Below are 72089 nucleotides of genomic sequence, written 5' to 3'. Positions count from 1 at the left end.
TTGGATTGTTCTAAAGAGCACAAAAGAAGCATTCACGGGGCAAATTATATTCCTGGCCAATAAAATTTACAAATGTAAATGTGCAAATGCGTGCTTATTTGGAAACCAAAGCCAATGATTTTGGTGGGTCTTAAAGGTAAAGGTTTCCCTTTGACATTAAATCTAGTTGTGTCAGACTCGGGGGGGGGGGGGTGCTCATCTCCATTTCTAAGCCAAAGAGCCGGCGTTGTCCGTAGACACCTCCAAGGTCATGTGGCCAGCACGACTGCATGGAGTTTTGGACTTCACTTAAGTGTCTGAGGGGGGAAAGGAAGGGGCCTGAGGCTGTTAGGAATTGTGGGAGTTGAAGTCCAAAACACCTGGAGGGTCCAAGTTGGCCTATGCCTCTAATAGCCCAAAGGCAGTTTTACTGTTGGATCGTTTTGTGCATGAAACAAAGTTTGTGTACTGCGAACTATCAGAAAGCAAGGGTATTGCTCACTTGGTCACCAGTAGTTTTGGTCACCAGTAGTTTTGGTCACTTGGTCACCAGTAGTTTTGGATTTTGCAGTATTTTGGATGTCTAGGGATGCTCAAGTGCCTGAATATTGGCTACCAACAAGCCCCTGTTGATGGTTATCATCATTTCCATTGCAAGATAAGGAAGGGACAATAATCTGATCTGACTCATACTTTTCATGTACATTTCATCTCTGTAGTTTTCTTTCTCTCTTTTGCAATGTGCGGCACCATGATATGCCAAACGTGACACAACATACAGATGCATGTTTGGATTTTCTAATCTCTTTTCTGATTGTTTCTGCCAGCACGTGTGTCTTCATGACAACACATAATGCATGGATGGCATGAATATTCATAATCCAACATATGCACATATTGGGGCGGGGTGGGGGGGATGTGGATGCTGGCATGTACAGTCCATGTTGTAGCCTGGTCAGATTGTGAGTGCTCAGAAGATAAGGAAGGGGATGCTGGGATCGATTCAGACGGCCCAGAGGAGGATAGAAGTGGCCTGGAGAGAGTTGTTTTGGAATCTCCTGGCAGTTCCCAAGAATCTGCCAGAAGTTCAGGTTGAGAGAAATGTGGGAGATGAGTGTTTGTCTAAGTCAGCATTTCTCAACCTGGAGGTCAGGACCCCTGGGGGGGGGGGTGTCGTGAGGGGGTGTCAGAGGGGTCACCAAAGACCATCAGAGAACATAGTATTTTCTGTTGGTCATGGGGGTTCTGTGTGGGAAGTTTAGCCCAATTCTATCATTGGTGGAGCTCAGAATGCTTTTTGGTTGCAGGTGAACTATAAATCCCAGCAGGTACAACTTCCAAATGTCATGGTCTATTTTCCCCAAACTCCATCAGTGTTCATGTTTGGCTGGATTGTGTATTGGTGCCAATTTGGGTCCAGGGCCATCATTGTTTGAGTCCAGAGTGCTCTCTGGATGTAGCTGAACTACGACTCCAAAACCCAAAGTCAATGCACACCAAACCCTTCCAGTATTTTCTGTTCATCATGGGAGGTCTGTGTGCCAAGTTTGGTTCAATTCCATTGTTGATGGAGTTCAAAATGCACTTTGATTGTAGATTAACTATAAATCCCTGCAACTACAACTCCCAAATGACAAAATCAATCCCCCCCAACCCCACCAGTTTTCAAACTTGGGTGTACCTGGTATTTGTGCCCAATTTGTTCCAGTGAATGAAGATACATCCTGCATATCTGATATTTATATTAAGATTCATTAACAGCAGCAAAATTACAGTTTTGAAGTAGCAACAGAAATAATGTTATGGTTGGAGGTTACCACAACATGACGAACTGTATTAAGGGGTCACGGCATTAGGAAGGCTGAGAACCACTGGTCTAACTTAGGTGTTTTGGCCTACAACTCCCAGAAATCCCTGCCAGTTTCCCAGCTGTTAGGATTTCAGGGAGTTGAAGGCCAAAACATCTGGGAATCCACAAGTTGAAAGCTACTGGTCTAGATCAAGACGTTTGGAATTTCAGAGACATAACATGCACAAAGAAAAACTTGCTTTTCCCAGAGGCTTAGAAATAAGGAAAGGAGAAGCAGGTGTGTGAGAAATGATGTTATGGGAGGGATTGAGGCGTTTTAAAATGGTTCCTTCTGGTACAAAGCAACGTTGTATTCAGGTGAACAGCTCTCAGTTTTTGGTCCTATGTTCTTGAAATTCGTGCATCCAAGTTGCTAAGTTTGTTCTTGCTTCTAGTTCATGAGTAGCATAGGTAGTCTGCCTTGGATTCATGCTATCTTGTTTATGAATATCTTTGTGGATTGACTCTGGAGACTGTATTTAAAAGGATTTTGGATTCTCACTATCTTGGAAATAACCTTTTGAACTTTGAGTCTCTTTTCTGAATTTGCTTATTTTTTATATATAGAATCATAGAATCAAAGAGTTGGAAGAGACCTCATGGGCCATCCAGTCCAACCCCATTCTGCCAAGAAGCAGGAATATTGCATTCAAATCATCCCTGACAGATGGCCATCCAGCCTCTGCTTAAAAGCTTCCAAAGAAGGAGCCTCCACCACACTCCGGGGCAGAGAGTTCCACTGCTGAACGGCTCTCACAGTCAGGAAGTTCTTCCTAATGTTCAGATGGAATCTCCTCTCTTGTAGTTTGAAGCCATTGTTCCGTGTCCTAGTCTCCAGGGCTGCAGAAACAAGCTTGCTCCCTACTCCCTGTGGCTTCCTCTCACATATTTATACATGGCTATCATATCTCCTCTCAGCCTTCTCTTCTTCAGGCTAAACATGCCCAGCTCCTTAAGCCGCTCCTCATAGGGCTTGTTCTCCAGACCCTTCTTTAAATAAACTTTAAATAAATAGACTCTTCTTTAAATAAACTTCTACTTACTGGATCACCCAGAAAGAGATTGGTTTGTGGTGAAAAGGTGTTTCAGGGCTCTATTGCAACAGTCCATGGGCTTGAGTGCCCATGTGTGAGCCATTCATTCATGTCATAGACAACAACAACAACAACAACAACAACAACAACAACAACACTTTATTTATATCTTACCGCCATTGGGACTAGGAACAGCTTACAGACAGCACACAAAAGTGCCATAAACCACATAAAGTACAGACAAAATACATCAACAATTGGTAGGTAAAGGTGAATGGTAAAGGTGAATGGTTCCAAACTTCCACTGATGCATCAAGATAAAGGTAAAGGTTTTCCCTTGACATTAAGTCTAGTTGTGTCCAACTCTGGGGGTCGGTGCTCATCTCCATTTCTAAGCCGAAGAGCCGGCGTTGTCCATAGACACCTCCAAGGTCATGCGGCCAGCATGACTGCATGAGGCGCCATCACCTTCCCACAGAAGCGGTACCTATTGATCTACTCACACTTGCATGTTTTCAAACTGCTTGGTTGGCAGAAGCTGGAGCTAACAGCAAGAGCTCACCCTACTCCAAGGATTCGAACCGCTGAGCTTTCAGTCTGCAAGTTCAGCAGCTCAGCAGTTTATAACAAATAATATTAATATCAATATCAATAATATCAAAAGAACAAAAAGATCCATTACAAGAGACAAGAAATGAACTACAGACAAAACTGCCTATGGGCACATACAATTGCCATGTATGCAAAACGAGTCTCATGGCAAGTATTGCCAGGTTTTCCAAATAGTAGTAAGAAACTGTTGCTGTTGCAGGGTTTTACGATTGCAAAGCAGCTATTAACAGGCTTTGTTGTTGTTCATTCGTTCAGTCGTCTCCGACTCTTCGTGACCTCATGGACCAGTCCACGCCAGAGCTCCCTGTCGGCCGTTACCACCCCCAGCTCCCTCAAGGTCAGTCCAGTCACTTCAAGGATGCCATCCATCCATCTTGCCCTTGGTCGGCCCCTCTTCCTTTTGCCTTCCACTTTCCCCAGCATAATTGTCTTCTCTAGGCTTTCCTGTCTCCTCATGATGTGGCCAAAGTACTTCAACTTTGTCTCTAGTATCTTTCCCTCCAGTGAGCAGTCGGGCTTTATTTCCTGGAGGATGGACTGGTTGGATCTTCTCGCAGTCCAAGGCACTCTCAGCACTTTCCTCCAACACCACAGCTCAAAAGCATCTATCTTCCTTCGCTCAGCCTTCCCTAAGGTCCAGCTCTCACATCCGTAGGTGACTACAGGGAATACCATGGCTTTGACTAGGCGGATCTTTGTTGCCAGTCTGATGTCTCTACTCTTCACTATTTTATCGAGACTGGACATTGCTCTCCTCCCAAGAAGTAAGCGTCTTCTGATTTCCTGGCTACAGTCTGCATCTGCAGTAATCTTTGCCCCTAGAAATACAAAGTCTGTCACGGCCTCCACGGTTTCTCCCTCTATTTTCCAGTTGTCAATCATTCTTGTTGCCATAATCTTGGTTTTTTTGACGTTTAGCTGCAACCCGGCTTTTGCGCTTTCTTCTTTCACCTTGATTAGAAGGCTCCTCAGATCCTCCTCGCTTTCGGCCATCAGGGTGGTGTCATCTGCATATCTGAGGTTGTTAATGTTTCTTCCAGCAATTTTCACCCCAGCCTTGCATTCATCCAGCCCCGCACATAGCATGATGTGTTCTGCATACAAGTTAAAAAGGTTGGGTGAGAGGATGCAGCCTTGCCGTACGCCTTTCCCAATCTTGAACCAGTCTGTTGTTCCGTGGTCAGTTCTGACTGTTGCTACTTGGTCCTTGTACAGATTCCTCAGGAGAGAGACAAGGTGGCTTGGGATGCCCATCCCACTAAGAACTTGCCACAATTTATTATGATCCACACAGTCAAAGGCTTTAAAATAGTCAATGAAGCAGAAGTAGATGTTTTTCTGAAACTCCCTACCTTTCTCCATTATCCAGCGGATATTGGCAATCTGGTCTCTCGTTCCTCTGCCTTTTCTAAACCCAGCTTGGACATCTGGCAACTCTCACTCCATGTATTGCTGGAGTCTTCCTTGCAGGATCTTGAGCATTACCTTACTGGCATGAGAAATAAGGGCCACTGTACGGAAGTTGGAGCAGTCTTTCGCATTTCCCTTTTTTGGTATGGGGATATAAGTTGATTTTTTCCAGTCTGATGGCCATTCTTGTGTTTTCCATATTTGCTGGCAAATGGCATGCATCACCTTGACAGCATCATCTTTTAAGATTTTAAACAGTTCAGCTGGGATCCCGTCGTCTCCTGCTGCCTTGTTGTTAGCAATGCTTCTTAAGGCCCATTCAACCTCACTCCTCAGGATGTCTGGTTCTAATTCATTCACCATACCGTCAAAACTATCCTCAATATTATTATCCTTCCTATACAGATCTTCTGTATAGTCTCGCCACCTTCTCTTTATCTCTTCAGCTTCTGTTCTGCTTAAACACCAAACGAAAAGAATGTAACCTAGACACATATTTTAGTGTAACATCAATGTATTGTTTACGTTCCTAAATTACAAGATGCACACAATACAAGATGTATGGAATTTTGTGGCATCCTATAAAGCACTGGTTCTCAACCTGGGGATCGGGACCCCAAAGGGGTCGCGAGGGGGTGTCAGAGGGGTCACCGAAGATCATCACAGACAGTATTTTCTGTTGGTCATGGGGGTTCTCTGTGGGAAGTTTGGCCTAATTCTATCGTTGGTGGGCTTCAGAATGCTCTTTGGTTGTAGGTGAACTATAAATCCCAGTAACTGCAACTTCCAAATGTCAAGGTCTATTTCCTCCAAAGTCCATCTGTGTTCATATTTGGGCATATGGGGTATTTGTGCCAAGTTTGGTTCAGATCCATCATTGTTTGAGTCCACAGTGCTCTCTTTATGTAGGTGAACTACAACTCCCAAACTCAAGGTCAGTACCCATCAAAACCTTCCAGCATTCTCTGTTTGTCATTAGAGTGCCAGGTTTGGTTCAATTCCATCATTGGTGGAGTACAGAATGCCCTCTGGATGTAGGTGAACTACAACTCCCAAACTCAAGGTCAATGCCCATCAAAACCTTACAACATTCTCTGTTTGTCATTGGAGTGCCAGGTTTGGTTCACTTCCATCATTGGTGGAGTACAGAATGCCCTCTGGATGTAGGTGAACTACAACTCCCAAACTCAAGGTCAATGCCCATCAAAACCTTCCAACATTCTCTGTTTGACATTGGAGTGCCAGGTTTGGTTCAATTCCATCATTGGTGGAGTACAGAATGCCCTCTGGATGTAGGTGAACTACAACTCCCAAACTCAAGGTCAATGCCCATCAAAACCTTCCAACATTCTCTGTTTGTCGTTGGAGTGCCAGGTTTGGTTCAATTCCATCATTGGTGGAGTACAGAATGCCCTCTGGATGTAGGTGAACTACAACTCCCAAACTCAAGGTCAATGCCCATCAAAACCTTCCAACATTCTCTGTTTGACATTGGAGTGCCAGGTTTGGTTCAATTCCATCATTGGTGGAGTCCACAGTGCTCTCTGTATGTAGGTGAACTACAACTCCCAAACTCAAGGTCCGTACCCATCAAAACCTTCCAGCATTCTCTGTTTGCCATTGGAGTGCCAGGTTTGGTTCAATTCCATCATTGGTGGAGTACAGAATGCCCTCTGGATGTAGGTGAACTACAACTCCCAAACTCAAGGTCAATGCCCATCAAAACCTTCCAACATTCTCTGTCATTGGAGTGCCAGGTTTGGTTCAATTCCATCATTGGTGGAGTACAGAATGCCCTCTGGATGTAAGTGAACTACAACTCCAAAACTCAAGGTCAATGCCCACCAAACCCAGTATTTTCTGTTGGTCATGGGAGTTCTGTGTGCCAAGTTTGGTCCAATTCCATCGTTGAATGCTCTTTGAATGTAAGTGAACTATTAATCCCAGCAACTACAACTCCCAAATAACAAAATCAATCCTTCCATCCCAACCCCACCAGTATTCAAATTTGGGCATATCGGGTATTTGTGCCGAATTTGGTCCAGTGAATGAGAGAGAATACATCCTACATATCAGATATTTCCATAACGATTCATAAGAGGAGCAAAATTACAATTATGAAGTAGCAATGACAATAATGTAATGGCTGGGGGTCAACACAACAGGAGGAACTGTATTAAGGGGTCGCGGCATTAGGAAGGTTGAGAAACACTGCTATAAAGTATATATAAAAGGAAAAAGTTTCCACCGCTTCAACAGGGTTTGCTTCTAATCATAATAAGGGACATCCGTTCCATAAGAGACAAGTTTTCCTCCTCCAAAAATGAGATTTTTTTTTAACACCTGGCAAAAGGAAAATGTATATCACACATTACACACAGAGGATGAAAAACGATGAAAGGTTGGAAGAAACACATAGGAAAACACAAAGTATTGTAGTCTGTATATATAGATCCATGCAATGACATCCTAATCCCCCAAAACTATGCCTAGATCAAACAGAAGGTGTTCCCTATGTTCTTGTGGGTTTTTTCGGGCTATAGAGCCATGTTCTAGAGGCATTTCTCCTGACGTTTCGCCTGCATCTATGGCAAGCATCCTCAGAGGTAGTGAGGTCTGTTGGAAATAGGACAATGGGTTTATATATCTGTGGAATGTCTGGGGTGGGGCAAGGAGCTCTTCCCTGCTGCAGTTAGGTGTGAATATTTCAGCTGATCATTAGCATTTGAAGGCCTGCCTGAGCCTGGGAAAATCTCTTCCTGGGAGGTGTTAATCTGTGCCTGGTTGTTTCCTCTCTGTTGTTTTGCTGTTGTAATTTTAGAGTTTTTTAATACTGGTAGCCAGATTTTGTTCATTTTCATGGTCTCTTCCTTTCTGTTGAAATTGTCCACATGCTTGTGGATTTCAGTGGCTTCTCTGTGTAGTCTGACATGGTGGTTGTTGGTGTGGTCCAGCATTTCTGTGTTCTCAAATAATATGCTGTGTCCAGGTTGGTTCATCAGGTGCTCTGCTATGGTTGACTTCTCTGGTTGAGTTAGTCTGCAGTGCCTTTCATGTTCCTTGATGTGTGTCTCGGTGCTGCGTTTGGTGGTCCCTATGTAGACTTCTTATCCACAGCTGCATGGTACACGGTAGACTCCTGCAGAGGTGAGAGGATCCCTCTTGTCCTTTGCTGAACGGAGCATTTGTTGGATTTTCTTGGTGGGTCTGTAGATAGTTGGTATGTTGTGTTTCCTCATCAGCTTCCCTCTGTGGTCAGTGGTTCCCTTGATGTCTGGCAGGAACACTTTTCCTCTGGGTGGATCTTCATCTTTACTCTCGTGGTTTGTTCTTGGTCTTGCAGCTCTTCTGATGTCTAAGGTGGAGTATCCATTGGCCTGGAGTTCCCTATGCTCGTCTGAGCATACCTACCATGAAAATCAGGCGCTAACATGCAGGCTGTCAAAACAAGAGCAAAAAAATAAAGTAAGAGGCAAAGCAGAGATGGAGTGGAAAGGCAGTTAAAAAGTCACAGCTGCCCATTATGCACAGGAAGGAATTGTCCTGCGCAAGTTGCATCATGCGCAGGGGAGGGATTCTGGCAGGAAAGGCCCTTCTTCTTGCCTGGCAACCACAAACCTCCTGTGGAAAATGTAAGCTGAGTGCGGCCCAGCCTTTAGCCTTATTTTCTGCAGAGAGGGAGAGGCAGGGCTCAGTCTCCGCCTCATCAGTGGCGCATGGAGGGACACACACACATGCACACACATGAAGGGGGTCCCATCTCCCCAGCAACCAGCAGAGGGGGCCCTCAGACTGAAGCATCCATGTTAGACACTCTTTTACTGGTTCAGCACACATTGACTTATCATATCACAAGGGAGTTTAGTGTGCAGTTAAAATGTATTTAAAACATTATGAATCACCATGTAAATAATGATCTGTAGGATGTACTTTCATTCACTGGAGCAAATTTGGTACAAATACCCGGTATGCCCAAATTTGAATACTGGTGGGGTTGGCAGGGGGATTGATTTTGCCATTTGGGAGTTGTAGTTGCTGGGATTTATAGTTAAGCTGTAAACAAAGAGCATTCTGAACCCCACCAACAATGGAATTGAACTAAAGTTGGCACAGAGAACTCCCATGATCAACAGAAAATATTGGAAGGGTTTGGTGGGCATTGACCTTGAGTTTGGGAGTTGTAGTTCACTTACATCCAGAGAGCACTGTGGGCTCAAACAATGATGGATCTGGACCAAACTTGGCACGGATACTCAATATGCCCAAAATGTGAACACTGGTGGGGTTTGGGGAAAATAGACCTTGACATTTGGGAGTTGTAGTTGCTGGGATTTATAGTTCACCTACAATCAAGGAGTGTTCTGAACCCCACCAATAATAGTATTAGGCCAAACTTCCCACACAGAACCCCCATGACCAACAGAAAATACTGTGTTTTCTGATGGTCTTTGGCGACCCCCTTGACACCCCTTCGCGACCCCCTCAGGGATCCCAACCCCCAGGTTGAGAAACACTGGTCTACAGGCTCTTTCAATCTTGTCCACAGGGATCAGGCACTATCTTCACGACTGGTATTTTAACTAATGGGGAAATCCTTAACTTCTAATCTGGGCAGTCTTTCTTTGCCTCTGTTGGCGTGGAGCCCCTACACCCGGTACCAACTGCGTCTGGCTTCCGCGAGTGACCCTTACTAAGCAGAGCTTTGTAGACTTCCAGGGAAAAAGGAGTTCAGGTTTTGGTGATGGCTGGCTGAAGTCCCTCCGCAAAGAAGCTGTAGGCTGTATATCTCCGTGGCCAAGCTGTGGGCTGTATAACCCCGTCCAAGCTGTAGGCTGTATATCTCCCTGGCCAAGCCGTGAGGCTGTATCTCCCCAGCCAAGCCGTAGAAGACGAAGCTTTCTACAGGAGCTCTTGGTATTATGTTCTGCATGAAAAGCTTATCTGTGTGGACTGAACCAAAAAGGCTCCTATTCCCTCCAAAAACCCAAAAAGGGGGCGGGACCAGGGAACCTAACTATAATTGACAGGTGGCTTGCCCTATGATTGCAGCCAAAAGAGGCCACCTATCTGCAGAGTCCCTGAAACTTAAGACTACCAACAAACATTCAATGCAAAGCAAACAAAATTGGAGCTCCTGGTACAGCTGTACCCGCACAACAAGGACATCAGACTGCATAATAAGGGTTAAGACTTGGTCAATTTGCCAGGACACTAACAACAACAAGGACCCTTCCCATGTCAGATAGTGTGTACATTTAATCAAGGTTTTATCCCCTATGTTTCATATATAGCAGAAAGTAACACATTTATTACTGAGAAACCACCTCCCTTTACACTTATGTACTCTCTTGTACTTTTACGGGGCTTTTCCCGATGAACTTTTTAAAACTTGTTCCTCTCTCCAGCTCCATTGGCTCTCAAAATGGCTTTATGAATTCCCAATGGACTTTGGTGGGTGGGGGGAAGTGGAGATGGGCTTTTTTCTTTATATGAATGTACCCTTTGATTCCCTCCTATGCCTTCCCTTCCCATCCTATATAATATATATATATCTATATATATAAAAGTGCTCTGTTCATAATGAGTACCTTAAAAACAAAAGAACCTATGAACGAAATCACACAAAATTTGGTAACAAAACGTCTCACAACACAAGGAGTGACCATCACTCAAAAATTATGATTTTGTCATTTGGGAGTTGTAGCTGCTGGGATTTATAGTTCACCTACAATCAAAGAGCATTCTGAACTCCATCAATGACGGAATTGAACCAAAATTGGCACACAGAACTCCCATAACCAACAGAAAAGATTGGAAGGGTTTGGTGGGCATTGACCTTGAATTTGGGAGTTGTAGTTCACCTATATCCAGAGAGCACCGTGGACTCAAACAATGATGGATCTAGACCAAACTTGGCACAAGCACGCAATATGCCCAAATATGAACACAGATGGTGTTTTGGGGAAATAGACCTTGACATTTGGGAGTTGTAGTCACTGGGATTTACAGTTCACCTACAATCAAAGAGGATTCTGAACCCCACGAATGACAGAATCGGGGCAAACTTCCCACACAGAACCCCCATGACCAACAGAAAATACTTAACGCCATCCAATCCAACTGTGTTCATCAGGGCAAAAGAATGGAATCAAAGTCCTCCTGATAAAGAGCCATCCAACCATAGATATAGATGGATAGATAGATAAGACTCACACACAGAGAGAGATATAGTATCATAGATCTGAAAGGGACCCTTAAAGAAGGACAATGATATGTTACATGTTCCAGAGTGGGCAAACCAGACACTCTCCACATCAACACTGACAAAGAAACAGCAAGAAATACTGTTTACCCACAAGCAGAAAGAAATTACATAGATTAGAAACCAACACTTTCTCATTACTTTATTTTCCAGATCCCCAGACTGGGCCACAGCAACGCGTGGCAGGGGACAGCTAGTCATGTATAAAATACGATAGTTCACTCTCTGCGACCCCAGGAAGGGAGGTAATCTCCTGATTAAAAAGAACCTTGACAACAAACACTTTTGCATGGACACTACAATGGGCACCAATCTCGGGTCTCGGAGTCTGGCCGCTCGAGGGGATGTGCCCGCTTGGCAGAGATGATCATATCTCAACAGGACAAAGGGCTTTCGGAAAGCCACAATTTGTCTTGATCAGTTTACTCAGTTAAGCTTCCCTCAACCGAAACTACAGACAAGATTGCTCTATTGTCACCATATCCCGCCTGAAGAAAAATCCGGATTCTGGCCATCTGGCCAGACATCAATGTTGATTACCACCCCTTATCACAATAGCCGGTCAGCTGGAAGGCCCCTGAGGACTCGCCGACCACATGGACATCACATATTTCCATAATCCACTCAACTTCCCATTGTTTCCCTCTCGTCCCGCCTCCCTCTCTCCTGATTGGCCAGGAGGTCGAAGCGGTGCAGACTCACTCATTGGTTAAAGTGCTCGGGAGGCGGCCAAGCCTCCTCCCAGCTGTAGAGCACCAACCAGTCAGCACCAAGCCGGCTAGGGGGTGGGGAGCGGGAGATTCAAATCTGACAGCTCTGTATTGGTATAAAAAGGCTTTATTTTGTAATCAATGCATGTCTGCTTGATGAATGATCGTGGTATGACACCCTTTTCAGCTGAATAAACAACTCGGTGGCTTTTCTTCAACTTGGTGAGACCTCTTATTGGGAAAAATCTTGCTCGATATCACTTTGACCAGAAGCTGGCCACTTGGAGTGCCTCTGGTGTTGCCATAAGAAGGTCCTACATTGTCCACATGGCAGGGCTCAGGCTGCATTGTAATAGGTGGTCTGTGGTTTGCTCTTCCCCACACTCGCATGTCATGGACTCCACTTTGTGGCCCCATTTCTTAAGGTTGACTCTGCATCTCGTGGTGCCAGAGCGCAGTCTGTTCAGCGCTTTCCAAGTTGCACCATCTTCTGTGTGCCCAGGAGTGAGTCTCTCATTTGGTATCAGCCATGGATTGAAGTTCTGGGTTTTAGCCTGCCACTTTTGGACTCTTGCTTACTGAGGTGTTCCTGTGAGTATCTCTGCAGATCTTAGAAACCTATTTCTTGATTTAAGGCAGTGTTTCTCAACCTGGGGTGGGGGGTGGGGAGTGCATTAAAGTGTGTGAGCATTGCACCATCACAATCCAAACTCATCATTCTCTTAGCCACCCAGGTTTTGTCAGATTTTGGGGTATTCTAATCTTTAGGCCTTGGAAAACTACAACTCCAAGGACTCCATAGCATTGAGCCATGCCAGTTAAAGTGGTGTCAAACTGCATTAATTCTACAGTGTAGAGGCAGCCCAGATCTCTTGTTTGGAACAAGAATGGATTCAAACATCCTTATCCAGGTTGCAACCCCAGGTGAGTGCCCATCACTCACCTTCTTGCCAACTTTCAAGGGAGGAGTTGTATTCTTTTTGTCGCTTCTTCCACAGAATGGAATTGGCGGAGCGTGCCTTGCACTCGCACCTCCTCCTGGGCCTGCTTTCTGCTCCGATTAATTAGGTGCGAAGGGAGGGGGGCACCATAACAAGCAATTAGCGGAGCTGAACAAACAGTTTGGTTTCAAGTATTCAGTGATCTCTTTTTCAGAAAACAAGAAGGTCGCGTTTCACCCAAAAACGATGAAGGAAAAGATTTCTAGGACGACAGGAAAAGGATGCAACAAAGCAAATCTGCCAAAGGTTTAGATGAAATGACGGATTTGACCTTCCAAGTATTTCAGATTAGGGATACAAAAAAAGGGGCACATTAGAAATATTGCAGTCTACAAAAACACACTATTGCTTACAATCAACTCCTCTTCATTTTGCAGAAATTGACCATTGCACTATATAATCTGGTGCAGTGGTTCCCAATCTTTTTTTGGCCAGGGATCACTTTGACCAGGGATCACTCTCCAAAGTTCATATCAAAAGGGTTAGGTAAAGGTAAAGGTTTTCCCCTGACATTAAGTCTAGTTGTGTCTGACTCTGGGGGTTGTGCTCATCTCCATTTCTAAGCCAAATGCAGCCGTAAAAAACCAAGAAAGCAAAAGAGGCCGATATTATCCAAACCCTGGAATGGCAATCTCAACATTGCATGGGTTCTTCCAAAGACTGTTTTGCAACCTTTGGGCCCTTCTTATTATTACTGTTGGGGTTCAGCCTGAGTTTGAACTTGAACCTGATTCTCTGTTTGTTCCTCCTGGTGCTAATGAAAATGTATCTCTTGATGCCAATGCTCCTGAAATTAGTGAGGAAGAAATTTCTGTAGGTTTGGAAAATGCCAATGTTCCTGAAATTAGTGAGGAAGGAACTTCTGTAGATTTGGAAAATGAAAGTACCAGTGTTCATGAGAATGTTTCAGAGGGAAGCCATGACCTTTCACTCCCTTCTGCACCTGTTAACTTTAATGAGAACAGAAGGGGCCAGATTTGGCAAGACAGAAGTAAATCACTCAGCTTGCGTAGGTCTTCCCGATTAAAAGAAAAACAAACAATGGCTTCAAAGCAGAGGGGCGGTTCACGGAACCAATTCTTCTGCTTGAAGTGCCTTCCGCTGGGCTGACTTTCTCAGTTCAGGCATCATTTCAGATTGATGAAGACCTTGGCAGTTCTCCCGGTTTCCCTGGCCATGGTCTTGAAAGATTTCTAGGATATCAAGCACGGTTAGTGGATTGCTAATAGGTTCCAGTATTTTACAGTGTGGCTTTAGGTTTTGTTTTGTCCATTTAAATTCATGTTTGCTGATTTTGCTGTGGCTTTTGACTTGCATTTTTCCTTTATTTTGTAACCATTTTTCTTCAGTAAAAAAGGATTGTTTTTGACAGTCAAGTGTGGTGTGGTGGATAGTTATATTAGGGCCTCGTTCCCTGCTCTGGATTGCAACAATTACTTTCCAAACTTCCACTGATGCACCTAGGTAAAGATTTTCCCTGACATTAAGTCCAGTCGTGTCTGACTCTGGGGGGTGGCAGTTTGAAAACTGCCAGACAGTTCCTTGCAGACGCAATATTGGCCTCAAAGAAAGATTTCTTTGCGGCCTTTATTGCCACGGCAAATGCCCTTAGGAGGGCATCAAGCTGTGTTCAGTTTGACTCTCACGGATCTGAACGCCACCCACCCTCTAGTCCCCTCTTCTTTTGCTTCATTGCTGCCAGCTCCTCATTGAACCGAGGCTGAGGGGGGAAAGAAAAGGGCCTGAGGCTGTTAGCAATTGTGGGAGTTGACATCCAAAACACCTGGAGGGCCCAAGTTTGCCCATGCCTGATGTAGATGCACAAGGCCAGTCATCCTGCAACAAGCCCATCCCTTTTCCCTTCCATCGCATGCAACGCACACAAAACTCCTTTTGATTCCACACATCAAAGACAACAAAAACCCATTTCCTTCCCCTCTTGCTTTTCCTGCCAGCAACGGCTCAGGAAGCATCATCAGGTCAAAAATAGTCCGGCTGTGCAGAGGAGGAGCCCCAGAAAGGCCTGCGGTGAGCGGAGGAAGGATGCTATCAGCCTGCAATTCTGATGGAAAGCCAGGGTTACAGGGCTCAAGGCACAGGGGTTGCATGGCCTGCTGTGCACTTCTTGGACTTGGAAGGGAGGAAAGGCATTCAGATCAATAGAACTCAAAACTCCTCTCCATCAGCACCTGAGTAAGACAAACAAGATAGCCTCTGGTCACACGCAGAGTGCATTGGCTTCCTGACACAGATTAAGACTCAAGGCTATAGGGTTAGGGCTGATGGTTTGTATCTTCTTCTTTCTTTAAAATCATTTTATTTTGATGGGATATTTTGCTCTGGAAGGAATGTTGTCCATGGGTGAAATAGTCCAGAAATGGAACTGTACATTCAAATACATTCAAATACGAATGGATCCGTCTCAGTGTGTGCCATTCTGCTTTAGTACACCAGCACTAACTTAGAATAATAGAATCCTAGAGTTGGAAGAGATCACGTGGGCTGTTCAGTCCAATCCCATTCTGCTAAGAAGCAGGAAAATCACATTCAAAGCACCCCAACAGATGGCCATCCAGCTTCTGTTTCAAAGCCCCCAAAGCGGGAGCCTCCACCACACTCCAGAACAAGCTTCTCATAGGGCTTGTTCTCCAGACCCTTGATCATTTTAGTCATCCTCCTCTGGATACATTCCAGCTTGTCAACATCTCCCTTCAATTGTGGTGCCCAGAATTGGAAGAGACCTCATGGGCCATCTAGTCCAGCCCCATTCTGCCAAGAAGCAGGAAAATCACATTCCATCTCCGACAGATGGTCATCCAGCCTCTTTTGCTGAAGGACTTCAGTCAGCCATCACGGAAACCTGAGTTCGTTCCCCCTGGAAGTCTACAAAGCTCTGCTTGGTAAGGGTCTCTCGCAGAAGCCAGAAGCAGTTGGTACCGGGTGTAGGGGCTCCACGCCAACAGAGGCAAAGACAGACTGCCCAGATTAGAAGTTAAGGATTTCCCCATTAGTTAGTATACAGTTATGAAGATAGTGCCTGTTCCCTGTGGACAAGATTGAGAGAGAGCCAACAGACTGTTAAGAAAGCCTTAAAGTACCTGTTTGTTTTCATTAATAAAGAACTTTGTTGAACCTTTAAGCAATCTAAAGACTCTGTTTTAAGGAAATCCAAAGGCCTTTAATCTGAGGCAGCCCCAGCGTCCCGTTGGGCACACAGAATTTATGTCCTGTCTACAGTCTTATGCACAGGCCCAGCGTGCGACAGCACAAACTAAGTTTGGGTCCTCAGATGTTATTGATTCTGTACTGGTTGTACCAAAGACCTCAGCTAAGGATTACCATGTATGCATGAGATATGGCTCAAGCGTACTTTGTCTTTGAGTAACTCCGAGGTCCTACAAAATACTATGCTTGGAATGGACTTTATCTATTTCACTGCGTAGCTTGGACTCAAAGCAGTGCTGCGTTTGACCAAAATTAGTGTTTGTTGTCCGTCTGTTTCAGGGTCCATTCCAGCTTGAGCTGATATTTCAGTCCTAACCTTGGGTTGTACATTCCGTTTCACATCTGGCGGTACATTTAGTTGCGTGACATTGACATTCAAGATTTGGACCATATTCAATGGCATTTGGCTGTATATCCAGTGGAAGTAGGCTAAGGAGTTCTGCTTGGGGAACTAGAGATTCCTAAAGAGACCATATGAATCAATGATGTAAACAAATCCACAAATGTTTAACCCACAAAGGTTAGTTCTTTTGGAAAGACATCCACCGTATGGAAGCAGATGGGTTTTCTGGTTCCCAAGTTTCAGTATGTCTGTGTTTTGTTGCAAATACCAAATAAATAGCCTCTGGATACATCTACACTAGTTTCTCATCATGCGAGTTGGGACCCCTTGGGGGTGGGTCGTGAAGGGGTGCCAGACCCCTTCACGACCCATAAGAAAACACAGTATTTTCTGTTGGTTCTGTGTAGGAAATATGGCCCAATTCTCTCGTTGGTGGGGTACAGAATGCTCTTTGATTATAAGTGAACTATAAATCCCAGCAACTACAACTCCCAAAATGCCATGGTCTATATTCCCCAAACTCCACCAGTGTTCACATTTGGGCATACTGAGTATTCATGCCAAGTTTGGTCCAGATTTATCATTGTTTGAGTCCACAGTGCTCTCTGGATGTAGGTGAACTACAACTCCAAAACTCAAGGTCAACGCCCACCAAACCCTTCCAGTATTTTCTGTTGGTCATGGGAGTTCTGTGTGGGAAATTTGGCCATATTCTCTCATTAGTGAGGTTCAGAATGCTCTTTGATTGTAGGTGAACTATAAATCCCAGCAACTACAACTCCCAAAATGCCATAGTCTATATTCCCCAAACTCCACCAGGGTTTACATTCAGGCATATTGAGTATTCATGCCAAGTTTGGTCCAGATCCATCATTGTTTGCGTCCACAGTGCTCTCTGGATGTAGGTGAACTACAACTCCAAAACTCAAGGTCAACGCCCACCAAACCATTCCAGTATTTTCTGTTAGTCATGGGAGTTCTGTGTGGGAAATTTGGTCTAATTGTCTTGTTGGTGGGGATCAGAATGCTAGTTGATTCTAGGTGATCTATAAATCCCAGCTACTACAACTCCCAAATGTCAAGGTCTATTTTCCACAATCTCCACCAGTGTTCATATTTGGGCATACTGAGTATTCATGTCAAGTTTGGTCCAGATCCATCATTGTTTGAGTCCACAGTACTCTCTGGATGTAGGTGAACTACAACTCCAAAACTCAAGGTCAATGCCCACCAAACCCTTCCAGTGTTTTCTGTTGGTCATGGGTGTTCTGTGTGCCAAGTTTGGTTCAATTCCATCGTTGGTGGAGTTCAGAATGCTCTTTGATTGTAGGTGAACTATAATTCCCAGCAACTACAACTCCCAAATGACAAAATAACCCCCCCCCCATTCCAATCTGTTCATATACAGCTGCAGAAAAAAAAGCATGTGGCTTTAAACATGTTTTCCTGGAGCCAGCTCATTACTCATGTAACATATGTGTGTGTGCGTGTGTTTTGCACCCCTTCCCTTTTTCCCACTCAACTGCATTAACTAGTATGGAAACAATGATGTAACCCACATGGGTGGAGCTCAGCATCTTCTGCAGAGGCTGCCTGCAACATCTGACACACACTCCCATCTGAGATTTCCCTTTCATGGGCCATGTGGATCAAAGCGCGCAATCCCAGCAATGTCAAATGTGATCCAGGCAAGGCCCTAAAGGCACCGGATCCCCTCTGATCTTGGAAGCTAAGCAGGGTTGGCCCTGGTTAGGATTTGGATGGGAGACCGTTAAAGAAAACCAGACACCAGAGGCTCGATTTCAGAAGAATGGGCTGGCAAAACCACCTCTGAGCATTCCTTGCATGAGAAAACCCTTTGAATTTCACTCTGATCTTGGAAGCTAAGCAGGGTCGGCCCTGGTTAGGACTTGGATGGGAGACCGTCAAAGAAAACCAGACACTATAAGCTTGATTTCAGAGGAAGGGGCTGGCAGAACCACCTCTGAACATTCCTTGCATGAGAAAGCCCTTTGAATTTCATTCTGATCTTGGAAGCTAAGCAGGGTCAGCCCTGGTTAGGACTTGGATGGGAGACCGTCAAAGAAAATAAGGCACCAGAGGCTCGATTTCAGAGGAAGGGGCTGGCAAAACCACCCCTGAGCATTCCTTGTAGGAGAAAACCCTTTGAATTTCATTCTGATCTTGGAAGCTAAGCAGGGTTAGCTCTGGTTAGGACTTGGATGGGAGACCGTCAAAGAAAACCAGACACTATAGGCTCGATTTCAGAGGAAGGGGCTGGCAAAACCACCTCTGAGCATTCCTTGCATGAGAAAACCCTTTGAATTTCACTCTGATCTTGGAAGCTAAGCAGGGTCGGCCCTGGTTAGGACTTGGATGGGAGACCGTCAAACAATACCAGACACTATAAGCTCGATTTCAGAGGAAGGGACTGGCAAAACCACCTCTGAGCATTCCTTGCATGAGAAAACCCTTTGAATTTCATAGGGAATAGCAATTCTGCTCTTCTCTTTCCAACAATTGCAAACAAAAGAACTCATCTGGGGCTGCTGAACATCTGGAGTGGGTGCGGATGCAAAGGATCTCGCAACTGCGCGCAAACTGCAAAAGACAGCCCTCTTTCGGTTTCAAAAGCAATCCCTTGAGCCTTGTATCTGACCTGTTTCTTCTCTCTGTGTTTTTTAATGCCACTCTATAAAAAGGCTGGGGGTGTTTTTGAGGTTCTTCCATCCCCGTTGATCTACTTGGGAGTTTTCTAAGATCTGTGGAAGGAAGAAAAGGCCGCCCAGAAAGCAGCTCTGGGTCTGGAAACCCTCAACGGTTCAAATGCTCCATAGCAGACTCTACAAGAGACAATCCACCCAATCTAAAATTGCTAAAGCAACACACAAACACACTGAAGTTGCAACTGGATTGAACCACTGCAGCATGTCTGAAGAGCGGTTTCCCACATGAAGGCACTCCAGGACTGTAAAAAAAAAAAATCACCAAAAGAAGAAGTAGGGTGCATCTACACAGTGGAATTAATGCAGTTTGATACCACTTTAGCTGTTGTTGTTCATTCGTTCAGTCGTCTCCGACTCTTCGTGACCTCACGGACCAGCCCACGCCAGAGCTCCCTGTCGGCCGTCACCACCCCCAGCTCCTTCAAGGTCAGTCCAGTCACTTCAAGGATGCCATCCATCCATCTTGCCCTTGGTCGGCCCCTCTTCCTTTTGCCTTCCACTTTCCCCAGCATCATTCCCTTCTCTAGGCTTTGCTGTCTCCTCATGATGTGGCCAAAAGACTTCAACTTTGTCTCTAGTCTCCTTCCCTCCAGTGAGCAGTTGGGCTTTATTTCCTGGAGGATGGACTGGTTGGATCTTCTCACAGTCCAAGGCACTCTCAGAATTTTCCTCCAACACCACAGCTCAAAAGCATCTCTCTTCCTTCGCTCAGCCTTCCCTAAGGTCCAGCTCTCACATCCGTAGGTGACTACAGGGAAGACCATGGCTTTGACTAGGTAATGGATCTTGGTTGCCAGTCTGATGTCTCTACTCTTTACTATTTTATTGAGATTGGACCACTTTAGCTACCCTGGCTCAATGTTCTGGAATCCTGGAAGGTGGAGTTTTGCAAGATCTGGGCGTTGTAGTTTGGTGAGGCACTAGCACTCTTCAGCAGAGACAGCTGAAGACTTTGCAAAACTACATCTCCCATGGTTCCACAGAAACTACATCTCCCATGGTTCCACAGCATTGAGCTGTAGCAGCTAAAGTGGTGTCAACCTGCATTAAATCTGCAGTGTAGCTGCAACAACCTGTCTTTCGCTTTCTTTGCCGAAGACTGCTGGTGTCTCACCAAACGACAACTCTTGGGCTGTCTCAGCATTGAGCCATGGCTGTTAAAGTGGTGTCAAACTGCATTAAATCTGCAGTGTAGCTGCATCTGTAGCTAACGTCAGATGGGTTCTTATGCCAGAGTTCTTGTTTCGTGGGCCAAAGCTCTCATTTCTTGCCATAGAAACCTATATAACTTTAGCTACAAGTGCAGCCACACAGTAGACTTAATGCAGTTTGACACCACTTCAACTGCCATGTCTCAATGCTATGAAACAACTGGGAGTTGTAGTTTGCAAGGTCTTACGTCTTCTTTGCCAAAGAGTGCTGGTGTCTCACCAAATGATAACTCTTGGGATGTCTCAGCATTGAGTCATGGCTGTTAAAGTGGTGTCAAACTGAATTAAATCTGCAGTGTAGCTGCATCTGTAGCTAATGTCAGATGGGTTCTTGTGCCAGAGTTCTTGTTTCGTGGGCCAAAGCTCTCATTTCCCACCATAGGAACCATATGACTTCAGCTACACTGTAGACTTAATACAGTTTGACACTACTTGAACTGCCATGTCTCAATGCTATGGAACAACTGAGAGTTGTAGTTTGCAAGGTATTTCGCCTTCTTTGCCAAAGAGTGCTGGTGTCTCACCAAACGACAACTCTTGGGCTGTCTCAGTATTGAACCGTGGCTGTTAAAGTGGTGTTGCAACCCGCATTGATTGTAGTAGTGTAAATGCACTACTATATCAGAGCCCCCGGTGGCGCAGTGGGTTTAAATTGCTGAGCTGCTGAACTTGCTGACCGAAAGGTTGGTGGTTTGAATCTGGGGAGTGAGGTGAGCTCCTGCTGTTAGCCCCAGCTTCTGCCAACCTAAGGTAAAGGTAAAGGTAGTCCCCTGACATTAAGTCCAGTTATGTCTGACTCTGGGGTGTGGTGCTCATCTCCATTTCTTAGCCGAAGAGCCAGCGTTGTCCGTAGACACCTCCAAGGTCATGTGGCTGGCATGACTGCATAGAGCGCAGTTACCTTCCCGCCGGAGCGGTACCTATTGATCTACTCACATTTGCATGTTTTCGAACTGCTAGGTTGGCAGAAGCTAGGGCAGACAGCGGAAGCTCACGCCGCTCCCCGGAATCGAACCTGCGACCTTTCGATCAACAAGCTCAGCAGCTCAGTGCTTTAACCCACTGCGCCACCAAGGGCTCCTTTCTGCCAACCTAGTAGTTTGAAAACATGCAAATGTGAGTAGATCAATAGGTACTGCTCTGGCAGGAAGGTAATGGTGTTCCATGCAGTCATGCTGACCACATGACCTTGGATGTGTCTATGGACAACGCCGGCTCTTCAGCTTAGAAATGGAGATGAGTACCAACCCCCAGAGTCCGACACGACCGGACTTAATGTCAGGGGAAAACCTTTACCTAGGTGCATCAGTGGAAGTTTGGAAAGTAATAATAAGAAGGGCCCAAAGGTTGCAAAACAGTCTTTGGAAGAACCCATGGGATGTTGAGATTGCCACTCCGGGGTTCGGATAATATCAGCCTCCTTTGCTTTCTTGGTTTCGTACGGCTGCATTTTCAGGGCTGGCTGGATTTTTGTTTCCTGCTGTGATAGCAAGAGCGAGAAAGAAACCTTCGAGTCAGCATTATCTGATATAAAAAGGAGCTTTCCAGGTTGACACTCATTGTTGTGGGGCCTTTCAAAGAATGGGCATTTACTACCATGGTAGTTTCCGCAGGAAAGTGCACATCATGATGGAGTAAACCATAGCCCCCCGCTTCCTACCAGCATCAGAATAAGGTAGAGTTGCTGCTAATACGAGTGGCATTCATGAAAGATTTCCCCTGACCCACTTCTATTGATCACAGGGCACTGAAACTGCCCATGTGTAATGATATAAGTCTCTATAGCAGTCGTTCTCAACCTTCCTAATGCCGCAACCCCTTAATACAGCCCCTCATGTTGTGGTGACCCCCAATCATAACGTTATTTTCATTGCCACTTCATAACTGCAATTTTGCTCCTGTTATGAATCATAATGTAAATATCTGATATGCAGGATGTATTTTTAGTCACTGGACCAAATTTGGCACAAATAACCGATACGCCCAAATTTGAATACTGATTGGGTTGAGGGTGATTGATTTTGTCATTTGGTAATGCTGGAGTTTCTGGGATTTATAGTTCACCTAAAATCAAAGAGCCTTCTGAACTCCACCAATGATGGAATTGAATCAAACTTGGTACACAGAATTCCCATGACCAAGAGAAAATACTGGTGGACATTGACCTTGAGTTTTTAGAGTTGTAGTTCACCTATATCCAGAGAACACTGTGGACACAAGCAATGATGGATCTGGATCAAACTTGGCAAAAATACTCAATATGCCCAAATGTGAACACTGGTAGAGTTTGGAGAAAATAGGCCTTGCCATTTGGGAGTTGTAGTTGTTGGGATTTATAGTTCACCCACAATGAAATAGCATTCTGAACCCCACCAACGATAGAATTGGACCAAACTTTCCACACAGAATCCCCATGACCAACAGAAAATACTATGTTTTCTGATGGTCTTTGGCGACCCCTCTGACACCCCCTTGCGACCCCCACAGGGGTCCCGACCCCCAGGTTGAGAAACACTGCTCTATAGGTTATGTGCCAATTGACAACTCAGAAATGAGAACGGTCTTGATTGTGCAGGTGTGGAAGTGGAGTGAGGTTTGATAATGGAGCCATTGGAATACAGAGCAGTCCTCAAGTTCCTTTACTTGAAAGGCCGCACACCAAAGGAGACGTTTGATGAGATGAAAGGGGTTGATGAGGATTCCTGTGCCGTCGCTATAAGAGTTATAGCTGGGGTTACTAAGAGTTATAACTCTTAGTAAAAGAGGCATGGACGTGATATCTTTTCCCCAGGGGATTGCTTCTTGCCCTTTAAAGGAACGAGGGGTCCCTTAACGCACCTGTGTGACATGGGGGAAACCTTTCTATCCCACCCTGACTCCACTGTATTAGAGAACGCTGACCGATCACCTTGTGTGACAGGAATTTGCGTGAGGGAATAACTATTGATGTAAAAGACCGATGATACTGGTAGATTTTTGCCGCCACCACCTCAATTTTATTGTTTGAGGAAACAAAGGTGTGAATGTATTTGAGGTAATATGCACCCAGGCTTCTGGTTCTTCTTTTTGGGCTCCTTCGCTTGCTGACTGGACTATAAAGAGATTTAGATTGACTTGGTTTCACTAAGTACGACAGACTGAGGTGGACACCAGTTAAAGATGAACTAATAACAGGTTTATTGAACTTCAAGAAGATGACAACTCATAAAATGAGAGGTGCACACGCGTATTTCTGTTACTGAGGCTTAAGCTTACTAGACATAAAGTTTCTGCAGAAGGTGTAGCTTTTGCTTGAAGTGAGTTCCCTTCTTCACACTATTCAACTCTTTGAAACAGTGTGTTTCTAAGATCAGTCCCTCTGACTGTCTTACAGAGTAACCAGACTTTCTCCAGTCTACTCTCCACTATAGGGCAATAAGCCTTCTTGTATTATCTCCAAAATACAAGCTGACAAGTCTTCTCACTGTCTAAAATAGTACAGCTCTGCTGAAGCCCTGGTCCCTGTCTGTATTCCCTATCAGAACCACTCACTCAAAAGCTTCCTTCTCTCTGTCTCTGTTAGATCCTTCTCTCCCTCCTGTCAGAAGTGACAGCCTTTTTCACTCTCACCCAACTCCTCCCCTTGGTGCTTAAACCAATCAGGAGTTGGCTGACTCCTCCCCTGCCTCCTTGCCTATCCTAAGATGGAGACCCAGCCCACTGACTCTCAGGCTTCGGCCTAGCCGGCAAAGGTCATCTATTACACCCTCCTTTAGGAAAACTGGACAAACACTGGACCAAAACACTGTAGATAACTCAATATAGGTTTAATTGTTCACAAGAAGTTTTGCAGCTGAGAAGCTTTTCCAGTCCTTCTCTCTCAATGGCTGTGAATATCGGGATAATCACAACCCCAATTCCAATGGCCTATATTTTGAAGGCACAAAGCCTTCCTCTGGTGCCAAAGAACTGGTTTGAAGGCGCTTGAGACTTCTCAATGTCGTCCAGATTGATCTGAACATGAAGCATAAGTCTCAAGGGTAAGAACCTCAGAATTGGTGCTGAGAGGTAACTTAGTCAAGGGCTTCAGAGCCAAGTCTCTCTCTCATGTCCATCTGATAGAAAGTTTGATGGTGGAATGGAAAAGGAAACACTGTCCTGCTCTCTAGGAAGAGGTGGGGTCAAACAATTGAGCAGGAGGAGCAATTCAACTAGTGCAAACCACATTGATTGGCAGCTATGAATAACCAATCAATCCAACTATACATTTACAGGGTAAAAAAGGCAAAATCAGGCATGATACAACAGTTCAAATCCTGCAACTTACAGTTCTACATATAGGTGGCGCCACTCGCGCCATCACAATTCCCCATCATATGATGGAGTCAAGAACTGGCATCTTTAGTTCAAATGTGGTCGGACTTTGGTGCAAACAGCTCCACTTCCAGGGTGACCCCATTCTGCGATTGATGAACACACCATCCAGCAAGTGGAGGTCATCATTTTGGAAAATCATCTCGTAACCATTCGTCACTTTGCCCAAAATGACAAGATGAGTGTGGGGTCCTTGGAAAAAATCACCAAGGCCATCTTCACATGCATAAGGTATCTGCTCGCTGGGTCCCATGACTGCTCACACCTTTCCAGAAGCAGGAACGAGTCAAATGCTTTCAGGCTCTCTTGACAATGATGTGTCATGGAAATCAGGAGGACCTTTCCAACAGACTTATTTATTTATCGTGTCAGGAGTGAACCAAAACAGTTGTATTGCATTAAAAAAAACAGACAAACAAAACACAAAGTTTGCAGACTTGGTATTTTATTAAATGTCCTTTGACCAGTATCTGGCCCCTTGGAGTGCCTCTGGTGTTGCCGCAAAGAGGTCCTCCATTGTGCATGTGGCAGGGCTCAGGGTGCATTGCAGCAGGTGGTCAGTGGTTTGCTCTTCTCCGCACTCGCATGTCATGGATTCCACTTTGTAGTCCCATTTCTTGAGGTTGGCTCTGCATCTCGTGGTGCTAGAGCACAATCTGTTCAGCGCCCTCCAAGTCACCCAGTTTCCTGTGTGCCCAAGAGGGAGTCTTTCATTTGGTATCAGCCATTGATTGAGGTTCTGGGTTTGAGCCTGCCACTTTTGGACTCTCGCTTGCTGAGGTGTTCCAGCAAGTGTCTCTGTAGGAGAGAATGCCTCTAGAACATGGCCATATAGCCCGAAAAAACCTATAACAACCCAATGATTCCAGCCATGAAAGCCTTCGACAATACATTGTCTCTGTAGATCTTAGAAAACTATTCCTTGATTTAAGTCGTTGACATGCTGGCTGATACCCAAACAGAGATGTCACTGCCTTGATCCTTTCACTATTGGTTGCTACTTCCTGGCGGATGTCAGGTGGTACAATACCAGCTAAACAGTGTAATTTCTCCAGACTGATCACACAGGATGAAAGCTGGGTCCATTACTCTGATCCTGAGAGTAAAATCCAGTCGATGCAATGGAAGCATCATGACTCTCCCCCTCCAAAGAAGGCACGTGCCCAACTCTTGGCAGGCAAGTTCATGCTCACAGTATGTTGGGACCAGCATGTATGGATGGATTTCCTAGCAAAGGGGACCATGATCATTGGGAAGTTTCCCTGCCGTGGATGTTGTGGGAGGCCATCCAAACCTAGAGACAATGTGGCATGCTCCCCAAAGGTGTCCACCTTCTGCAAGATAATGCACCAGTCCACAAGTCACCTGTTGCCCAAATGGAAGTACGCTCCTGTGGCTTTGAAATTCGACTGCATCCCCTTAATCCCCAGACTAGGATTTGGTTTCAACTGGCATGACTAATTTATTGGTTTAATGAATTGTTTTAATGTTTTAATGTATTTGTTTATTATTTATATGATGATAGCATCGTTTGGTGCTTATGTGAGGCTGCCTTAAGTCCCTTCTTGGGGGGAGAAGGTTGGGGTAAAAGTGTGCAAAATAAATAAATAAATAAATAAACAATTGACCCAAACTCGCACTATCGGACTTAGAATCATAGAGTTGGAAGAGACCTCATGGGCCATCCAGTCCAACCCCCTGCCAAGAAGCAGGAAAATTGTATTCAAAGCACTCCTGACTGATGGCCATCCAGCCTCTGTTTAAAAGCTTCCAAAGAAGGAGCCTCCACCACATTCTGGGGCAGAGAGTTCCACTGCTGAACGGCTCTCACAGTCAGGAAGTTCTTCCTAATGTTCAGATGGGATCTCCTTTCTTGTAGTTTGAAGCCATCGTTCCATTGCGTTCTAGTCTCCAGGGAAGCAGAAAACAAGTTTGCTTGCTCCCTCCTCCTTGTGGCTTCCTCTCACATATTTATACATGGCTATCATCATGTCTCCTCTCAGCCTTCTCTTCTTCAGGCTAAATATGCCCAGCTCTTTAAGCTGCTCCTCATAGGGCTTGTTCTCCAGACCCTTGATCATTTCAGTCACCTTCCTCTAGACACATTCCAGCTTGTCAACATCTCCCTTCAATTGTGGTGCCCAGAACTGGACACAGTGTGATTCCAGGTGTGGTCTAACCAAGGACAGAATAGAGGGGAAGCATAACTTCCCTGGATCTAGGCACTAGACTCCTATTGATGCAGGCCAAAATCCCATTGGCTATTTTTTGCCGCCGCATCACATTGTTGGCTCATGTTTCAACAATGACGTTATTGTTGAAGGGCAATCATTTTTCAGATGACGAGACTCTAATTTCCAAAGTCACAATGTGGCTTTTGGAGCAACCTGTCGACTTCTACAATCGAAGTGTTGACAGTGGCTTCAAAAGATGGGAGAAGTGTGTGTCTCGAGGTGTCACCAATGGAAAGAACTGGACCAAGTTTAATTGCTCTCCGTCCACAGGAAGCAGGTCAGGGGAAATCTTGAATGAACGCCCCTCATAGCTATGTTATCTGGAATATCAGTATCTTCTATCACAGTGCTTCTCAACCTTCCTAATGCTGCGACCCCTTAATACAGTTCCTCATGTTGAGGTGACCCCCAACCATAACATTATATTTGTTGCTACTTCCTAACTGTTATATTGCTACTGTTATGAATCGTAATGTAAATATCTGATATGCAGGATGTATTTTCATTCACTGGACCAAATTTGGCACAAATATCCAATACACTCAAATTTAAAGACTGGTGGGGTTGGGGGGGATTGATTTTGTCATTTGGGAGTTGTAGTTGCTGGGATGTATAGTTCACCTACACTCAAAGAGCATTCTGAGCTCCACCAACGATAGTATTGAACCAAACTTGGCACACAGAACTCCCACGACCAACATAAATTACTGGAAGGGTTTGGTGGGCAGTGTCCTTTGATTTTGGAGTTGTAGTTCACCTACATCCAGAGATCACTGTGGAATCAAACAATGATGGATTTGGATCAAACTAGGCTCGAATATTCCAAATACCCAAATATGAATACAGATGGAGTTTGGGGGAAATAGACCTTGATATTTGGGAGTTGTAGTTACTGGGATTTATAGTTCACCTATAATCAAAGAGCATTCTGAGCTCCACCAACGATAGTATCGAACCAAACTTGGCACACAGGACTCCCATGACCAACAGAAAATACTGGAAGGGTTTGGCGGGCAGTGTCCTTTGATTTTGGAGTTGTAGTTCACCTATATCCAGAGATCACTGTGGACTCAAACAATGATGGATCTGGACCAAACTCTACACAAATACTCAGTACGCCCAAATGTGAACACTGGTGGAGCATTCTAAACTCCACCAACAAAGGAACTGAATCAGACTTGGCACTCAGAACTCCCACGACCAACAGAAAATACTGGAAGGGTTTGATGAGCATTGACATGGAATTTGGGAGTTGTAGTTCACCTTACATCCAGAGAGAACAGTGGACTCAAACAATGATGGATCTGGATCTGGCACAAATAGAATTGAACCAAACTTGGTACACAGACAGGGGCAGCTCAACCCATTACGTAAACATTTGCAGTATAGTTGATTTTGCCCAGGGGCACTCTTGAGGCGCTCTTGGGGGGGGGGGGGGGAATAGACCTTGACATATGTGAGTTGTAGTTACTGGGATGTATAGTTCACCTACAATCAAAGAGCATTCTGAACTCCACAATGATGGAATTGAACCAAATATGGAACACAGAACTCCCACGACAAACAGAAAATATATATCAGTGATTGGTTTGGGGGGGGGGGGGGGGCAAAATACTGTTTGCTTACCATTGAAAATTACCTAGGGCCGCCGCTGTACACATAACTCACTGTACACATAACTCACATGAAACACTGAAAATACTGGGTTTGGAGGGCATTTACCTTGAGTTTTGGAGTTGTAGTTCACCTACATCCAGAGAACACTGTGGACTCAAACAATGATGGATCAGGGCCAAACTTGGCATGAGTACTCAATATGCCCAAATGTGAACACTGGTGGAGTTTGGGGAAAAAGATGATGACATTTGGGTGTTGTAATTGCTGGGATTTAGAGTTCCCCTACTATCAAAAAGCATTTTGAATTCCACCAATGATAGAATTGGGTCAAACATACCATGCAGAACCCCCATAACCACCAGAAAATACTGTGTTTTCTGATGGTCTTTGGAGACCCCTCTGACACCCCCCTCGCGACCCACCCAGGGGTCCCGACCCCCAGGTTGACAAACACTGTTTGAGTGTAATTCAGACTGCATCTAGAATTTTTGCAGTTTGCTCCACACAGCAACATTTTTGTTGCATTCCTTGCTCTGCTTTATGGAGAAGTACCATCTAATAACTACACATTATTTCTCACTCATGATGTGCCCCAACAAAACTGGTGTCCTGCAGAAGTTTTTCCAGGCAAGGGGTGAGAATGATATGCCTCTTTCAGGTTTGGTAGATTTTCCCTAGCCAGTGGCGAGGGATACTGGGAGCCCAGATCCAAAAACATCTGGAGAGTCTAAAAGATTACACGATGGGTTACAACAGCATTAAGTAATGCGTCAGCACCACCTTGTGGTCATAATAAATATTAAAGCAGGCATGGGCAAACTTGGGCCCTCCAGGTGTTTTGGACTTCAACTCCCACAATTCCTAACAGCCTTGTTATTTCCATGCTGCAGTTCCTTGTTTGATTCATACTCAAATTTTGGGGTTTTGCCTTGGAAGTGCCAGTATTTGTTGTCATGAACTCTAATGGACTATTGCCTGGATTTGTTGTTTCTATCTTTTCTTTCTACCTAATTGGATTTACCTATTTTTGTGGATTGCTTTTTTACTGCTACTGCTTTTAATTATCTTCAATAAACTGCTTGCATTTTACTCAACCGTGTGGTGTTCAAAGTCAGAGGGCTTCCTAGCCTGGAGTGCAACAGTAGGTGCGAATGTTTCAATTGGCCACCTTGATTAGCATTTAATGGCCTTACAGTTTCTAGGTGTGGCTTGTTACTGCTTGGGGGAATCCTTTGTTAAGAGGTGACAATAACAATAATAGATACACGTCTCTCTTCATGGCTTATGACACGGTACAGCATGGTTAAAACACATAGTTAAGATATATGTGTGTGTGTGTGTGTGTGTATAGTTTTTTCGATAGAGTTACAAGCTGGGTAGATGCAGGGAATGCCGTGGATGTGGCGTACCTGGATTTCAGTAATGCCTTCGACAAGGTCCCCCACGACCTTCTGGCAAGGAAACTAGTCCAATGTGGGCGAGGCAAAACTATGGTGAGGTGGATCTGGAATTGGTTAAATGGACAAACCCAGAGGGTGCTCACCAATGCTTCCTCTTCATCTTGGAAAGAAGTGACAAGTGGAGTGCCGCAGGGTTCCGTCCTGGGCCCGGTCCTGTTCAGGATCTTTATTAATGACTTAGATGAAGGGTTAGAAGGCAGGATCATCAAGTTTGCAGACGACACCAAATTGGGAGGGAGAGCCAATACTCCAGAGGACAGGAGCAGGATTCAAAACGATCTTGACAGATTAGAGAGATGGGCCAAGAATAACAAAATGAAGTTCAACAGTGACAAATGCAAGATACTCCACTTTGGCAGGAAAAACGAAATGCAAAGATACAGAATGGGTGACGCCTGGCTCGAGAGCAGTACGTGTGAAAAAGATCTTGGAGTCCTCGTGGACAGGAAGTTAAACATGAGCCAACAATGTGATGTGGTGGCAAAAAAAGCCAATGGGATTTTGGCCTGCATCAATAAGAGCATAGTGTCTAGATCTAGGGAAGTCCTGCTACCCCTCTATTCTGCTTTGGTTAGACCACACTTGGAATATTGTGTCCAATTCTGGGCACCACAATTCAAGAGAGATATTGAGAAGCTGGAATGTGTCCAGAGGAGGGCGACTAAAATGATCAAGAGTCTGGAGAACAAACCCTATGAAGAGCGGCTTAAGGAGCTGGGCATGTTTAGCCTGAAGAAGAGAAGGCTGAGAGGAGATATGATAGCCATGTATAAATATGTGAGAGGAAGCCTCAGGGAGGAGGAGGGAGCAAGCTTGTTTTCTGCTTCCATGGAGACTAGGACGCGGAACAATGGCTTCAAACTACAAGAGAGGAGATTCCATCTGAACATGAGGAAGAACTTCCTGACTGTGAGAGCCATTCAGCAGTGGAACTCTCTGCCCCGGAGTGTGGTGGAGGCTCCTTCTTTGGAAGCTTTTAAACAGGGGCTGGATGGCCATCTGTCAGGGGTGATTTGAATGCAATATTCCTGCTTCTTGGCAGAATGGGGTTGGACTGGATGGCCTATGAGGTCTCTTCCAACTCTTTGATTCTATGATTCTATATCTCACACACAGAGAAAAAAGATTGGCCCTAATGCTAACAAAATTAAATGTGCATTTGGACTACAGTTCCTAACACTCTTCTGTTGCCTTGGGAATGTTAGGAATTATAGTCCAATGAAAACCATACTTCCTGCACACTGTTTTGTTGCTGATTTCACTGATCCACAAGTAATAATTACCTTTATTCCCCTTGTCCCTCCTTCAGTAAATCTCTGGGCAGATTATGCAGAATGTGGATTTTCCTCCTGTCCATCCCTGCTGAGCTTCGGCAAGATCCCTGTCAGATGCCTTTGTATCACCTGTCCATCACTGGCATTTTAAATCTCGTGAAAGCTGCAATGATACACCTCCCGTCTCCTTATCGCATATCACTCTTTTCAAACACGGAGCGTCTACATCACTGAGGATTTCCTTTGTTATCCTATACAAGCATTACTTGGAGCGCTCACTCTTCAGATGCGGAGATATAGTCACCTTAAGCCTTCCAGCTTTCGTTCTCTCCACTTTAATATACATTACAAGTGAACCCCTATGTGAATGCATGAACTTGCTTATGTATTTAAATACCTATATTCTGCCTTTGTGCCATCGCTCCTGGGGGCTATAACTCTTAGTGAAAGAGGCATGGATGTGACATCTTTCCCCAGGGGATTGCTTCTTGCCCCCCTTTAGGAAAACTGGAACTCCCAAGGACCAAAACACTGTAGATAACTCAAAATAGGTTTTATTGTTCACAAAGAGTTATCCCTTTAAGGCAATAAGCTGGAAGTTTCAAAGTTTTGCAGCTGAGAAGCTTTTCCAGGTCCCTCTTTCTCAATGGCTGTGAATGCCGGAGCAATCCGCAACCCCAGTCCAAATGGCCTATGTTTGAAGACACAAAGTCTTCCTCTGGTGCCAAAGGACTGGTTTGAAGGCACTTGAGACTTCTCAACGTCGTCTAGGTTGATCTGAACATGAAGCATATGTCTCAAGGGTAAAAACCTCAGAATTGGTGCTGAGAGGTAACTTAATCAAGGGCTTTTAGAGCCAAGTCTTTCTCTCACGTCCATCTGATAGAAAGTTTGATGGTGGAATGAAAAAGGAAACACTGTCCTGCCCTCTAGGAAGAGGTGGGGTCAAACAATTGAGCTGAGGAAGCAATATAACTGGTGCAAACAACATTGATTGACAGCTATAAATAACCAATCAATCCAACTATACATTTACAGGGTAAAAAGGCAAAATCAGGCATGATACAACAGTTCAAATCCTGCAACTCACAGTTTTACATATAGGTGGTGCCACTCGCGCAGTCTTCGAAGATAATAAAGTGTCAATTTTTGGGCACAACAATCCAAGAAGATTATGGATAAACTGAAATGCGTCCAAATAAGGGCAACCCAAATTCAAAAGGCCTGGAAATTATGAAGTGCAATAAGTTCTGTTGAAAATCGAACCCCAAAATGATGAACACTATGGATGCAGTGGTGCAGGAGCTGCGATGGTGCAATGGGTTAAACCCTTGTGCTGCTGAACTGCTGACCTAAAGGTTGGCAGTTGGAATCCGTGGGACAGGGTGAGCTCCCGCTGTTAGCTTCAGCTCCTTCCAACCTAGCAGTTTGAAAACAGGCTAATGTGAGTACATCAATAGGTACTGCTTTGGTGGTGTGATGAAGTGTAAATTTTTATTTACAGTTATGTATTGTTATAGATAAGTGTTTGTAAGTGTAAGTATATAGTATTGCATAATATTGGGAGATGGTAGCCAGCTTAGCTCGCTTTGAGCTGAGTTGCTATAGAGCAGCCATTTTAAAGCAGTCAGTCTGTGGTCGGTGAACTGTAGAGGTGGCTGGTTCTGTTGTGTGTGGAGAACCAGTGAGGTATCCTGTAGTAAAAGAACTACAGGGGAAGGCTGATTCTTTGATATTAAGAATCAGGAAGGTTTTGGCTTTGAGCCAATATAGTTTAGATAAGTTGAGTGACTTATTTATATTAAAAGTAACAGTTGTGGAAAAAAGAGGGGAAGCCCTAATAAGCATCTTTATTGTAACAGAACCATTATAAAGAAACAATAAGCATGTGCCTGAACCAATCTGTTAAAGAAAGAAATATCTTTTTAAAGGAACTAAGTTTGAGACCAATATGTCAGAAGAATTAATCCTCCTAAGAGTTATTTAGGAACTGTTATGAATGTAACCTTTGAAGATCTGTACCTCTAAGAGAAAGGAAACGTTGAAACCATCAAGCTTCTGTACCTCAATAAACTTGTTACAAGGTTCTTGTGGGTTTTTTCGGGCTATAGGGCCATGTTCTAGAGGCATTTCTCCTGACGTTTCGCCTGCATCTATGGCAAGCATCCTCAGAGATAGTGAGGAAACAACTAGGCACATCTTAACACCTCTCAACAAAAGATTTTCCCAGGCTCAGCCAGGCCTTCAAATGCTAATGAAGGTGGTCAGCTGAAACATTCACACCTAGCTTCAGCAGAGAGCTCTTTGCCCCACCCCAGTCATTCCACAGATATATAAACCCATTGTCCTATTTCCAACAGACCTCACTACCTCTGAGGATGCTTGCCATAGATGCAGGCGAAACGTCAGGAGAAATGCCTCTAGAACATGGCCCTATAGCCCGAAAAAACCCACAAGAACCTAGTGATTCCAGCCATGAAAGCCTTCGACAATACAAAGAAACATCTTTTTAAAGGAACTAAGTTTGAGACCTGTTTGTCAGAAGAATTAGTCCTCCTAAGAGTTATTTAGGAACTGTTATGAATGTAACCTTTGAAGATCTGTACCTCTAAGAGAAAGGAAACATTGAAACCATCAAGCTTCTGCACCTCAATAAACTTTTTACAGTTTCTTTTTTAAAGTCAAGCCTATGTTACCATTCCTTTCCAAGTCAAGTCACGCTATATATTGAAGAAAGACCAAAGCAACATTACAAGCTATTGGTTGTGTTATCAATATAATAAGGTGGCTCCTTTTACCAACTCTCTACATATTGATAGTAGTAATATTTATACATCCTTGCAATTTGGTGGCATCATTGCAAATTAGTGGCCAAGCCTTTACAATTAGTAGCAGTAATATATGGGCTCCTTCACAGGCGGGAAGGCAAAGACGCTCCAAGCAGTCATACTGGCCACACGATCACATGACCAAAGCCGGAAATGAAAGGAAAAGCCTTTGCCTTTGTCTGTGTATTTGTGTTTCATTGTATTTCATTGTGAAAAGGCATTGAATATTTGCTTGTGTCTATTTATATGCTCCAATCCACTCTGAGTCCCTTTGGGGAGAAGGGCGGAATATAAATAAAGTGTTGTTGTTGTTATTTGAAACACAACAAGATGAGTCCACAGCAGACACTCTGCTGGCTGTTGTATTGGATCACACGTCGGACACTTCCCAAGTGTCTAGGACTGTGTGATGTATCGGCGAATAATGCGTGCAGATCCCAGTAAGGTGTCCTTTTGCCGCTGGCAGATGATAATCTTGTCAGCGCTGATTGTGTTTAAGTGCAGGCCAAGGTCTTTAGGCACTGCACCCAGTGTGCCGATCACTACTGGGACCACCTTGACTGGTTTGTGCCAGATTCTTTACAGTTCGATCCTTAAATCCTCATATCGTGTCAGCTTTTCCAGTTGTTTCTCATTAATCCTGCTGTCACCTGGGATTGCAACATCGACAATCCATACTTGGGGAAGGAGTAATTGTTGGGATATTTGTGTTATTATTATTGTTGTTGTTCCTTCTCCAACAGCCCTTTAGCAAGGAGCTTGGAAAAGGTGCTCTTTTTTAGGACTACAATTCCCAGAATCCCCAAGCCAATAGAGCAGTGTTTCTCAACCTGGGGGTCGGGACCCCTGAGGGGGTCACGAAGGGGTGTCAGAGGGGTCGCCAAAGACCACCAGAAAACACAGCATTTTCTGTTGGTCATGGGGGTTCTGTGTGGGAAGTTTGACCCAATTCTATCATTGGTGGGGTTCAGAACGCTCCTTGATTGTACGTGAACTATAAATCCCAGTATCTACAACTCCCAAATGTCAAAGTCTATTTTCCCAAAACCACATCAGGGTTCACATTTGGGTATATTGAGTATCCTTGCCAAGTTTGGTCCAGATCCATCATTGTTTGAGCCCACAGTGCTCTCTGGATGTAGGTGAACTACAACTCCAAAACTCAAGGTCAATGTCCACCAAACCCTTCCAGTATTTTCTGTTGGTCATGGGAGTTCTGTATGGGAAATTTGGCCTAACTCTCTTGTTGGTGGGGATCAGAATGCTATTTGATTGTAGGTAAACTATAAATCCCAGCAACCACAACTCCCAAATGACAAAATCAACTTTTTTGAGTGAAGGACATACATTGGGTTGTTAGGTGTCTTGTGTCCAAATTTGGTGGGAATTCGTCCAGTGGTTTTTGAGTTCTGTTAATCCCACAAACGAACATTACATTTTTATTTATATAGATATCGTCTGGGCGGACGGCAGGATGGCAATCTGTCGGGGGGTGCTTTGCATGAGATTTTGGGGGTTACCACAACATGAGGAACTGTATTAAGGGGTCGTGGCATTAGGAAGGTTGAGAACCACTGCAATAGAGGGATTCTGGTGGCATCCCCTTCTCTGGAGGTTTTTAAGCAGAAGCCGGATGGCCATCTGTTGGGAGGGCTTTGACGGTGTCATCTTGTGGTCTCTTCCAGGTCGATTCTATCAACTTCTTCAGATGCAGACGCATAGGATCCAGCCTGCCCCGTACTGGCCTACTAGATGGAGCCAGAGTCCCATAGACAGACACTTTCATTTGCTGAATTCCTGCAAAACAACCATTCTGGACACTCCTGCCCTAGAAAAAGGGAAATGTTTTCAGAGGAAGCTCTCTTCCCTCCATACGTTGTCTCTCCTGGCCCAGTAACCCAGCCTCTGTGCGCATGAAAGATGCATGAAATGACAGCAGCCGGCAAGGCAGCCAAAAGGTCAGTGCGCACAGCGAGGAAATGCTCCCCAACGTCTCTGTTGCTGGATTCCTCGAAAGGCTTCTTGAGTACCGGGATGCTCTTGCTTTCGTGCCAAACACCAGGGTGGTATCTACACTGTACAATGAATAGAGTTTGGCATCACTTGAACTGCCATGGTTCAATACTATGGAACCAGAGGAGTTGTAGTTAAGTTATACAAGGTCTTTCACCTTTTCTGGCCAAGAGTGCCGGTGCCTCACCAAACTACAACTCCCAGGATTGCATAGTACTGAGCCATAGCATGTAAAGTGGTGTCAAACAGGGATGTGTTATTGCCCCAACTTTATTTTCCATCTTCATTGCTATAATACTTCACCTTGTTGATGGGAAGCTTCCCACCGGAGTGGAAACCATCTATTGGACAGATGGCAAGCTATTCAACCTCAGCAGACTGAAAGACAAATCCAAGGTTACAACAACATCTGTTATAGAATTCCAGTATGCTGATGACAACGTCGTCTGAGCGCATTCAGAAGAAGATCTACACGCCACTCTAAACACCTTCGCAGAAGCATACGAGAAGCTCGGCCTCTCATTGAACTGAGAAAACCAAAGGTCTCTTCCAGCAGTCACCAGCCAATCCCTCTGCAAGGCCAGAAATACAGCTTAATGGTGTAACATTAGAAAATATCGACCATTTACACTCCCTTGGCAGCCACCACTCCACAAAAGTCAACTGTGACACTGACATACAACACTGCCGGAGCTCTGCGAGTGCAGCATTTTTTCGAATGAAGCAGAGTGTTTGAGGACCAGGACATCCATCGGGATACCAAGGTGATTGTTTATAAAGCAATTGTCCTCCCAACCCTGCTATATGCCTGCGAAACGTGGACTCTCTACAGACGTCACATGCAACTCCTGGAACGATTCCATCAGCGCCGCCCCTGAGAAATCCTGCAAATCTATTGGGAAGACAGGCGGACAAACGTCAGTGTGGTGGAAGAAGCTAAGACCACCAACATTGGAGCGATACTCCTACATCATCAACTACGCTGGACCGGCCATGTTATCCGAATGCCCTATCACCATCTCCCAAAGCAGTTTATTTATTTATTTAATGCATTTCTACCCCGCCCTTCTCCCCCCAAAGGGGGACTCGGTTACTCTATTTCAAACTCAAGGACAGAATACAGAAAGTTGGTATTTTATTTATCGTGTCATCTGCAACCGGAACATTGTACTACATTTCCAACAGGACAAAACAAACAAACAGATTTTTAAAAAAACACACAAATTTTGCAAACTTGGTAACTGATTAAATGTCCTTTGTCCAGTATCTGGCCACTTGGAGTGCCTCTGGTGTTGCCGCAAGAAGGTCCCCCATCATGCATGTGGCAGGGCTCAGGTTGCATTGCAGCAGGTGGTCAGTGGTTTGCTCTTCTCCACACTCGCATGTCGCGGATTCCACTTTGTGGCCCCATTTCTTAGATTGGCTCTGCATCTCGTGGTGCCAGAGCGCAGTCTGTTCAGCGCCTTCCAAGTCGCCCAGTCTTCTGTGTGCCCAGGGAGGAGTCTCTCATCTGGTATCACCCACGGATTGAGGTGCTGGATTTGAGCCTGCCATTTTTGAGCTCTTGCTTGCTGAGGTGTTCCAGCGAGTGTCTCTGTAGACCTAAGAAAACTATTTCTTGATTTAAGTCCTTGTCATGCTGGCTGATACCCAAACAAGGGATGAGCTGAAGATGTCTCTGCCTTGGTCATTTCACTATTGGCTGCTACTTCCCGGCAGATGTCAGGTGGTGCAATATCGGCTAAGCAGTGTAATTTCTCCAGTGGTGTTGGGCGCAGACACCCCGTGATAATGCAGCATGTCTCATTAAGAGCCACATCCACTGTGAGATGTGTTCCACACTGGGCATGCGTACTCAGCAGCAGAGTAGCATAGCGCAAGGGCAGATGTCTTCACTGTATCTGCTTGTGATCCCCAGGTTGTGCCAGTCAGCTTACGTATGATATTGTTTCTAGCACTCACTTTTTGCTTGATGCTTCTTGTAGGTCAGAGCACGGTCCAGAGTGACTCCCAGGTATTTGGGTGCTGCCAGAAGGGACAGAGAGTTTCATCCATGCTAATGATCGTGCCATCACCGCTCAAGCAGGAAGCTTTGAGATGGTAGAACAGAAGCTTTCCGAAGCTCTAGGTGCTCTTACTTCCTACTACAGGGAAAACCAGCTGATCCCCAACACATCCAAAACACAGACATGTGCCTTTCATCTCAAGAACAGAGAAGCATCCCGAGCTCTGAAGATCACCTGGGAAGGAATCCCACTGGAGCATTGCAGCGCACCCAAATACCTGGGAGAATGTTGGTGAAATTTAAAGATGGACTCAAATCCAACCTTAAAAACTGTGGCGTTGACACTGAGAACTGGGACGCCCTGATCCTTGAGTGCTCTATCTGGAAGCCAGCTGTGACCAGCAGTGCTGTAGAATTTGAAGAGGCAGGCACGAATGGAGGGTGAAGGAGAGAAACGTGCCAAGAGGAAGGTGCGTCAAGCTAACCCCGACCGGGACCAATGCCCTCACTGCAGGAGACGATGCAGATCAAGAATAGGGCTCCACAGTCACCTACGGACCCATCACCAGGACACCTTACTTGGACAACAAGGGATCGCCTAAGTAAGTAAAGTGTCAAACTGCATTCATTCTACAGTGTGGATGCACTCCTTGCCTTTCACATTAAGGATGGGTTTGCAGAATGACCATTCAGATCAAATAGGAGACAAGTGGGTTTATCTTCCAGTGCTTGGATATAGAATAGCTTTTCACTCTGTCTCTGTGCCTTCAATCCAACTTGAAGTTCATGACCTTCATAGGATTTTCTTGTTAGGAGCCTTCTAGTAATTTCCAGCCTAAATCAACCCCTAAATCATAGGGGTTTCTTGGCAAGATTTGTTCAGATGTTTGCTATTGTCTTCCAGAGGCTGAGAGAGTATAACTTACCAAAGGTGGCCCAATGCGCTTCATGGCTGAATGGAGATCCAAATTCATCTCCAAGGTCATTATCCCATGCACCATACTCATTTCCTTAGCTAAGGAATCCTCAGGTGCTTTTGCTGGTTCCTTCCTCTGAAACACAGCCTGAAGCACCTAGTATTTGCTAGTGGTCTCCCATCCAAGTTCTAACCAGGGCTAACCCTGCTTAGATTCGAATACCAAAACTGATGCCTTTAGGACATGAATCCCCATACGATAATCAGGTGGCACATCTATTCACTTCCATGTGTTCAGATGGAGACATTGGGGCCGCCGTGGTGCAATGGGGTTAAACTTTTGTGCTGCTGAACTACAGGTTGGTAGTTCGAATCCATGGGAAGGGGTGAGCTCCTGTTAGCTCTAATTCCTGCCAACCTAGCAGTTCAAAAACATGCAAATGTGGTTAAATAGGTACCGTTTTGGCGAGAAGGGCATAAGGCACTCTGAGCAGTCATGTTGAATGAAAAGTAATGCCTCCACCTTCGTAACTCAACAGATGGCAGTACTGGCATGCGGCAGATACTGGCTTGTTCAGTAAGACTCTCCTCTACAGTTCCATTTTGGCAAGAAGCCTTAGCATTGCTCCCATTAGAAAACGCATAAGGATGTGTGTGAACTATGATTTCCAGAATTGTGGGTCAGTCATCCCCAAACCCTGCCATTACTTAAAGTTGGCCATGTCGGATCTGTGTGCCAAGTTTGGCCCAGATCTGACAGCCGCTGGGTTCAGTGAATATCTAGGTAGGGGTGAACTACAACTCCCAGATTCCCAGGGCAATCACCCCCAAGCTCAGCCAGTATGCACAATTGGTTCTGTGTGCCAAGTTTGGTCCCGATCCATCGTTGGCTGAGATCACAGATTTCTGGATAAGGGTGAACTACAGCTCTCAGGGTAATCACCCCTAAACTCTGTATGGACAATTGCCCATGGTGGGTCTGTGTGCCAAGGACCATCATTGGTGCAGTTCAGAGTGCTCTTAGATTGCAGGTGAACTATGCATCCCAGTCCCTACAACTCCTACAAATCATTATGAATTCTCTCCAAACCTCTCCAGTATGTTCAGTTGATCAATTCCTCTGCTGTGCGCCACAGGAAAGGGATGGAACAGGATAAGGGAGAAGCAGTGGATGGGGTCATGCAAATGAAGATAGAAAGGAACACTGGGATGTGCTTGCTATAACCTGCAATGTCCTTCGAGAGTGACTTGCCATCTTCTCTGCACTGGAAACAATAGCCTATTTGTGGATGCTGTGTGAACAGACACCTGTGCCACACTTTTATTATGTGTATAGATGTGAGTATATTTCAATGGGAAGTATTTCAATGGGAAGTGTGGGCCTGCTTTTGGCTGATGAGATAGGATTGTTGTTGTTTGCTTTCAAGTCGTTTCAGACTTAGGTTGACCCTGAGCGAGGGCCAGGTAAATGACCTTGGAAGGCCGCATCTGGCCCCTGGGTCTTAGTTTGAGGACCCCTGCTATAAAGGCGTGTGCTGGTATGGCTGTACCAGGAGCTTCAGCTTCATTTCCTTTCTACTGAGTGTTTGCATATATTCCAAGTTTCCATGCATTTGCAACAAGGTGGCATCCCTTGGTTTGGAATCATAGGGCTAACCACCCGTCTTTTGGTTCTGCCCCTTTCCCCAGGGCCATGAGAAGAGAGGGAGCCATTTTTTAGTTCAGTCTTATAAATGGAAAAAAGCTAAGCTACAGGACATGGATTAGCTCCATCCATAGAACACCTTTATTTCCTACAGCATCTGGGGCAGAAATTCCGGGGAAAAACAGTCCCAAAGCTCTGGCTGGGAGCTTACAGCCTTTCAGCTTTACAGCATCTGAGGGAAACAGTCCTAAAGTTTCGGAAGAAAACAGTTTACAGACCCAAAGAACTCCAGCGGGAGAATCTACATAGCCTTGACTGGTAGGTCTACTCGGGACCCAAGACGCAGATTGGATCCGGTAGTAGAACCCACATCAGCAAAGCTTAGACTGTAGATTGCCGGGGGGGGGGGGGGTTTAAAAAGGGCTTTCCTTGTTAAAGAAAGAAATATTTGTTGTTTTATTGAAGACCTAAGCAATAATAAACATTTCAAGCCTTCTAAAGACTGTGTATGGGAAAATCCTTGAAGGCCTCTCACCTGAGGCACCCCAGCTCCCCGCTGTTTAAAACACGTCCTGTTTAAAAAATCAATTATTACAGGCCCAGCGCGTGGCAGAACAGCATGGAATTTGAGAAAAATGAATGGAAACCCATCCACTGGGGCAATTTTGGAGTAATTTGGATCTTGCAGTTCTAGGTATGGGATAATCGTCAATCTATCCAAATTGTTTACAGCTTTCCTAAATACTCCAGAAGTTCACCCCTAAATAAAGAGAAAATAAAGGAAAATGGTGGAAGGGGGGGAAAAAACTACACAGCAATTGCGCAACCAGCTTCGTTAGAACAACTCAGCAAAATAAAATTCCGGTTTATTGTTGGACAACATTTGTTTTTCACACATACATCAAACAGGCCAAAAAAAGAGAAAGAAAATTAACAGCAACTTCATAAAAGACAAAATAAAAGAAGAGGGGGGGAAAAGGAGAGGAGGAAAAAAAACAAAAGAAAAAAAAAACCCTTTTTATCTTTGGCCTTGCCATCTCATACAAACCCACTACTTATGGTACAGCTAAAAGTACATACACAAAAAAGAGTTACTGGAATGCTCAGAATAAAGATTGTGGAATTATTTTTTTTTTGCATTTTTGAAAAAAATTCTTTACAAGGTTTTCCTCTTAAATTTTAACTTTCTCATTTTTGAGATTATTATGGTTTCTTTTTGGATATGGTCACACCACAAGTAAAGCCAAGAAAAAAATTACTAATTTTTTTTGCGGCTTGTTTTGTATCAGGAATAGAGCGAGAGAGAGAGAGGAAAAAACCCTGCACTTCAAAGCCCCGCCCTCCTCCCTTTTGGTCAATCGGAGATCGCGTTAAAAATGGCTGACCTCGTCCCAATATGTACAAAAATATAAAATGTAAATAAAAAATACAAACAAATTCTCCTTTAAAGTTACTTTTTTTTTTAAGGAAGTAAGCTGGGCCTTGAAGTTGTCAGTGTTTTTTTCTTTTAAGGGGGGAGAAAAAAGGGGAAGGGACGGAGAAACCGAGCCAATTCCCAACCCCAAGGTGGCATCATCATCCTAATGAGCAAAAAGGAAGGAAGAAGAGAGTATATTTACTATTCCTTTCCTTCTTTGAATTTTCGTAAAATTGGGAGAAATGGCTGCGGCGGAACTGGCTTTTCCTTGTTTTGTTTTGAATTTATTTTTTCCTGCTCTACTTGGTGACAAGTGACCACAGCAAGGAGAGGGGGGGAACCGGGGGGGGACGACACGCAATTATGCTTCGCAACGGGAACTTTTTTTTTCTTCCAAAGGTGAAGTCGGTCGCGCTGGCCTTTTTAAAAATTTTTTGTTTTTTCCTTTTCTTTTTAAAGTTAAAAAAAATTGTGTGTGTGGATCTCTTTAGATCGCTCCGCTCCCTAATCGTCCTCGTCGGTTTTCTGCTTCTTAGGATCGACGTCGTCATCCTGTAATAATAATAATAATAAAACAATTACATTATATATCTTTGTTTGCATTGCAGAAAACAATGCCACAAAAGGGTTTTCTCAAAGTAAAGACTTGTTTCGTTTTGTTTTTCTCTCTCCATGGATCCAGCTAGAGCAGTGTTTCTCAACCTGGGGGTCGGGACCCCTGGAGGGGGGGGGGTTTGCAAGGGGGTGTCAGAGGGGTCACCAAAGACCATCAGAAAACATAGTATTTTCTGTTGGTCATGGGGTTCTGTGTGGAAAGTTTGGTCCAATTCTATCGGTGGGGTTCAGAATGCTATTTCATTGTGGGTGAACTAGAAATCCCAACAACTACAACTCCCAAATGGCAAGGTCTATTTTCTCCAAACTCTACCAGTGTTCACATTTGGGCATATTGAGTATTTGTGCCAAGTTTGGTCCAAATCCATCATTGTTTGAGTCCACAGTGATCTCTAGATGTAGGTGAACTACAACTCCCAAACTCAAGGTCAATGCCCACCAAACCCTTCTAGTGTGTTGATCAGTCATGGGAGTTCTGTGTGGCAAATAAGGTTCAAATATATCGCTGGTAGAGTTCAGAAAGCTCTTTGATTATAGGTGAACTATAAATCCCAGCAACTACAACTCCCAAATGACAAAATCAATCACACCCCCCCCCCAATCACCACCAGTATTCAGATGTGGGCGTATTGGGTATTTCTGCCCAGTTTGGCCAATGAATGAAAATACACCCTGTATATCTGATATTTACATTACAATTCATAACAATAGCAAAATTACAGTTATGAAGTAGCAAGAAATGTAATTTTATGGTTGGGGGTCACTACAACATGAGGAACGGTATTAAGGGGTTGAGGCATTCGGAAGGTTGAGAACCACTGATCTAGAGCAGTGGTTCTCAACCTGGGGGCCCCAGATGTTGTTGGCCTACAACTACCAGAAATCCCAGCCAGTTCACCAGTTGTTAGGATTTCTGGGAGTTGAAGGCCAAATACATTTGGGGACCCCAGGTTGAAAACCACTGATCTAGAGTGTTCCCCCACTTATCATGGATGTTCCGTTCTGGGACCACCCGCGATAAGTGAAAATAGGGACTCTATATACGTGGATCCGGTTTTTCTTCGTGAGCCAGAAGTTAGCGAAGTCAATAAGTCGCTCGGTGCAAAGTCCTCACTACCTCTGAGGATGCTTGCCATAGATGCAGGCGAAATGTCTGGAGAGAATGCCTCTAGAACATGGCCATATAGCCCCAAAAAACCTACAACAACCCAGTGATTCCGGCCATGAAAGCCTTCCGCAATGCCGAAGGGGGGGAGGGGGGGGGCTTTGACCAGGTTCCTGTGTTAAGGAAGCACTGGTGCTTCATTAAAACCACAAATCCCAGGCTTCCCTAGTATTGAACCAGGGATGTTAGGGCAAAATGTATTCTTTTTGACCCAACTTTTATCCTCCAACAAAAAATATTGGGCATTATGAGAAAGCTGCTGAAAATTCTAAGAGGGCCTTCTCTTTTGCAAGCATTTGCAAGGTTGTTGTAGGTTTTTCCGGGCTATATGGCCATGTTCTAGAAGCATTCTCTCCTGACGTTTCGCCTGCATCTATGGCAAGCATCCTCAGAGGTAGTGAGGTCTGTTGGAACTAGGAAAAAGGGTTTATATATCTGTTGAATGACCCGGGTGGGGCAAAGGACTCTTGTCTGCTGGAGCTGAGTGTGAATGTTTCAACTGACCACCTTAAGTAGCATTTGATGGCTTGGCAGTGCCTGGGGGAATCTTTTGTTGAGAGGTGATTTGCAAGGTTCTCCCATTGAGGGCTGCACAAAAGTTTGCAAAACATAGCATTTTGGACTACAATTTCCCGGCATCCTCATGCTAAAGCCAAAAAAAGGGGCCTCAATTTTCCTCCCCAGTACATTTCCATGGCTGAGGAAAGATTCGAACTCTGGTTTCCAAGAGTCATAGTCCAACATCACTTAATCCACTACTCTATGCCGGGTTTCCTTTTGGGAAACATTTCTTTTGTTGTTGATACTCTCGTTTCCGGAGCAAAATCACGTTTTTGGAACATTTCTGGTCTTTTTTCCCCAAGCAGGAAGTGGCTCTGAGGTCAACTAAATCAGAACCCAATGGGCTAATATTTGGAGAAAGTATTTTTTGGGATGCCATATATATCCTGAACTAAGGAAAGCATCACTGGACACTCACCTCGTCGTCCTCAGCTGCCCGTTTCCCTGTGGGACCTTCTGCTTCTTCATCCTCATCGCCATCCTCTTCCTCACCTGGAAGAAAACGAGTAAGAAAGGCTTAAGAGGGGGAGAAACTAGACAAAAGTAGGTCGAGAAAGTTGCAAAAATCCCATTACATTCACTTTGCAATTGAAGGCGGAGGAAAAACCACTCTGGTTTGGTTCAATCTAATGCCTGGATAGAAGTACTGTATATACTCGAGTATAAGCCTAGCTTTTCAGCCCTTTTAGGCTTATACTCGTGTCAAGGTTATTTATTATTTTACTCTGCTATTAGTATTATTTTATTACATTTATTATTTTACTCTATTATTATTACATTTACATTATTTTACTATATTATTATATTTATTGCATTTATTATGTTACTCTATTGTTATTATTACATTTACATTATTTTACTCTATTATTACTTTTATTTCAGTGATTATTTTACTCTATTATTACATATACATTATTTTACTGTATTATTATATTTATTGCATTTATTATTTTACTCTATTATTGTTATTACATTATTTTACTCTATTATTATTACATTTACATTTTACTGTATTATTATATTTCTTGCATTTATTATTTTACTCCATTATTGTTATTATTTTAACACTATTATTACTTTTATTTCATTGATTATTTCACTCTATTATTATTACATTTACATTATTTTATTATTACTTTTATTTCAGTGATTATTTTACTCTATTATCATTAAATTTACATTATTTTACTGTATTATTATATTTATTGCATTTATTATTTTACTCCATTATTGTTATTATTACATTTACATTATTTTACTCTATTATTACTTTTATTTCATTGATTGTTTTACTGTATTATTAATACATTTAAATTATTTTACTCTATTATTATATTTATTGCATTTATTATTTTACTCCATTATTATTATTATTATTATTATTATTACATTTACATTATTTTACTCTATTATTATATTTATTGCATTTACATTATTTTACTCTATTACTCTATTACTTTTATTTCATTGATCATTTTACTCTATTATCATTACATTTACATTATTTTACTGTATTATTATATTTATTTCATTTATTCCATTATTACATTTACATTATTTTACTCTATTATTATATTTATTGCATTTTTTATTTTACTCCATTATTATTATTATTATTATTACATTTACATTATTTTACTCTATTATTATATTTATTGCATTTACATTATTTTACTCTATTATCATTACATTTACATTATTTTACTGTATTATTATATTTATTGCATTTACATTATTTTACTCCATTATTATTATTATTATTATTACATTTACATTATTTTACTCTATTATTATATTTATTGCATTTATTATTTTACTCCATTATTGTTATTATTACATTTACATTATTTTACTCTATTATTACTTTTATTTCATTGATCATTTTACTGTATTATCATTACATTTACATTATTTTACTGTATTATTATATTTATTTCATTTATTATTTTATTCCATTATTACATTTACATTATTTTACTCTATTATTATATTTATTGCATTTTTTATTTTATTCCATTATTATTATTACATTATTTTACTCTATTATTATTATTATTATTACATTATTTTACTCTATTATTACTTTTTTCATTTCTTATTTTATTCTTATTATTACATTTACATTATTTTACTCTATTATTATATTTATTGCATTTATTATTTTACTCTATTATTACATTTACATTATTTTACTCTATTATTACTTTTATTTCATTATTAAAACTATATTTTTGGACTGCGTTGCCTAGTATATCTATGTATGTCGCTGGAACACCTCAGCAAGCGAGAATCCAAAAGTGGCAGGCTGTTCTAAGGACCCCCCAGCCCTAAAGTGGGGGTGTCAACACATCTTTACTAATTATCTTCAGCCAAAGTTTATTAAAACTATATTTTTGGACTGCGTTGCCTAGTATCTCTGTCTCTGGAACACCTCAGCAAGTGAGAATCCAAAAGTGGCAGGCTGTTCTAAGGACCCCCCACCCCTAAAGTGGGGGTGTCAACACAGGTTTACATTTATCTTCAGCCAAAGGTTATTAAAACTATATTTTTGGACTGCATTGCCTAGTATCTCTACATCTACAGAGACACTCGCTGGAACATCTCAGCAAGCGAGAGTCCAAAAGTGGCAGGCTCAAACCCAGAACCTCAATCAATGGCTGAGAGACTCCTTTCCCTCCAAGTGGCCTGATACTGGTCAAAGGACATTTAATCAACTACCAAGCTTGCAAACTTTGTGTTTTGTTTGTTTCTTAAAAAATGCAATATAACTTGTTTGGTTTGCTCCTGACACAATAAAAAAAATAAAAATTCAATCCCCATTAGGAATGTTTCCTTACGAACTCAAGGCACTGGTAATAATAATAATAATCAATGTCGCTATTTTATTTTAGTTAGTAATAACAGTCTAAAACTGTCCGTAAAGAGGCAGAAAAATCTATCAACAAACCAAGTGCAAATTTGAGGACTGCACCTCGTTGTTGAGGTCAACACTCCCAACGTAGGCACAGAAAGAACTGGCTTGGATTACTTCTGCGTCCCTTCTCCACTATGACGACTCCCTCTAATGAGGTCCGAGAGCCAGGACTCGTTAATTCCGAGGACGTTCCCCAATTGTTGTCTTGCAGTGGGAGACACAAGCCTTGCCAACGGGTTGTGTCCCAAAGAGCCAAAGTAAACAGAAACAAGACTCTCAAAGCCAGGGATGGGTCAGCTTGGGCCCTCCATGTGTTTTGGACTTCAACTCCCACAATTCCTAATTAGGAATTGTGGGAGTTGGAGTCCAAAACACATGGAGGGCCCAAGCTGACCCATACCTGCAAACCCTTCAGGTAACGAACCACATTGGCGTGTGTATACAAGAGAGACAAAGAGGCCGCCTAAGCCCTGCAAGATAAGTAGCCGGGGACATTTGAACTCTCCTCGTTTAGGTCATTAATCTGGCTTAAATTGTCACGGTGAGCCCTGAGGAGGGGAGATTAGGGTCACCTGGACATGAAGGAAGCCCCGCCCCTCCCACCTGCTCCATGTTGCCAGGATTAGACCCGGCAGGTGGCTCCAACGTAACCGGTTTCCTCTTGCAGCTCAAAAGAGGGGGAGTAAACAAAGACTAAGAGAGAGGGGCGGATGCAGAAAGCCTGAAAATGCACCCAGCAAAAATGTAAATACTTAGCAAACTTTGTTGTTGTTGTGTGCCATCCAAGTATTATGGGGATCTCAGGGGCTGAGAGAGTGTGACTCGACCAAAACCACCCAGGAAATGTACATACTTAGCAAACTTTGTTGTTGTTGTGCGGCATCCAAGTATTATGGGGGTCTCAGGGGCTGAGAGAGTGTGACTCTCCCAAAGCCACCCAGCAAATGTACATACTTAGCAAACTTTGTACTTAGCAAACAATTAATGTAATTTCATTGGTATCTATTAGGCCTGGTCAATCCATGGTTCTAAATGGTTCTAAAGTACTTAAAAAACTAAAGTTCTGGTGGTGAAAATTTCAGAACTCTAACAAAACCTTCAAAATTTAATTATTTCATTCTTGGTGATTTTTATGATAGAACCAATTAGGAACTGCCATTTATAATGAAATTTTGAGTTTTGTTGGAGTTCTGAAATTTTCACCACCAGAACTTTATAGTTTTGTAAATACTTTAGAACCATGGATTTTGAGTTTTGTCAAGTTCTGAAATTTTCACCACCAGAACTTTAGTTTTGTAAGTACTTTAGAACCATGGATTTTGAGTTTTGTTAAAGTTGTGAAATTTTCACCACCAGAACTTTAGTTTTGTAAGTACTTTAGAACCATGGATTTTGAGTTTTGTTAAGAGTTCTGAAATTTTCACCACCAGAAATTTTGTTTTGTAAGTACTTTAGAACCATGGATTTTGAGTTTTGTTAGAGTTGTGAAATTTTCACCACCAGAACTTTAGTTTTGTAAGTACTTTAGAACCATGGATTTTGAGTTTTGTTAAGAGTTCTGAAATTTTCACCACCAGAAATTTTGTTTTGTAAGTACTTTCGAACCATGGATTTTGAGTTTTGTTGGAGTTCTGAAATTTTCACCACCAGGTGCCTTGGACTATATTTGGGTTGGCTTATACTCGAGTATATACAGTATTTGAGAAAGTGTACTGGGTGTGTACGTAGATATGAATATTCTCTGTAATGATGGACGTTATGGGGATCCAAAGGAAGAGAAAGATGTCCTAAGTCCCAAGGACAATAAGCCCAGAAGGTTCCTTCCCCGGAGATGATGATGGTCTTCGCAGCTGCTCATTGCCATGGCTCCCAAGCTGCTTTCCTCCCTTCCCATCGCCATGGTCTCCCAGCAACCTTGCAAAAAATCCAACCGGTTATACAAAACAGCTTGGATGCCACAGGAAGCTCTCCGGTTACTGTTTTGTAATCACCGGTTTCCTAGAAAGGTTTGTGCCTTGAACCATGTTGCAGGATTGTTTGGAGTTGTTGCTTGCTTTCAAAAGGATGCAAAAGGCAAGAAAGGGAGGAAAACAAGCCATCCAATCTGCTTGTTCTTACTGTAAAGCAGGTACGGGCCAACATGGGCCCTCCAGGTGTTTTGGACTACAACTCCCATCATTCCTAACAGCCGGTAGGCTGTTAGGAATGGTGGGAGTTGTAGTCCAAAACACCTGGAGGGCCCATGTTGGCCCGTACCTGCTTTACAGCATGAACAAGCAGATTTCCCTTTTGTCAAGTCCCAGCCTGGTCATCAGCATATACGAGTTATCATCACCCACACATAACCCAAGAGAAAGACCCGAGATGTCATCCCAAAACAGGAAAATATTTGGATGCCTGTAGCTATGGTAAGCGATTGGCGGGAATCAAGGGATGAATCCTTCTGCTGGCACAGACTTTGCCGCTTTCAGTGCTTGCCAACAAGGCATTAATGGGTCAAAAAGGCAGGCGAGGACAAGGGAGGGCCAGGTTTTACGCAACGGCACCCAACTCATGGCTTCTTAGATCGGGTACTACATCTCAGCCTCATCTACATCGCAGGGGAGGACCACCAAGTGAGAAGAAAACTATATATCCTCTTTTGGGTAATTTTCAAATGCTGTTTTCCTTCCTACCCAAGGGAAAAATTGTTTTCTGATCAGATTTTGAGTTAGCTTCATGGTTTGGTACCCAAAGAGGAAGAACATTAAACTTTCTGAAAACTGATGATGGATATGTCATCAGTTGGGGACCCCCCTCCAAGCAACAAATCAATAGGAGCCTAGTGTCTAGAACTAGGGAAGTCATGCTACCCATGCTCTATTCTGCTTTGGTTAGACCACACCTGGAATATTGTGTCCAATTCTGGGCACCACAATTCAAGAGAGATACTGACAAGCTGGAATGTGTCCAGAGGAGGGCGACTAAAATGATCAAGGGTCTGGAGAACAAGCCCTATGAGGAGCGGCTTAAGGAGCTGGGCATGTTCAGCCTGAAGAAGAGAAGGCTGAGAGGAGATATGATAGCCATGTATAAATATGTGAGAGGAAGCCACAGGGAGGAGGGAGCAAGCTTGTTTTCGGCTTCCTTGGAGACTAGGATGCGGAACAATGGCTTCAAACTACAAGAGAGGAGATTCCATCTGAACATTGGGAAGAATTTCCTGACTGTGAGAGCTGTTCAGCAGTGGAACTCTCTGCCCCGGAGGGAGTGTGGTGGAGGCTCCTTCTTTGGAAGCTTTTAAGCAGAGGCTAGATGGCCATCTGTCAGGGGTGATTTGAATGCAATATTCCTGCTTCTTGGCAGAATGGGGTTGGACTGGATGGCCCATGAGGTCTCTTCCAACTCTTCGATTCTATGAAATGCTGCTCTGGGCAAGAGTGAAGAGAGAGGGAGCCAGGAAGACAGCTCCACCTTGTCTTCTGTGCTATGCTAATAATATAATATATTATGCTTGCCATAGATGCAGGTGAAACGTCAGGAGAGAATGCCTCTAGAACAGGCATGGGGAACCTTCGGCCTCCAGGTGTGGTGGACTTCAACTCCCACAATTCCTTGAGGCTCGGCATTCGTCCCAAAGGCTTACCTTGGCCCAAGGAATTGTGGGAGTTGAAGTCCACCACACCTGGAGGGCCGAAGGTTCCTGACCCCTGCTCTAGAACATGGCCATATAGCCCGAAAAAAACCTACAACCCAGTGCTTCTGGCCACGAAAGCTTTCGACAATAAAATATAATATACTGTATATACCTATAATATTTATATTACTAGCCATTCCCTCCATGCGTTGCTGTGGCCCAGTCAGTGTATGTGTTTTGTGTGTGTGTGTGTTTGCGTATATATATATGTGTGTGTGTGTGTGTGTGTGTGGTTTTGCTCATGCGTTGTAATATATTTTTGGTTGTTTTTTTTTGCTTTTTAAGTCTCTTCTGCTGTTTTTCAATGTTCTTATGAGTGATGGTCACTCATTGGCCTGATAGGTGTATTGTGTCCAAATTTGGAGTCAATTTTTTCAGTGGTTTTTGAGTTATGTTAATGCCACAATCAAACGTAATATATTATGATATATTTTATATTAGATGTAATCTTACTAATAATATTACAATATAATGGTATAGTACAATATAGTAATATATAATACTGATACTGTAATATGCTAATAATATAATATATTGTATGTATATACATCTTGTAAGCCGCTCTGAGTCCCTTTTGGGATGAAAAGGGTGGCATATAAATGTTGCAAATAAATACATAAATAAATGTAAAGAACGATCTCATTATAAATGCATTCTGTGCTTGAAAATGTAAACAATCCTCGATGCAGAACTCTTAACGGCCACTAGGGGGAGCAAGCGTATGCTGAAAAGTCTCAACCAGACTTTTGCAAAATACAGAGAAAAAGTCTAGGAGGGGATCAAAATATATATATTTCAAAAAATAAATAAAAGGAAGATTACCATCACCTTCTTCCTCATCCTCCTCATCGTCGCCGACTTCTTCCTCTTCCTCATCTACCTCGTTGTCTGCTTCCTGCTCCCCGTTTTCCTCGTTCTCCTTGTGGAAACAAGACACACTTAACGACCTGACCCCCCAAAAACCAGGTTCAAAACACAAGAGAATGCAGTCACTGTGGTATGTTGAAGGCAGGTTAGTACCCATTCCAATAAGCATGTTGTTTACATAGCTTACGGCCCTCCGGGTGTTTTGGACTTCAACTCCCACAATTCCTAACAGCCGGTTGTGGGAGTTGAAGTCCAAAACACCCGGAGGGCCCCGGCTGTTAGGAATTGTGGGAGTTGAAGTCCAAAACATTTTCCAATGCCTGAGCTACAACTATATAGTGGTGACAAAAAACTAAGAGCCGGAAAACAACTGAAAAAGGCACCAATCCCAGTAATGAGCCTTGTTGTCTGCCTCTGTTTACTCTCATTGTTTTTGAACTTTGTAGCCGCAGCCGGCAGGCCAAAAATTCCGGTTCATCATGTTTGGCAGTTTGGAGCAGTCCTTCCCGCATTGACTACGCAAAAACTTCCAACTCCTTCCCTTCCGGGAGATTTTCGTTCCAAAATGGCTTTCAATGTGGATAAATTTGGGAGAACATTATAGTTTGGGATAACTCAGATATTATATTATATTCCTTGCCACACAAGGAGGAAAGGTGTCTACAAGGCTATGGCTTGGAATGGACTTTGAGTGAACTACAACTCTCTTTCAGGCTGGGAATGATGGGAGTTGCAATCTCTTAGACCTTGAGCAGGATAGCAATGGCTGGGACTTTCAGCAGTGGAACTCTCTGCCCCGGAACAATGGCTTCAAACTACAAGAAAGGATATTCCATCTGAACATGAGGAAGAGCTTCCCGACTGTGAGAGCCGTTCAGCAGTGGAACTCTCTGCCCCGGAGTGTGGTGGAGGCTCCTTCTTTGGAAGCTTTTAAGCAGGGGCTGGATGGCCATCTGTCGGGGGTGATTTGAACGCAATATTCCTGCTTCTTGGCAGAATGGGGTTGGACTAGATGGCCCATGAGGTCTCTTCCAACTCTAGGATTGTATGACTTCCAACTCAGCTCACCAACAGTCTCTCTGCTTTCTTTTGCAGGCTTTTGGAGTGTTTAGGTTCAAAACAAGAGGCACTGTTTTATAGTTTAGGATAGTTTTTCAACCTGATGACGGTCATGAGGGGTCGTCAGAGGGGGTCACCAAAGACCATCAGAAAACACAATAGTTTGTTTCTCCTGAGGGTTCTCTGTGTGGGAAGTTTGGCCCAATTCTATCATTCGTGGGGTTTAGAATTCTCTTTGATTGCAGGTGGACTGTAAATCCCAGCAACTACAACTCCCAAATGTCAACGTCTATTTTCCCCAAAACTCCACCAGTGTTGACATCTGGGCATATTGAGTATTCGTGCCAAGTTTGGCCAAGATCCATCATTGTTTTGAGTCTACAGTGCTCTCTGTCGTTGGTGGGGTTCAGGATGCTCTTTGATTGTAGGTGGACTATAAATCCCAGCATCTACAATTCCCAAATGTCAAGGTCTATTTTCCCCAATCTCTACCAGTGTTCACATTTGGGCATATCGAGTATTTGTGCCAAGTTTGGCCCAGATCCATCATTGTTTGAGCACAGAGTGTCCCTGGATGGTGAACTACAACTCCCAAACTCAAGGTCAATGCCCACCAAACCTTTCCAGTATTTTCTGTTGGTCATGGGAGTTCTGTGAAGGAAATTTGGCCTAATTCTCTTGTTGGTGGGGATCAGAATGCTGTTTGGTTGGAGGTGAACTATAAATCCAAACTACTCCAACTCCCTAACACCAAGGTCTATATACCCCAAACTCCACCAGTGTTCACATTTGGCCATATTGAGTATTCGTGACAATTTTGGTCCAGATCCATCATTGTTTGGGTCTACAGTGCTCTTGGGATGTTGGTGAACTACAACTCCCAACCGCAACGTCAATGCCCACCAAACCTTTCCAGTATTTTTTATTGGTTATGGGAGTTCTGTGTGCCAAGTTTGGTTCAATTCCTTTGTTGGTGGAGTTCCAAATGTGCTTTGATTGTAGGTGAACTATAAATCCCAGCAAGTACAACTCCCAAACGTCAAGGTCTGTATTCCCCAGTAACCACCGGTGTTTGAGTCTACAGTGCTCTCAGGATGTAGGTGAACTGCCAAGTTTGGTTCAATTCCTTTGTTAGTGGAGTTCAGAAGGCGCTTTTGATTGTAGGTGAACTATAAACCCCAGCAACTACAACTCCCAAACGTCAAAGTCTGTATTCCCCAATATCCACCAGTGTTTGAGTCTACAGTGCTCTCGGGACGAAGATGAACTTCCAAGTTTGGTTCAATTCTTTTGTTGGTGGTGTTCAGAAGGCACTTTGATTGTAGGTGAACTATAAATCCCAGCAACTACAACTCCCAAATGTCAAGGTCTGTATTCCCCAATATCCACCAGTGTTTGAGTCTACAGTGCTCTCGGGATGTACGTGAACTGCCAAGTTTCCTTTGCTGGAGTTCAGAATGAGCTTTGATTGTAGGTGAATCCCAGCAACTACAACTCCCAAATGACAAAATCAACATCCCCCAAACCCAAACAGTATTCAAATTTGAGCATATTGGCTGGGTGTCATCACAACATGAGGAACTGGGCATTAGGAAGGTTGAGAAACACTGGTTTGAGGTTTATTGTGTGATTTTTAGGGTTCTGCTTTGCATGTTGTATGGAGTTTGAGTCTCTCCTTTTGGGAGAGGAAGTGGGATATATAAACACATACATTATAGGAACAACATCCATACTTACAGCATTGCCATTGGCCGGCGCATCCCTGCCATTTTCTGTCTCTTCCACAACTTCCTTCTTCTCTTTCAAGTCCTTAAAAGGGACAGAATCGAGAACCCAGAGTGAGTCACCGGAACCCTCCCAAGCCTCTCTTCCCAAGAGGAGCATTGGGTGTTCTTTTGGGAGGAAAAAGCTAGATCCCTCCTTCCCTCCCACCACCCAAGGAAAAACACTCCAAGAGACAACATGCAGGGGGGAGTTCACAGTATAATTCCCCGCCCACGTTTTGGGGGAAAATGCTCGAACGAACGCTGAAAGCCGAAGAGTCAACTCTGCCCTCAACTCGCCTTCTCTCCCTTGCAAAACCAGACTCCGCTCGGAACATCTGGCGCGGCACAAAACGTACTTTTTGAAAACCTCCCAGGTCTGCAATGGGAAAGACGCTTGCTTTGCAAGATTTTCCCTACAAGGCTCTCCTTTGCAAGCCTTTTGCAAACAGACCCAAATGTATTTATCATCATGTATTTAGTATTTATTTTTTGCAAACACACCCAAATGTATTAATGTATTTATTATTATTATTATTATTATGTATTTATTATTTGCAAACAGACCCAAATGTATTTATTATGTATTTATTATTATATATTTATTATATTATGTATTTATTTTTTGCAAACAGACCCCAATGTATTTATTATGCATTTATTATTTATTTTTTTTGCAAACACACCCAAATGTATTATTATTATGTATTTATTATGTATTTTTGCATACAGGCCCCAATGTATTTATTATGTATTTATTATTTATTTTTTTGCAAACAGACCCCAATGTATTTATTATTACATATTTATTAGTATGTATTTTTGCAGACCCAAATGCATTATATATTTATTATTATGTATTTATTATTTATTTTTCGCAAACAGACCCCAATGTATTTATTACTTATTTTTTGCAAACACACACAAATGTATTAATAACTATTATGTATTTATTTATTTATTTTGCAAACACACCAAATTTATTATTACGTATTTATAATTATGTATTTATTATTTATTTTTTGCAAACACACCCAAATTTATTTATTATTGGGTTGTTGTAGGTTTTTTCGGGCTATATGGCCATGGTCTACAGGCATTCTCTCCTGACATTTCGCCTGCATCTGTGCCAAGCATCCTGAGAGGTAGTGAGGTCTGTTGGAACTAGGGAAAAGGGGTTTATACATCTGTGAAATGACCAGGGTGGGACAAAGGACTCTTGCCTGCTGGAGCTAGGTGTGAGTGTTTCAACTGACGACCTTGATTAGCATACAATGGGCTGACTGTGCCTGGAGCAAACTTTTGTTGAGAGGTGATTAGATGTCCTTGTTTGTTTCCTCTCTGTTGTGCTGTTGTAATTTGTGTCCCACCCTGGTCATTCCACAGATATATAAACCCACTTTCCTAGTTCCAACAGACCTCACTACCTCTGAGGATGCTTTCTATAGATGCAGGCGAAACGTCAGGAGAGAATGCCTCTAGACCATGGCCATATAGCCCGGAAAAACCTACAACAACCCAGTGATTCCGGCCATGAAAGCCTTCGACAAGGTATTTATTATTAATTATGTATTTATTATTTATATTTTGCAAACACACCCAAATATATTAATAATTATTATTATGTATTTTTTGCATACAGACCCAAATGTATTTATTATGTATTATTATGTATTAATTTTTTTGCAAACACCCAAATGTATTTATTATTAAATTAGGCTGGACTTATGGTGTTCTGTCCCCAACACCATTGCAAGATGCAATAGTTTCCTAAGGGTCTGAATCTCAGGCATTGGCAAACTTGGGCCCTCCGGGTGTTTTGGACTCCAACTCCCACAATTCCTAACAGCCTACCGGCTGTTAGGAATTGTGGGAGTTGGGAGTCCAAAACACCCGGAGGGCCCAAGTTTGCTCAAGCCAAGGTCTGTTTACATGCATAGTAGAGTTAATGCACTTCGAACCACAAACTTGGCAATCTGAAAGCCAACACGCAAGCAATGCACTGCACAGAAGGACGTTCCTCTCTTGCACACACGGATTTAGACCAGCCTCCAGATTACTATTCTATTCCTCCAGCCTTGCAGACCCAGTGCAAGGATTGCTTAAGCCTCTCAAGAGAGAGGAGGCTTCTGGGTAAATCGGGAGATTAATGCGTTCCTATTTATCCTCAGTGGCTCTTTCTCCGGCACTATCACAACAATACACCTGTTGCACAAAGGGATGATCGACGGGTCGCTTTTAAGTCTTTCAAAACCAGCTCTGCCTTTTCAAAAGACCGTGTTCTCATTGCTATGGGTCTCAAAAGAAAGCAGAGTATATACATAATAATATTATTTACCAGTAAAGGTGATCCCAGTGAACGGCACACTGGGTGCAGTGCCTAAAGACCTTGGCCTGCACTTAAAAACAATCGGCGCTGACAAAATTACTATCTGTCAGCTGCAAAAGGTCATCCTACTTGGATCTGCACACATTATTCGCAGATACATCACACAGTCCTAGACACTTGGGAAGTATCCGACACGTGACCCAATTCAACAGCCAGTAGAGTGTCTGCTGTGGACTCATCTTGTTGTGTTTCAAATAATAACATTACTAGTAAATATTATTTACCAGTAAATATTACCAGCAAAGGTGGTCCCAGTGGTGATTGGCACACTGGGTGCAGTGCCTAAAGACCTTGGCCTGCACTTAAAAACAACTGGTGCAGACAAAATTATCATGTCAGCTGCAAAAGGTCACCCTACTTGGATCTGCACAAAGTAAAGGTGGTCCCAGTGGTGATTGGCACACTGGGTGCAGTGCCTAAAGACCTTGGCCTGCACTTAAAAACAACTGGTGCAGACAAAATTATCATGTCAGCTGCAAAAGGTCACCCTACTTGGATCTGCACAAAGTAAAGGTGGTCCCAGTGGTGATTGGCACACTGGGTGCAGTGCCTTAAAAACCTTGGCCTGCACTTAAAAACAACTGGTGCAGACAAAATTACCATCTGTCATCTGCAAAAGGACACCCTATTGCACGCATTATTTGTCGATACATCACACAGTCCTAGACACTTGGGAAGTGTGCGATATGTGATCCAATACAACATCCAGCAGAGTGTCTGCTGTGGACTCATCTTGTTGTGTTTCAAATATTATTTACCAGTAAATATTACCAGTAAAGGTGGTCCCAGTGGTGATTGGCACACTGGGTGCAGTGCCTAAAGACCTTGGCCTGCACTTAAGAACAATTGGCGCTGACAAAATTACCATCTGTAAGGTACAAAGGTCTGCTGTGCACTCATCTTGTTATGTTTCAAATAATAATAATATTACTAGTAAATATTATTTACCAGTAAATATTACCAGTAAAGGTGGTCGGCACACTGGGTGCAGTGCCTAAAGACCTTGGCCTGCACTTAAGAACAATTGGCGCTGACAAAATTACCATCTGTAAGCTACAAAGGTCTGCTGTGCACTCATCTTGTTATGTTTCAAATAATAATAATATTACTAGTAAATATTATTTACCAGTAAATATTACCAGTAAAGGTGGTCGGCACACTGGGTGCAGTGCCTAAAGACCTTGGCCTGCACTTAAAAACAATCAGTGCTGACAAAATTACCACCTGTCAGCTGCAAAAGGTCATCTTGTTGTGTTTCAAATAATAATAATAATAATAATAAGTTTGATTGACAATCCAGAGTAAAAGTTAAGACCGGAAATGTTTTGGATTTAGGATTTTCCAATACTCATATTTACATATACACACATCATGACATTATTTGGGAATTAGGACCCAAACCCAAAATCAATCAACTTCTCATGTACACTTCATACATATAGATTAAAGGTCATTTAATACACAGTGTGCATGTTTGTGTACACATGGAGCAAAGGTGCCTTCTCTCGCAAGTCAACCATATGGACAATATCAGAAAATTCTGGATTATTTTGAGATTCCATCTGCATTAAATGCAGATTTAGGGAAAGGGAGACTTGCTCCTAACCCCATAGAAGCCAACCCTCAACCAACTCAATACTAAAAGAGTACTCTAAGTAATGGCTTGGAGCACTTCAGGTCAATTGAATCATCTGTCTGCAATAACAAAGTCTGAAAAGTATTCGATTGTTCCACTTCAGGCCAATTGCAGCATCAGTTTTGCAATAATTCAGAATCCGAATAGTAAACTCAGTAAATAAAGAACATAATTAAGAAAACAGGGGGAATTCCAGACAGGAAACTATCTGGGCCAGCCAACACTTCTCAACAAAGGATTCCCCCTCAAGCAGGAAGTAGCCAGGCTTTGAAGCTGCAAGGTCACTCAATGCTAATCAAGGTGGCCAACTGCAACATTCACACTTGCCTCAAGTAAACAAGAGTTCTTTCTCCCACCCTGGTCATTCCACAGGTATGCCTAGTTTCCAACAGACTACACAACCTCTGAGGATGCCTGCCATAGATGTGGGCGAAACGTCAGGAGAGAATGCTTCTCCAACATGGCCATACAGCCTGAAAAACTCACAGTAAAGTAGTGATTCTTTCTCCCACCATGGACATTATTCCATAGATATATAAACCTCACTTGCCTAGTTTCCAACAGACCTCACAACTTCTGAGGATGCCTGCCATAGCTGTGGGTGAAACGTCAGGAGAGAATGCTTCTGGAATAAGGCCAGACATTGCTGAAAACTCACAGCAACCCAGGGATTTTTATTAAAACTTTTAATACAAACTTTGATCAGGGACAGAACTGTTTTGAACCCCAGTCTTGCGCCGGAATAAATTATATTTTTAGTCCAACACATATTAGTATCAGCAATAAATAAATAAATACATTCCCACCAGTTGCATAACAAATAGCACGTATTTTTAATTAGCACACATACACATACATATATGTGTGTGTGTTTTATCCTATTTTAATGTTTATATAGTGTAGGATCTAAATTGTTTTTGTTTTTAGTGTTGCGAGCTGCTTTGGATCTTGTTGAAAAAGCAGGATATATAATAGTGTGTGTGTGTGTGTGTGTATATATATATATATATATATATATATAAACTATTAAATATATATTGTATATAATACTATTAAATATATATTGTATATAATACTATTATATATATATATTGTATAAATTACTATTATATATATAGATTGTATAAAATACTATTATATATATTTGGTATAAAATACTATTATATATATATATATTGCATATAATACTATTAAATATATATATATTGTATATAATACTATTAAATATATATATTGTATAAAAAATACTATTATATATATATATATTGTATAAAATACTATTAAATATATAATTGTATAAAATACTATTAAATATATAATTGTATAAAATACTATTATATATATATATATTGTATATAATACTATTAAATATATATATTGTATATAAAATACTATTAAATATATATATATTGTATAAAATACTATTATATATATATATATTGTATAAAATACTATTAAATATATATATTGTATAAAATACTATTAAATATATATATTGTATAAAATACTATTATATATATATATATTGCATATAATACTATTATATATATATATATTGTAAAAATACTATTATATATATATTGTATAAAATACTATTAAATATATATATATATTGTAAAAAATACTATTATATATATATTGTAAAAATACTATTATATATATTATATATAATACTATTATATATATATAATATCTATATAATTTATATCATATATATAATTTATATACTATTACATAATATATATATTAACATATAAATATATCAATTATATTTTAGAAATTGCAAAATACACCAGCATCAACACACACTGCATTTTGCAAAGGGAATGTATGTGAATGCCATAGGAGCAATTAAAAATATCACGTATTTTAATGGTTTTGTTTACTTTTTGTATCTCATCTTCATGTTTTTGGTTTTTTTGAGGTTTTAATTTGCATACTGCACTTGAGTCTCTTTTAAAATATAAGTGAAAAATATATAATATAGTCCTAAGTATTCATAATAAGACATATATATATATATATATATATATATATATATTCCTAAGTATTGAACCTGCAAATGAGCCTCTCACCCTATATTTTTCCAGTCTAGTGTCAAGTCCAATTAAAACTAATGGAAAATCTGTCCATGCTGGAATTGCAGGGCTTCCCAAGTGCACCTTAAGGAGAAAACCCTTTAATTATCCAACGTTTTAAAGTTCCCTTTTAATTAAAGTCTGTTTGTGTTTTGTTACATATGGATTTTTTCAAAGGACAAAAATGGCCTGTAGGGGGAGCCCGCGCGCAAGGAGGAGGAGCAGCTCTATCCGGATGCCGCCATGCTCTGTGGGCCAATTCAAACCAGCGCGCCAGAGCGAGCGCGGCTCCGATTGGCCAGCCGCCGCCGAGACTGCGGGGCACGCCGGGACGCGTAGTCCTAAGGAAGGTAAAGCGCCTACCAAAAGGATTGCGCCAACAGAGGGCGCAAACTACGATTCCCAAGACGCCCCGCGCGGGGGAGAAGGAAAAGCGAGAACAGAGCAGCAGCACGTGGTGGGGCGCTGTTTACTGCAACTCCAGCGCTCCAAAGAAAGGGGGCGCTATCAAGGAGATATGCATTGGGAATTGATTATATTTAAATGCATTGGGAATTGATTAGTGGGGGAAATCCAGATTAAGATACACTTTTATCACAATTTTTTATTATAACTTTCCCCTCCAAAAGTCTGAAAAAGACTTTTGCATTGTAATATGTATATGTGTATCTGTATATATATATATATAATAATACATTTTTATATATAGTAATAATAATATATTATGTAATAATTCTGTATTGTATGTGACATGCAATACTAATTGTATACATATATTAGTTTTATAATGCAACACAACATAGAAATAGAATATAATATTGTAATATAATATATTAAATAATACTAATATATAATATACTTTTTATTTTTATTTATTTAATATACTTTATATTTTATATATTTATATTTATTTATATTATATATTTATAACTTTTTATTTTTTATTTATTTAATATAGTTTATAATTTATAACATTTTTATATATTTATATTTATTTATATTATATATATATTATATTTATATTATATATAAATAATATAATTTAATATACTTTAATAAACTAACAAAATGTATTATAATTTATAATATTTTATATATATATTATATATATATTATATATAAATAATATAATTTATAATATACTTTATAATTTAATTATTTAATATACTAACAAAATATAATTGTATTAATACTAATATAATATACCATAAAATGTTGTAATGTGATATATTAAATATAATACTAATATAACACAATGTAATATATAATTGTAACCTATTAAATATAATATTGATAATATATATAATGTAATACATATTATTTTTTTATTTATTTAATAGACTTTATAATTTATATTTTATATATTTATATTATATATAAATAATATAATTTATAATATACTTTGTAATTTATTTATATAATATACTAACAAAATATAATTGTATTAATACTAATACATATTGATAATATATATAATATAATACATAATATAATATATTATTGTATATAATATAATATTGTAATGATATTAATATAATAAATATATAATTTATTTATATAATATAGTAACAAAATATAATTATATTAATACTAATATAATATACTATAAAATATTGTAAATGATATATTAAGTATAATACTAATATAATACAATGTAATATATAATATTGTAACATTGATAATACATATAATGTAATACATAATATAATATAATATTGTAATATGTATTAATATATTAAATATAATACTCCTGATATATATAATGTAATATAACACATTCTATTAAATATCACTATTATAGTATTAAATATAATATTATGATACAACGTAATACTACATATTAATACAATAAAATGTATAATTTCGTAATGTAATCTAATAGTAATATTAAATAATACTTTTAAAATAATATTATTTAGTAAGTATTATATGATATTAATATATTAAATATAATACTCCTGATATATGATATAATGCAATATAACACTAATATATAACTTAATACTACATATTAATACAATAAAATGTATAATATCGTAATGTAATCTAATAGTAATATTAAATAATATTATTAAATAAGTATTATTAAATAATTTTAAATATTAAATAATTTTAAATATTACTAAAAATATTATTTAATATTACTAAAAATATATAAAATTATATACCTTTATCATTGTCTACTTTTAAGTTGTAATGTTTTTGATTTGTGACCTGCTTTGAGTCTCCGGATGGTGGGATAAAGCGGAATATAAATAAAAATATAAATAAATAAAATTGGGGACATACTTATATTTACTTAACTTCCATAAAGCAGGCAAAAGTTGTAATATTGGGGGGAGGCTCTTTTTGGGAGACTTGTTAGATCAATAATAATAATAATAATAATAAATATAATATAATTTATAATAATTATTATTATTATTATAAAAAGCCAATGGGGGCTCTCTGTTTCCTACCTAAAAAAAAATAATTTTCCTACATCCGGATTTTCCAAGGTTGTGACCTGCCCTCTCTGTGACCCCCTTTCCCCCCAATAAATAAATACATATACAGGGTTAGTCAAAATGAATAGGCCAATAAGAATATTAATTGTACCCGAATTGGCCTATTCATTTTGACTAACCCTGTATAATAATAATAATAATAATAGTCCCCCAAAAATATATATAATAATAGTAATAATAATAGACTCCCTTGGATGCAATGAGTCGGATTAAAGGGGTGGGAAGGCGCATGCCCTTAATCCGAATTACACTTCAAAAGCCTTAATCTGAATTAGTAGGAAGGGGGGGGGGGGAGAGAGAAAAGGCAGAGAGATGATGGTAGGAGGGAAAAGGGGGGCAACCAGCCTCTTAAAGGGATAGCTACTCAAATATACCCTTCTTTTTCATGTCGGTTGACCTTGGGCCCGCCCCGTCGAGGATGCCAATCATTTTTGGGAGGGGGGGGGTTGAAAGAGACTTAAATTTATGGGAAAGTGTGTAGGATGATTAGGATTGGAGCAAATGAGTATGTAATGTATGTATAGCATTGGTTTGTCTCCCCGTCGAGGGTGAATGCATTCATTGCAATCCCAAGGGTAATTGGAGATTGGGGGGGGGGGGGGTCTCCAACATTTGGTTACAAGGGAAGATTCAAAGGGGAGGGGGGTTAGTCTACATTGCAAACCGGTTCCAAAGAGGAAAACAGCCTTTGATTTTCAGCAAGGAAACAACCAACCTCCCTCCTCTTCCTTCTCTTTTCTTCGCCCTCCCCTTCGAGGCAAATGGGTCCAGACCCCTCTAAATTTGTCCCCTTTCTTTCCCAAGTTACTTTTTTCACTCAAAACGGGAGGGGGGAGAGAAATAAGGGTCATCTCAGTTCAAAAACAGACCTCCCCGTCGAAGGTGAAACCAACGTCTATTGTTTTCTTTTGGAGGGAGGGGGAAAGATATAAATAAGCCCCTTCCTCTACAATATGGGGAAGGAAATAAGGTTGGGAATAGGAGAGAATTAAGGAAGACCCTCCTCCTGGTTCCCCGACGGTGCAAAACAAAGGAGAGCAAAGCAAAACATGTTTAGAAAGGGGGATTCTTTTGCTTCCTGTTCAAAGAACAAACCACACTTCAGTCTTGGTCCCATTTGGGGGTCGTTTTAAAGTTATTTCCGTCCAATTATGGCTGGAAAAACCGGATTAAAGGATCCGGAGACCTTCGGAAGGCATCACAAAGGAGTCGCTCCACTTTGGGATCCGGATTCAGGGGGAGAGAAGGGGGTCACACTCCAGGAATACACCTTGGATTGCTTCTAACTCTGTAATTTTCTCTTTGGAAAAGAGACAGAGCCGTCGGAAGTTTGCTAAACTCCGCGAAACCGGCTTTGAATGGGAACTGCTGCTGCTTCTCTTTTCCCCCCCTCCATAAACCGCCCAGGGGCTTTTTGCAAAGCAAATGGCACTCATGGCAAAGCAAAAAAAGGAGGGAAAGAAAGTCCTACTTGCTGCAATGCAAAAGGATCCTACCGTCCCTTCGAAGAAAGGGATTTATTTACATTTTATAATATTATTATTATAGATTTTTATATTACTGGCATTTACAGGAATGCAAAAAAAGGAGGGAAATAAAGTCCTACTTGGTGCAATGCAAAAGTACCCGCCGCCCCTTCGAATAAAGGGCTTATTTACTTTTATTTTATATTATTATTATATATTTTTATATTACTGGCACTCATGGCAAAGCAAAAAAAAGGAGGGGAAAAAGTCCTGCTTGTTGCAATACAAAAGTACCCGACCGCCCCTTCGAAGGAGAGGTTTATTTACATTTTATTTTATTAATAATTATTATTCTATATTATTTTCCCTTCCAAAGACTGGAGGCAACAGGACCACGAGGGAAAGTCCTACTAACTGCAATGCAAAAGCAGTCGACCGCCCCTTCGAAGGAGGTTTATTTACATTTTATATTATTATTATAATATATTTTTACATTACTGGCATTCATGGGAAAGCAAAAAAAAGAGGGAAAGAAAGTCCTACTTAGTGCAATGCAAAACTACCCGCCCGCCCCTTCGAAGAAAAGATTTATTTACATTTTATAATAATATTATTATTATATATTATTTTATTATTTCCCCTTCCAAAGATTGGAGGCAACAGAAGCACGAGGGGAAGAAAGTCCTACTTGGTGCAATGCAATTGCACCCGACCGTCCCTTCGAAGAAAGGGTTTATTTACATTTTATCATATTCTTAAATATTATTTTCCCTTCCATATTATTTTGTTTTCCCTTCCAAAGACTGGAGGCAACAGGAGCACGAGGGGAAGAAAGTCCCACTTGCTGCAATGCAAAAGCACCCGACCGTCCCTTCGAAGTGTTTATTTACATTTTATTATTATATTATTATATATAATATTATAATTATTATTCTACCCAAAGACTGGAGGCAACAGGAGCCCGGCGTCCCTTTGCAAAGCAAGAAGCGCTGCAAACAAAGGAAAGAGGCGGAAAGAAGGCAAGACGGTCCTCGGGGGGGAGGCAAAGAAAGGCAAAAGGATGCACAATAATAATAATAATAATACTATTTCCCACCTTCCTTACCTTGGTGGAGATCTCAGAGCTGGTGTCCACGGCTGTGTCTGACATTGCGAGTGGGAGGTGAGACAGAGAGAGATGGAGGGAGAAAAGAACTCTGTGGAGAGCTCAAAAAAATATATAGTCCTTGCTTGCTTGCTTTCCCTCCTCTTTGCAAAAACAAAACCCAAAACACACACCAGCAGCAGCAGCAAAAAGGTCAAAAAGATCCAAACGCTAGGATTGCAATAATAATAATAATATAAAGTATTTTAGTTATTTAATTATATATATATTTAAATTCTTCTTCTTGCAAAAGGAGCAACAGCAGGAACAATGCAAAGATGGCTTTAGGAAGGAGCCAGTGGAAGGCTCACGCGGCGCCCGGGCCTTTAATATAGAAGAGTGGGCGGCGCGAGGGCAGCCCCGCTCGCCCCTGATTGGCCGTCCCGGGCAGTTCGAAACGCGCTGATTGGCTAAGGCGCGAACAATGGGCAAGGGCTGCTTAAAGTGATACAGCAGCTTTTTTTTTTCCCCCCCTCCTTTCTTTCTAATTTTCCTCTTCCTCCTCCTCCTCCTCCTCTTCTCTTCTTTCCTCCCTCCTTCCATTTCCCTCCCTTTGCTCAGCCAAAGGGAGGGAAAAGGGGGGAGGGGGAGGAAAAAAGGAGGGAGGAGGGGAAAGAGGGCCTTTTATTTATTTATTTATTTTGCAAGACACACAAACAACAGGCATAGTTTCCTCCTCCTTCGCATTGCGGGGTATATCTGGGGTTCGTTTAGAGGGGCATGCCCTGCACTCCTCGTTGGGGGAAATGGGAGGTTGCAAAAGGGGGCAGGCACTCATCCTTTGCCCATTGGGGTGCTTATGGGGGGGTTGCAATAGAGTGCATAGGTTGCAAAAGGGGGCATATGCACACACCCTATTCCTACCCAGTTGTGGATTGGGGTCGCAAAAAAGGGGCAAACCCCCCCCCCATTCCTGGGCATTGGGGGATATGAGAGGTTGCAAAAGGGGGCATGCACTCATCCTTTGCCCATTGGGGTGCTTATGGGGGGTTGCAATAGAGTGCAAAGGTTGTAAAAGGGGGCATATGCCCATACCCCATTCCTTAAGCGGGGTTGCAAAAGGGGGGCATATGCCCATACCCCATTCCTTAAGCGGGGTTGCAAAAGGGGGGCATATGCCCATACCCCATTCCTTAAGCGGGGTTGCAAAAGGGGGCATTTTTGATTGGGGTTGCAAAATGTTGATTGGGGTTGCAAAAAAAAGTGGCACACCCCACACACACACACACAATTCCTGGGCATTGGGGGATATGGGAGGTTGCAAAAGGGGGCAGGCACTCATCCCTTTCCCATTGGGTTGCTTATGGGGAGTTGCAATAGAGTGCATAGGTTGCAAAAGGGGACATATGCACACACACCCATGCCTTAAGCAGGGTTGCAAAAGGGGGCATATAAGGAATGGGGTGTGTGCATATGCCCCCAATAAGCACCCCAATGGGAAAAGGATGAGTGCATGCCCCCTTTTGCAACCTCCCATTTTCCCCAATGCCCAGAAATGAGGGTGTGCCCCTTTTTTGCACCCCCAATTGACAACTGGGTAGGACTATATGATATATTTTATTATATTTATAATATATTTGCCCCCAATGCCCCCTTTTGCAACCTCCCATATCCCCCAATGCCCAGAAATGAGGGTGTGCCCCTTTTTTGCACCCCCAATTGACAACTGGGTAGGAATATATGATATATTTTATTATTTTTATAATATATTTGCCCCCAATGCCCCCTTTTGCAACCTCCCATACCCCCCAATGCCCAGGAATGAGGGGCGTGCCCCTTTTTTTTGCAACCCCAATCAGCATCTGGGTAGAATTAGGGTGTGTGCATATGCCCCCTTTTGCAACCTATGCACTCTATTGCAACCCCCCCCCCCATAAACACCCCTCCCCAATGGGAAAGGGATAAGTGCGTGCCCCCTTTTGCAACCTCCCATATCCCCCAATGCCCAGGAATGGGGGGGGGGTGCCACTTTTTTGCAACCCCAAGTAACAACTGGGTAGGAATATATAATTTATTTTATTTATTATATATTTGCCCCCAATGCCCCTTTTTGCAACCTCCCATTTTCCCCAATGCCCAGGAATGAGGGGTGTGCCCCTTTTTTTGCAACCCCAATCAACATCTGGGTAGGAATAGGGTGTGTGCATATGCCCCCTTTTGCAACCCCGCTTAAGGCATGGGGTGTGGGCATCTGCCCCCTTTTGCAACCTATGCACTCTATTGCAACCCCCCATAAGCACCCCAACGGGCAAAGGATGAGTGCATGCCCCCTTTTCCCATATCCCTCAATGCCCAGGAAAAGGGGGCATTTGTACACACCCTATTCCTACCCAGATGTTGATTGGGGTTGCAAAAAAGGGGCACACCCCCCCCCCCCATTCCTGGGCATTGGGAAAAATGGGAGGTTGCAAAAGAGGGGCATTGGGTGCAAATATACAGGGTTAGTCAAAATGAATAGGCCAATTCGGGTACAATTAATTTTCTTATTGGCCTATTCATTTTGACTAACCCTGTATAATAAAATAAGTTATATGGGGGTTGCAAAAGGGGGCAAATATATAATTAATTAATAAAATATATTATATATCCCAACCCAGTTGTCAATTAGGGTTGCAAAAAAGGGGCATTTCCTGAGCATTGGGGGATATGGGAGGTTGCAAAAGGGGGGCATTGGGGGGCAAATCTATAATAAATAAATAAAATATATTATATGGGGGTCGCAAAAGAGGGCATTTGGACTCCCCATGAAGTTGCAAAAAAGAGTCAAAAGCTTTGCATTGGGTGGCATGGGATGCTAAAAGGGAGCATACACGTGTCTAACGCGGTTTCGACGCGGGACAAACGCCGGTCACAGCAACCTCCCTTTGCGTGTTTCCTTTCCGAGAAAGGGGGCGCGGGCAAGCCGCGCGCGCCCTCCTGCGGCCGCGGGGAAGCATTTGCACGCATCCTGCACGTGTGAACGCGCCGTTTTGCGTGTTTGGGGACTTGCGTGTATTTTGCAAGCCGGGGGATCATTTGTCTTCGCTGCCATAGACACTGCCGAAACGTTTTTGGTTGTCATGGCGGGGAAGATTTCACCACTTTTTTTTTTTTTGTAAAGCAAAACAAAAGCAGACGCTTTGCACGCAAACTCCAAAACTCCACTTTGCAAAAAATAGAAATAAAATAAGAAGGGGGCGGGAAATTCTCAGATGCTGGCTGGGTTTTGGGCGGGAAAAAGCAAGGAAATTCGAGCAATGTTGGGTTTTGTCCAGGTTTTCTATATAATACACACACACACACATATACAGGGTTAGTCAAAATGAATAGGCCAATAAGCCAATAGGCAATGTCTTTTTTGGCCTATTCATTTTGACTAACCCTGTATAATACATACATTATGGATTATATGCATTATGCATGCATATATATATATATATATATATATATATATATGATTAAAATTATATATATAATAAATATACATATATACTCTACACTGTACATATTATATGCCTATATATATATATATGTATATGTATATATATAATACACAGTATTATGTATTGTATACATTACATTTATATTTAATATACTTATTTAATATGTTATATATTATATTATATAGATTAGAATTATTATATTGTCTAATAAATAATATTTGTACTATATTTAATGTTCCATCTTAAAATTGTATATTAAAATTGCATATATAATAAATATATTTATATGTATAAATGTAATATTTAATATATTTATTAATATATTATTTATTTATATATAAATAATATTTAATATATTTATTTAAAATGTTATTTATTACATTATATAGATTTATATTATTATATTGTCTAATAAATAATATTTGTATTATATTTAATATGTTCCATGTTAAAATTATATATTAAAATTACATATATAATAAATATATTATTTATTTATATATATAATTTTTAATATATTTATTTAATGTTATATATTACATTATATAGATGATAAATCACATATATAATAAATATATTATTTATATAAATGTAATATTTAATATATTTCTTTAGTGTTACATTTAATATGTTCCATCTTAAAATTACATATATAATAAATATATTATTTATTTATATATATAATATTTAATAGTTATTTAATATTATATATTATATTATATAGATTAGAAATCACATATATAATATATTATTTATATAAATGTAATATTTAATATATTTAATGTTTTATATTACATTATATAAATTAGAATTATTTAATAACTAATATTTGTATTATATTTAATACATTCCATGTTAAAATTATATATTAAAATTAAATATATAACAAATATATTATTTATTTATATATATAAATGTAGATTTTTATGTGTGTAAATATTATATATATAGTATTACGTATTTTGCATATATCTTATTTATAATATATAATGAATAATATATATTAAATGTGATACATTAAAACTATATATTGAATATATAATAATTATATATTATATTAAATATTAAATATATAATATTAAATATATAATATTAAATATTAAATATATAATATTAAATATATATTTCAACACATTTTATATGTATAATATAAATTATATATAGATATGTAAGTGTAGATTCTGTTTGTAAACAAGATATATAGTATGTATTTTGCATATTATATTATTTATTATATATAATAAATAATATATATTAAATATGATACATTAAAATTATATATAAATATAAAATAATATATATATTTAATTCTACACATTTATATGTATATATGTACATTATATATATATATATATATATATATATATACAGAATTATGTATTTTATATAGTATATATTATTTATAATATATATTATTATACATATTAAATATGTACAAAATATATACATATATTTTATATGTCAAACAATATATGTCAAACAATATATGTCAATGGCAACCATGGGGCTGTCCCAGCAAGTATCTGGCCCCACTCATAGTGCAGGACATACATTGGACTTGGTTTTCTGCCAGGGATGGGAGGAAGGTGGTGGGGTCGAGGAGCTGACCATCTCTCCGTTGCCATGGACCGACCACTTCCTGGTCAGATTTAGGCTCACTGCGCCCCCTAACCTCTGCAGAGGTGGAGGACCCATTAAGTTGGTCCGCCCCAGGAGGCTTATGGATCCGGATGGATTCCTGATGGCTCTTGGGGAGTTTCTCACCGCCTCAGTAGGTGCTCCTGTCGAGGCCCTGGTCACTCTCTGGAATGGGGAGATGACCAGGGCAATTGACACGATCGCTCCGGAACGTCCCCTCTCAAGTAGCCGCGCTAAACCAGCTCCCTGGTTCACCGAGGAGCTGGCAGCGATGAAGCGAAGGAAGAGGGAACTAGAGAGTGTGTGGCGTTCAGATCCGAGTGAGTCAAATCGAACACGGTTTGTGTCCTTTTTAAGGGCATATGCCGCGGCAATAAAAGCCGCAAAGAAGGCCTTCTTTGCGGCCACTATTGCGTCTGCAAAGAACCGTCCGGCTGAGCTGTTCCGAATTGTCAGAGGCCTTTTAAATCCCACCACTCAAGGTGGGAACCCTGACAATTCGACTTCTCGCTGTGAAGCTTTTGCTCAGTTCTTTACAGACAAAGTCGCTTTGATCCGTTCTGGTCTGGATACCATGTTAATGGCAGTCTCTGAGGATGTAACACGAGCACCTGCTTGTCCAGTTTTGATGGATTCATTTCAATTGGTGAAACCCGAGGATGTGGACAAGATACTTGAAGGAATGAGGCCAACCACATGCATCCTGGACCCCTGCCCATCCTGGCTTCTAAAGGAGGCCAGAGGGGGATTGGCTGAGTGGGTTAAGGTGGTGGTTAATGCTTCCCTTCGGGAAGGCAAGATTCCAGCTAGCTTAAAACAAGCTATAATAAAACCGCTGTTGAAGAAACCATCACTGGACCCCACTAAATTCGACAACTATCGGCTAGTTTCCAATCTCCCCTTCTTGGGCAAAGTCTTGGAACGTGTGGTGGCCTCACAACTCCAGGTATTCTTGGTAGACACGGATTATCTAGACCCGGCACAGTCTGGCTTTAGGCCGGGACACGGTACCGAGACAGCCTTGGTCGCCTTAGTGGATGATCTGCGCCGGGAGCTCGACAGGGG

At 41.8% G+C, this 72089-nt stretch overlaps 1 protein-coding gene across 7 annotated transcripts; it reads right to left on the bottom strand.

Annotated features, from left to right (window-relative positions):
- Nucleotides 1-41538: 41538 nt before the first annotated feature.
- PTMA (prothymosin alpha) lies at nt 41539-66277 on the bottom strand. 7 transcript variants are annotated; one of them, XM_060767314.2, is made up of 5 exons: nt 65917-66277; nt 54719-54790; nt 51878-51974; nt 44884-44957; nt 41539-42676 (listed from the first exon to the last, which is right to left on the bottom strand). In XM_060767314.2, exons 1-5 carry the CDS (start codon nt 65968-65970, stop codon nt 42629-42631), a joined length of 345 nt encoding a protein of 114 aa, XP_060623297.1. In that variant the 5' UTR covers nt 65971-66277; the 3' UTR covers nt 41539-42628. The 7 variants fall into 7 exon arrangements, with proteins under 7 accessions (XP_060623297.1, XP_060623300.1, XP_060623298.1 ...); XM_060767317.2 differs by having other exon boundaries at nt 51884-51974; XM_060767315.2 differs by having other exon boundaries at nt 51878-51971.
- Between the last annotated feature and the right edge of the window lie 5812 nt (nt 66278-72089).

Source organism: Anolis sagrei, chromosome 3, assembly GCF_037176765.1.
Source record: "Anolis sagrei isolate rAnoSag1 chromosome 3, rAnoSag1.mat, whole genome shotgun sequence".
Lineage (NCBI taxonomy): Eukaryota > Metazoa > Chordata > Lepidosauria > Squamata > Dactyloidae > Anolis > Anolis sagrei.
This window is presented reverse-complemented; position numbering and strand designations above follow the sequence as displayed.

What these genes read in the sequence shown, in the direction of transcription:
- PTMA (XM_060767314.2), bottom strand. Translation starts at nt 65,970, where the DNA reads ATGTCAGACACAGCCGTGGACACCAGCTCTGAGATCTCCACCAAGGTA. An exon ending in TCTCCACCAAGGTAAGGAAG is followed by an intron (nt 54,791 to 65,916) that starts GTGGGAAATAGT and finishes GTCCCTTTTAAG; the next exon opens with GACTTGAAAGAGAAGAAGGA. An exon ending in GGGCAGCTGAGGACGACGAG is followed by an intron (nt 42,677 to 44,883) that starts GTGAGTGTCCAG and finishes TTATTATTACAG; the next exon opens with GATGACGACGTCGATCCTAA.